The sequence below is a fragment of the Chionomys nivalis genome, chromosome 5, assembly GCF_950005125.1.
Source record: "Chionomys nivalis chromosome 5, mChiNiv1.1, whole genome shotgun sequence".
Taxonomy (NCBI): domain Eukaryota; kingdom Metazoa; phylum Chordata; class Mammalia; order Rodentia; family Cricetidae; genus Chionomys; species Chionomys nivalis.
In genome coordinates this window covers 83,155,070-83,226,298 of record NC_080090.1, presented here as the reverse complement: position 1 = coordinate 83,226,298, position 71,229 = coordinate 83,155,070, and the positions used below count along the sequence as shown (strand labels likewise).

At 49.3% G+C, this 71,229-nt stretch overlaps 1 protein-coding gene across 1 annotated transcript; it reads right to left on the bottom strand.

Moving 5' to 3' along the window:
- Positions 1-26,616: 26,616 nt before the first annotated feature.
- On the bottom strand, positions 26,617-68,837 carry Pkp1 (plakophilin 1). Its single transcript, XM_057770567.1, has 14 exons — positions 68,636-68,837; positions 58,742-58,848; positions 40,768-41,162; positions 38,276-38,420; positions 36,406-36,613; positions 35,455-35,632; positions 34,030-34,144; positions 32,253-32,408; positions 31,529-31,705; positions 30,263-30,416; positions 29,763-29,949; positions 29,212-29,296; positions 27,729-27,835; positions 26,617-26,636 (listed from the first exon to the last, which is right to left on the bottom strand). The coding sequence occupies exons 1-13, from the start codon at positions 68,835-68,837 to the stop codon at positions 27,761-27,763; spliced, it is 2,184 nt and encodes a 727-aa protein (XP_057626550.1). The 3' UTR covers positions 26,617-26,636; positions 27,729-27,760.
- Between the last annotated feature and the right edge of the window lie 2,392 nt (positions 68,838-71,229).

Genomic DNA, 71,229 nt, shown 5'->3' with positions numbered 1-71,229 from the left:
TCACCAAGAACTACGAACACAAGTAGCTCAAAACGGTAGCAAGACAGGTAGGGGCAGGGCAAAAGAGAAGGGGGAATGTTCAAATAACTTTCTTATTATTGCATATTAGTACTATGGGTCTATTTTTTTGTGGCTTGCTTTGTTAGCCTTTTGCTGTGCCTAGATTATAAATGGTTTTATACATTTTTACACAAACTTAAGTGTGTGTAGGAAACCATCACATATGCAGGCAGGGCTTGGTACTGCCTTGTTTTAGGTGTCTAGTAGGTAAGATCTTTTTCTCAGAAAACACATAACACACCGTACATTATTATTAACTGGTGGAACCCAAGAATGTACCTGCCATCCCCTGCCTTGCCATTCTGCTCTCTCTTCCTATCATCTCCATCCTTCTAGATTCTATATCCAAGTGAGATCTTAACAACATCCATCCCTGAGCCTGGCTGAAGTCCCTGGTCTTCTTAGGTCATGCAGCATTCAATAAGTGGAGCCCAAGAAGGTGGCCCTGCCCTCTCTCATTCATGGAGGAGACAAAAAGAGAATGCCGGAGTGTAGGGTCATACCTAAGGGATGAGCCAGGGCAGGGAGCCCTCCTAAGTTCTATAGACAAGGGATGTGCTGAGGCCAGGTGGTCCTTCACATTATCCCTGGTATTCCTAGGGAACAGAGGGGCCATGGACATGCGCACAGAAACACCCAGGTAGATTCCTGAGCCCAAGTCTCCATCCCACACAATGCTCTCGTGTTTGCCATGGAACTGGGTCTAACACGGAAGGTGCAAGGATGATCAAGATGGGCTGGGCCCCATGACTACCTAAGAGTTGGTGAGGGTGTCAGGGAGGTGGGGTAGGACCAATGCACACTTTGCACCATGACTCCTGCATGCCCATCTTTCTTGTACACCCCCAAGAACAACCTCTCTACCCACCTCAACTTTAATCTTGCACTACTCTGGGTTCCTGACCCTTGGCCTTAAGGAGCTCTCAGGGCCCTGTGTCCACTCACACACTCCGCATGGCCCTGGATTGAAGAAGTAGACATCCTTGCTCTATCTTGCCAACAGATTTGCTCTCGTGCCCTTATGTTTGCTCTCAACTCTGTGTCCTGGGCAACGCTCCTTTCTATGATGCCCACTTGAGAGGTGGAACAACTAAGAACAGGGGTCTCCAGGGGTCCACTTTCCTTGAGACCAACTCTTGAAGCTGAGACCCACTCTCCGAGCCTAAAACTTACCAAATTCTGGTTCTGCAAAGGCCCAACTCTGGGAACTTTGAGCAATTTCTTGCTGCTTCTGTTCCTGAGTTCCCTATCTAAAGGTGGGGTGAATATGAGGGTTGGCTGAAGTAGTGTGTGTAGCGATTAGGGTGGTATTAGCTGTAGATGAATTGCATGGTCAGTGTTAGCCACTACTGTTGCTATTCTGGCTCTCATATGTGATCGGTTTCTCTCAGGGGCTCAAGGTTTGGGGAAGACAACTTACCACTGTTTGTCCGGCCTAGGCATTTTCTTCCTGGCCAGACTGCTGCAAGCTGCAATGGGCAGGCACTGCCACTGAGACTGTCCTCCAAGTAAACGGTCTGGACTGTCCTGTGCTGGGCTTGCTTTCAGGCAGGCCTCCACCTCTGACTGTGCAGCACAGTTTCTGGAAAGGTAGAGACAAAAACTTAACTTTCTTGGGTTCATTCTGGTGGGGGACAGGGCTCAGGTTGGGGCCCAGAGTCAAGTCCTCTGAATGGCCTCCCTTGGAGTTGGGGACTCCAGAAGCTGGAGTCTAGGTATCCACAGGACAATTGTTGGCACTTGCCTATCTGAGTGTGACCTCTTTCTCTCTCTCTGAAAGTTCAGGCTGTCTAGCAATCCTACCATGAAGGAGATGGGGCATGAGAGGGAACACTGCTATTCCCTCCTTCTCTGCACTTGGGCCTTGCAGATTGGGAGGCCCTCCAATACTCCCTAAAATGTTGCAGAGTTGGAGTCTCCTGTGAACTCTGTGGGTAAACCTGGGGTCAGGGCACAAAGCTTGAATCCAGGGACTCAGCTCCCATTGTCCCTTTCCTGCTTTCCCCACCCTGGACCTGATGGGAGGTGTGGGATCCAACAGAGGGAGGCCAGCCTGCAGCAGGGGACATACCAGGAACTATAGAATGCACAGGTAACCTCCCTCCTCTCGGGTGGCTGGGATGGAGCCCACAGCCCATTCCTATCTCCTGGATGGGTGAAGGGTTTGGGGATTATGGAAGTCACAGCCTAGGCCCTGTTGCAGCTGCCATCTGATAGCAAGGAGGACAGCATGCTTTCAAAAAATTAAAAAAATATATAGTGTGTGTGCACATGTGTGCGTGTGCATGTGTGTGCACATGCGCATGTGTGTGTGGTGTGTGCATATCAGAGAACAGCTTACAGGAGTCAATTCTCTCCTTCTACCATGTGGGTTTAGGGGTTCACCTCGGGTCTTCAGACTTGGAGCAAGCACACTGAGTCAACACACAGCTCCCTCCACCCCATTTTTTATCTGTTCCACCTAGCCTCGCTGCTTCTCCCTCCCAAGTTCACGCAGCCCCATTTCTCTGGGCTGTGGCCAGTCCCTGTTTCTCTGGCCATGTCCTGAGTGCTTCTTGTTTCCCCTGGAAAGGACTCAGATGAATTGTACTGAGGATTTACCCCTCCAAGGTGATTCCCTGAAGTCAGCTCTGGGTGCCCCACTCAATCCTCCCTCCCTAGCTCCACCCACCACACCCCAGGTTCTCAGCCTCCACCCCAACAGCTACAGGAATTTAAATTGCTCTCAATTGAAGACTCAGGAGAAAAATGTTTCCACACTTGTGCAAAGCACCCAGGCCCTGGGGAGTGGGTGTGCATTGCTGTCCTCCCATCCCACCCCGCCCTGACCCTACCCCACCCTGTGGCTCTGCACTCAGCGCTGGCCAGGGCCACAGGAGCCCCACCTTAAGCTCATGCCAATCTCAGAGTCGTTTCTTCTGGAAAGTCAGGCCTGGGCAATACAGAGCCTGGGCCTGGCTGGGGTGCTCTTGAGGAAAAGCAGTGGGCAGGCATAGGGTGGGGCTGTTCCCAGGCTGAGACCTGCTGAGTTGGTGCTGGGCTAGCAGAACGGAGTGACAGGTCTGGAGGCCTGTTGAGGATGAGCTGTCTTGCTTCGTCTTCTTCCCATGCCCTACCAACTCCCAGAAGAGGCCAGCAATTGGGGTGAAGGTTTGGGGGGATGAACGAACAATGTTTTCCTTGACCTAGGGGACCAGTTACCCTGGTGTGTCTCGCTGACTTGGGTTCTCACGGGGAATGAGGGAGTGAGTGGTCTATTCATTCTGCTGAGACCCAAGGTATAGTTTCTGAGCTATGACTAATACTAATAAACAATGTCAGTACCCGTGGACTCAGTGGCTGTAGTGTGCTGGGCACTGCGCTGTGTAAACTCTAATTACAATAGCACCCAAAATTAGGTCCTGCATAAGTAAATCCATTTTTATACACAAGGAAATTGAGGCCCAGGGAAGTTAGGTGACTCATCGTAGGTCACACAGGGCAGGGATTACTTTTGTTATGATTGCATATAGGATCATTTTTATTATGATTTTAGATTATTTGCACAACACGCCTTCTATTGAATGAAGTCACCTATCTGATGGAGACAAAAGAAGTATGTTTTCAAGAAATTAGCACTCGAGCCAACAAATATTCACATCATTTCTGATTCTGCAAAGCAAAATCTGTGCATACCAGTCCTTGTCATATGAAAATTGTGTTAAATTATGTACAAATCTATGAGTTGCAAAAATTTGATCACTCTCTGGCTAGTCAGGTGTTGCCAATGCTTGTCAATCAGGCCACGGCTTGTGAATTAAGGCTCTTTTCTCTCTTAGTTGTGGCCATTGAATTCCTCTTCTTCCTTCTCATGTAAACTGGGCCTTTCTTGATGCCTAGAACCCTAGCTCATGCATTCATAGATCCCAGCATCCTACCAAACAGATTGAGTAAGTCATTCCCATAGTAGGTGACCTATATAATACTTGATTTGTGGACATCAGGTATTAACACGATTGGAATACATGGCAGACATTATTTTTGGCGGTTGCTGAGTCCTGTAATAAATCAAAGTGCTAGCTTTTTATAACAAGCACGTCCGCATTGCAGTGCAGAGACTGCATGGGTCCCAGGAAAGTGATAAATGTGACCCACTGCATTGTAGACGACAACAGCATTTCCCTGTGTCCAAAGGCATTCCTGCTCTAGAACAAGTTTTCTCTTCAAAAGTCATGTGGCCAGGCATGGTGGCACACTCCTTTAGTGTTAGCACTCAGAAGGCAGAGGCAGGCAGATCTCTGAGACTGAGGCCATCTTAGTCTACATAGTAAATTTCCAGGACAGCTAGTGCTACATAGAGAGATCCTGTCTCAAAACAAACAAACAACAAAATTGAAAGCAGCCTGGTGGTGGTGTTGGGGGTGGCAGGGCTGGAGAGGTGGCTCAGTGGTTAAGAGCACTTGCTGCTCTTTCAGAGGACTTGGGTTAGATTCCCAGCACCCACACAGCGGCCCACAATCAATCATAGCTCCAGTTCCAAGGCCTCCAATTCCTTCTTTTGACTTCCCTGGGCACTAGGCACGCACCTGATGCATATACATACATGCAGGCAAAACATACACAGAAAAGAAAAAAATAAATAAATCTTTAAAAATAGAGATGTGTACCTAATATACATATCAGTGTAAGCATCGAATCTGTTTAAGTGTAGGTGTTTCTTTAGGAGAGGTTATCGATCCATTGATTCAGCAATCTATAATTTTAACACTTATTTATTGAGCACATGCCAGCTACTATCTGGTTATGAGGTTACCATGGTGCCAGACCAAGCCTGAGCTTCACAGGCCAGGGGAGAGAGATACTAAGCAGACACTACACTAGTGAAAGCTAGAAAGATATGACATAAGTAATTCATATATACCGTTAAACCGTGTTTGCCTGTTTCAAATTATGAAGAAAAACTGAGAGAAAGGGAAAGTGCTCAGTGTGGGACATGATTTAGCTAAAGGTTTGATGTGGGACAAGATTTAGCTAGAGGTCTGATGAATGAGCTTCCTCTCGGAAGCCTTCCCTGGGTTCAGTTCTCTGGGCTGGCAGCACCTAGCCATAGGAAGGGAGTGGAGAGCGTGTTGGTAGCAGAGAGAATGGCAGGGGTTGTGATGTGATCAAGGTACTGAGAGGGGGTGGAAAGGATGGGAGTGGAGGTGGGGGAAGAGACCAGGGACAGCCAGGATCAAGTCAGTCCCTGCAGGTCATGGGAAAGGACAATATGGGAAGTTATTGAGAGTTGTTAGCAAGAGTGACACACACTGGTTTACATGTCTGTCTTCCTGCCTCGATCTCCATCTGATCTAATCTATCTATCTATCTATCTATCTATCTATCTATCTATCTATCTATCTATCTACCTACTTATCACCTATTATTTATAAGAAAAGGCCTATAGCTCAGGCTATAACTCTCTATGTACCTGAGGACAGATAGCCTTGAACTTGAGATACTCTTTTCTTCATCACCCAAGTACTGAGATTATAGTATAAATCTGTGCCACTATCTAGCTCCTACATTACAACACACACACACACACACACACACACACACACACACACACGGGGGGGGGGAGATAATGAAAGAAAGAGAGGGAGAGATAGATAGACAACATTAAGTTAGTTTCACTATGTAGTTCATGGTGGCCTCCAGCTCCCTGCAATCCTCCTGCTCCAGCCTCTGGAGTACTGGGATTTCAGATGTGTACAACTAGTTTGGCTTGATTTGTGCTTTAAAAAATCTCTTTGGTTGGAAGAGGGACAGCAGGGACACAGGAAGACTAGACAAGACGCTATTGTTGATGGGTCAAGTTGGTGATGTGGGCAGGCAGTGGAGTGAGAGGAGACTGGAGCAGGAGAGAGCGAAGGCAAAGCCACAGAATCAGGGAAGAGGAGATGTACTGCCTTTGAGGACCCCTCCCCTCCCCTCCTCGTTCCTCTCCTCCTCTCTTCTCCCTCCCTCCCCCATGCCATTCCCTACACCACTGCCCTTATACTGGGCAGCCGGGACCGTCTTTGAGCTCTGTGTTTTTATTTTTATTTCATCTTGTTTCATGAGTGTGGGGGTGTATGTGTACATGTATGCATGTCCATGAGGGGGGTATAAGAACCCAGCTCGGGAACTGTTCCCCTGGTGTTGTCTACCTTCCTTTCTGAAGCACAGTCTCTCACTGACCTAGAACTCACCAAGTAGGTAGGGTGGTTGGCCAGTGAGCCTCAAGTCTTTGCTTGAGAGAAAGAACTTGAAAACATGCAACCAAGTTTTCTTTTCCTCTCTTTCTTTCTTTCTTTCTTTCTTTCTTTCTTTCTTTCTTTCTTTCTTTCTTTCTTTCTTTCTTTCTTTCTTTCCTTGCTTCATTCCCTTCCTTCCTTCCTTCCTTCCTTCCTTCCTTCCTTCCTTCCTTCCTTCCTTCCTTCCTTCCTTCCTTTCTTCCTTCCGTTCATCCTTTCTTTCATGACAAAAATCATCTGGATAGGCAGTTGTACTTAGGGATCTAGCCATTCTGCATTTGACACCAACTTTTTGTGTATGGTGGGTAGAAACAGAGACTTCTCCTCTAATAATGATATCCTAGGCCACTATTAGGGTTCCCAGCAGCTCCAATTTCCTGCCAAATAGTTCTGGAGTGTGGCTATTGCTCAGGGTCTGGACCAGCAAATTACAATCTCAGTGCATGGCTTGAGTCTGGGACTGGGATAGGCTCTGGGTCCCTGTGGAGTTGGATTGATGTCTGTTAGTAAGGAATAGGATGGTCCGGCCTCTCATGGTCCAGCAGTCAAAACTCTCCTGACATCCTCTAGAGGCCATGGTGGGATCAGGGCCCTGGGACAACTGGCTGAGTCTCTTCTACCTCTAGAGACTCCAAGCAACTACCCTTGCCCCTGGGGCAGGAGGAGACAGTTTGGAAGGGTTGACTGTGGAAAGTTGCGAGAGGCCGGGCAGTATGACATGGTACTTTTCTTGAAGATGATGGGTCATTGGCCCAAGCCTGGGGTCTGGAGAGTTGGTGGAAGACTTTCTAGTCCCTGAAGCTGCTATATGAGACCGACACTTACTATTGGCCTCTAACAGGCCTCGTGTGCCCCCTCCACCTACCTACCCCTGACTCCCTCTGACTATAGCACAAAATCAGAGGAACCTGTAGCATCTACCCCAGGGTAGCAGTAAGGCAACCAGGAGACCAAGGACTCAGCCCTCTCTTTTCCTGGCAGCAGACAGGGCAGTGCCAGCCTCTCTTTGCTCACCCCACAGTCTAGCCTGTATTAGTCAGAGGAGGAAGAGGTACACCGAACTGGGGATCAAGCTTCTGCTGGATCAGGGAGTCTTAACAACTCAAGTGTAGGAAGCAAGAGTGACTGTTAAGGCTTGGAAGCTGTAACAGACCTCACAGCCCAGCAGGGCAAGCCCCAGGGGACCCCACAGTCCAGCAGGGCAAGCCCCAGGAGACCCCACAGTCCAGCAGGGCAAGCCCTCAGGAAACCCCATAGTCCAGCAGGACAAGCCCTCAAAGGACCCCACAGTCCATCATGGCAAGCCCCAGGAGATTCCACAGTCCAGCAGGGCAAGCCCTCAGGGGACCCCACAGTCCAGCAGGGCAAGCCTCAGGGGACCCCCTCAGTCCAACAGGGCAAGCCTCCGAGGGGTGAGCACCACTGAGAAGACAGATGAAACTTTGTGTGGCCAACTTCACCTTCTTCAGGTCTTCTCAGGCTCACAGAGGCCACTCCTGGCTGCCAAAGCTGGCTCTGCAGGTGCTCTTCTGTCTGTCTGTCTGTCCCCTTCTCTTTCATGCTCCCTTTAGAGTTTTCTTTTGGCCTGCTTCATGACGTACTTTGCCCCGGCTCATCTTGTCTTCATGGCGTCTTTCCACTTGACTGCAAGCACATCAGAGCCGGGATTGGTCTTTGTTCATTTATACACACGATGGTACCTGGTGACGCTGGAGGACTACTTGCTGGGTGTGAAGAATGATGAATGACTTTCTCCCAGAGTCCAGGCCTCCTGTTGAACAGGTTGTGCACACATGGTGTTCTAGAAAAGACAGAGTCTTGCAGCCGTGAAAGCTGGGGGCCCCCAGGTGAGAGCAGCTGGATATCTGAAGAGGTCCATCTAGGACGAAGCCAGGGCTACTTCAGCCAGAAGGGAAGTTAGCAAAGAGGCTTTCATGGAGGAGAGATTGCCTAAAGAGGTTTCATGAGGGCTGACTGTCATTCCTGAAGTCGGGGTATTCTGAGCCTGGTCACCAGCAGCCTGTTCTGGATTCTGTTCTCTTGGTCAAGGGGAGGGGGGCAGAGAGAGGAGAAGTCACATGCTGCCCAGAATCAGCTTCTTCTGGGAAGTCACTAAAGGCACAGGCTGTGGCACTGGGCTTCCTGGGTTCAATGCCACCCCCGCCCCCCGTATTTGGAGTGGCTTTGGCAGCGTTACTGTGTCTGGGTTTCTTCCTCTACACAATGGGAATGATATTAGCAATGACCTCACCAGGTTCTTGTGGGGATTAAAGGAGCTTGCGTAAATATCAGTGCTCAAAACAGCACGTGGTGGAAGCAGGTGAATATCACTGTGATCTTTGGGATGCTGTGGGACGGAGGGTGTCCCCTGGCCTCCTCTGTCCTTCTACCCTCCTACCCACTTCCTGTAGCTTCCCACAGTCTAGGTCCCCATTTCCTCCCATCCTGATGAGCCATAGGTCTGTAGCTAGGCCCCTCCTCCCACCCGCTCCCTCCTCTTGCCAAACCTGGGACTTACAGGTCATGGGAAGATGGTCTGGTGGAATGAATCAGCCTGTTCTGCCTTGCCTCCATGCTGCGGAGAGCCAACCAGCTACAGGAGGTAAAAGTTAGGTGTTGGTGACATCCAGTCTCCTATGAGGAAGGCACAGATTTCCCCTGAAGAGAGGAACGCAGAGCCTAATCATACCTGTCACCTGAAGGCTCAGTCCTGACCCTGGCTGTGGTCTCCAGTCCCTGTTCCATCACTGTCGGTCACAATGAGGGCCTGTGAAAGTCAGTTCCTGGATCCCAGACACCACTTGTGCCTCCCATTCTAGTCCTAACTGTGAAGTCCAGGCCTCCATAGCGCCTTGGCTTTCTTGATGCCGCGGTGACCTGAACCTGCCTTGTTCTCATGCTGTCCTTCTATTCACCTCACTCTATGGCCCTAACTCTGCTTCCTCCTGCCTTTCCCATCCGAGTCACTCCGGAGCCTGCCCCTCAGAGATTGTCTAGGAGCTTGCTGTCCAGAGGGTGATCCTCCGACTGACAGTTTGGTGAGCATTTCAATCCCTGAAAACGCACAGAGTCTGGGACCGCGTGATCACTGGTACAGACTGACGGGTGACTGGTGATAGAGGGGAGAGGGTGTCCAATTCCAGAAACAACAGAGTAGGCTGTGTGCCTGTCTGACACCCGAATCCTGTTCCTTTGCCAGCCCACACATGTGGCTGGCAGAGGGCTAGACATGCCAAGGGTCCTCGAACAAGGTCTCATTCCAGGCACAGGCTTAGCAGAGACAGATCTCCCCTTGTGTACTGATTTGCCGTGACTTGACTTAGGAATATGAAACCTCTCTCTACATGTGAACTTAAACAACCCGAGGCTGCAGCCCAGATGGCTCCTTGGCGGCATTCTGTTAAAAGGTGTTCTGCAGAAGCTCATGGGAAGGTTTTGTGTTGTCTCTCTTCCTACTCTCTCTGCCCCGAAACACCCCAGCACATCAAAGCCTCTGAAAATCATGAGCAAAGAAAACTACTTAACTCATGTGTTCAGAGCCTCCAGAATTTAGGCCTTTGTCACTGTGAGCCTGTGCAAATGACGTCAGGATGCTTTTAATCCCTTTGCTCCCACACCCACACACCAAAAGCTAAGTAAGGTTCTTCTCAGAGGTGCTTTGGTCCCTGATAGACCCTTGCCCTCATTTCCCAGAAGGCTCGGCGGTATTGGCAGGGGCTGGGCTGGAGGGGGAGGGGGATGTCGTCACACGGATCTCCACCTCTCGCTCTGGATGGCTCTACTTTTGTTTTGAATCTCGACTGTTTGGAGCTGGAGTCCCTGCTGCAGGAGACAAGACTGTTCCTATGGACTGATGGCCATCGGGAAGGAAGGTGTGGCCCATCCAGAGGAGGACAACTCACTGGGGAACTTCCATTTGCCTTGCCCACCTGTAGAGTACTAGTGGCAGCGATTTCTAGCCAGCCCCTGGATGGGCTTTTGCTGACTTTGTGGTTGGATGGGAGGGGAACTGGCAGGGTTGGTTCTGACAGCCTGACTCATGGCTTCTGTGCCCGCCACCTCCCGCCACTAACAGCCTGGCTGAGGAGCCTGGGCCAGAGAGGTTGTGGGAAATTGCAGGAATGCAATGGTGAGGGTGTCTCTCTCTGACCAGTGAGCGGGGGTCAAGGTCCGGGGTTTGCAGAGATTCTGGGAATCCTGGGATCTGTGGGGACAGGAGACCCAGCACTGACATTGAGATCATAAGGCAAGGACTTAATGCGGCAGCATTGAGGGACCCAGTACGCCCCCCTATTTTTGTAGAAAGGAAACTATTGAGAAGGTAGGTATCAACCTACTAGGTTGGGTATCATTTGGCTATCTCCTGATGGTGACATTGAGATAACATTTGTGTGGCATCTGGGCCTCTTTCCTGTTGTATTCAGAATAACCTGAGAATAAATGTATCCCAAAAGTAGAATCCATGAACTCTGGGGAGTCCCATTTCTAAATATAACACACTCCACACCTATTGTTTTTTTCCTTTTCAGTAGCGTCCTGAGGAGGCTGCCAGTGCAGGCTGAAGAAGCTTGATTGTGGGGAGCACATGTAGTCAGAGGTAGTCAGGGGCTGGAGACGTTGCTCAGTGGTAGTGTGTGCCCAGCATGCAGGAGTCCTGGGTTCTATCCTTAGTTCCACAGGAAGGATGAGAGGGAGGGAAGAAGAAAGGGAGGGAGGGAGGGAAGGAGGGAGGGAGAGAGGGAGGGAGGGAGGGAGAGAGACCTTCACATGAATTTCTAAGGAATGGAGTCCTGGAAACCACCCTCCATTTGGTGGTTCCTTCCCTGTATGGCAGGCAGAACACACTAGAAATGGATGCTCCAAACCCGAGAGACTCCAGCCCCACACTGTACCTGATACCCTAGGATCACATCTTCTGCTCCATCCTCTATTCAGTGCTCCAGTGTTAAGAGAAACGAGGACAACTTGAGATGTGTCCAGAGAAGGTGACCATGGCAGTAAGAGGGACAGTAAGCCACCCCTTAAGAGAGGGCTGAAGAAACTGAGTAGGCTGGATATGAGAAAACTCAAAGACACAGGAGACTGCCTTAGGGAAAGAAGTGAGAACTCCTCTCCATGTGGATAGAGACAAGGCAGGCCGGTGGATACCACAGGAGCCAGACGTGACTGGAAATCAGCACAACCCTGAAGACCTCAGAGCTGGCACCTGGCTAAGACAGACAGCAGAAACGGATCAGATCTTTATGGTCGAAATGTGGGGAGTCAGGAAGGCCTTTAAGATCAGCTCATGGGAAAGGCTGAATCTACACTCGCAACCATCTACGGCTCACAGAATGCAGAGCACACACTCTGGGATAAACTCTGGGCTCTGGGCTAAAATGAGTAGGTCATCACTCCACAGGCACAAGTCACGGCCCAATGAGGGTCTTGAAGTAGCATAAATGTGAAGAGCTCATGGAAGGAGCAGCTTGTGGGATGAACAGAGTTTTTGCGGACAGAGAACACACCAAGTGAGGCCGCATGAGTTCACAGAAGCAACACAAGGACAGTGGGCTGGAGCCATGCAACTCTTGGGGAGATGTCGTAAGGGGAAGGCCAGGGAGAGTGTGAAGACAAGCAGGGTCAAGGCAGAGGATATATGTTGGCCTGAGAGAACCAGGAACAGAAAGCTCAGAGTTGGCAGATGTTTCCCAAAAGGTAGAGGGTGTGGTCAGAGTGATTTACACATCAGTCCGGAGGAGGCACACTTCAATGGCTGGGGTGGCACTGGACTGGCATGGCCACCGAAACCAGCCAGGAGGTGGCAGCATAGAGCAAGGAAAGGTCCAGACTCGAGAAGAGAATTCAGTCATCAGGACTTACTGAATGGGAAAGGAAGTAATAAGGATGAGGGCAGAATCTCTCATGTGGGAGGATGGGTGGGTAGCGATTCCAGCTAATCTTTATTTCTTAAAAGCGAACAGACTAAAACCACCTGTAGTTCAGGCTGGTGTTGAACTTTACGGAGTTCCGAGCCAACACACGTGCGTGTCATGTGAGAGCCCTCCTCATGGCATCCCTGCTTCCTATGAACAGGGAGCAGCAACAGAAGTGGTCGCATCCATCTGATAAGATCCAGACAGTCTCCCCAGCCTCTTCACACCTCCATATCCACCCAGCCCCACCCCTGCCATTTCAACCTGCCTTTGTAGAAACCAGTCCCAAGCCGGTGGGGGCTGCCAGGGTGGTGTGGTTATAGTGTCCCTGGTACCAGCTTCCAGAGAGCCCCTCTGCCCCATCTGCCTTGCTGATGGGTAGATTAGCCACCAGCAGAGCTGGTGGTCCCCAGGGTTAGACTTGATGACTCTAAGGGTGACTATGTAAAGCCTTCTCACTCTAGTCTCAGTGCCCGGTTCTCAGGCTGTCAGTGTTGGAAGGAAGGAAGCTCACCTCAACCCCGGTGAATGTGATCTGCCTGGAAGTGGCTGTGGACTGGGCTCAGAGTGGAGGTGTGCTGCAGTTCTGGAGCATTTATTGCCATAGCTAACAAACATCTTCCGTCACACACTACACCATTACTGTCCCGTCTGCTGCAGTCACCGATGGACATCCCAGGACACTCCCCTCATTTCCCTGAAGAGTTTAGATGTGCCATCGCTTTCTCAATATTTGTCCTGTTCCAAGGACTAATGATTCTTTTATTTATATTGTATGATCCTTCTATAGTCCCAGCTTCTTCGCCCTTGATCGCCTCTCTCCAAGGGCTTGGTCGGTCCTTCCTTATCAAAGCTATTCACAGCCTTGCTGTGACTGTTGACAGCAACTTCTCTGTATTTTCAACTTAAAGCAGTGCATCATTTAACTGTTTCTTTATAGCTGCTACCTCAAATACCCTAGCCTTGTGTGGCGGTTTGAATGTAGTTGGCCCCCCAAATCTCATAGCAAGTGTCAATACTGGAGGCACGGCATTGTTGGAATGGGTATTCCTCAGTCCTTGCTCCACGCCTTCACCTGGGTGGTAGCAAAATGGCTAGAGAAAAAAATGCATACTTATGTGAGCCTAAGTTCTTGACCATGTGAGTAGCTTGTTGTTGAATATGAGTTTAAGATGTGTTGCATTCATTTATGCTGTGGAATATTTGTTTAGTGATGCAAGGATGTGTTGCATTCTTTTATACTGCATTTGTTTAACTCTGTAAAGCTGTGTTACTTTGTCTGTCTAAAACACCCGATTGGGCTAATAAAGATATGAACAGCCCATAGGTAGGCAAGAGAGAGAAATAGGCAGGGCTGGGATGGGCAGAGAGAATAAATAGGAGGAGAACTCTAGAGACAAGAGTGAGGAGCCAGGAGTGAGAAGTGAGAAAAGGAGGAACGGAGGATACCAGGGGCCAGCCACCCAGCCACCAAACCACCCAGCTACATGGCCAGCCATGGAGATGGAAGGAAAAAAAGATATATAGAATAAAGAAGGGTAAAAAACCTACAGACAAAATATATTTAAGGAGAAATGGTATAATTTAAGTGAGAAAAGCTAACAAGAAACAAGCCAAGCTAAAGCCAGGCATTCCTAAGTAAGAGTAAGTCTCCACGTATTTATCTGGGAGCTGGTGGTGGGCTCCCAAAGAGTAAAAAACAACCATAGTAGCTGCCACCTCTTTCATGCCTCCTCCCTTCTTCCAAATACCTAACGTGTCTCTGTTATCTGCACTCTGGATCCCAGACAGACTTCTTGTCTCACCAAGAGCATGGAAAGAGCCCAGAAAGAAGGCCAGCAAGCTCCCATCACATTAACTTAGCCTTGTGTCTGTGGCTGCAGAAGACTGGCTAGCCACAGCAGTTGTTTGGACAGCAGATCCTGACCTCTCTCATCCACACAAAGGCCTCTTGCTTCACCAGTTCTTTCCTCTTGGACCAACACGGCTCCTTGCCACCAGAACATCACATAGAAAGGCTGTCTCCATGCCACATCCACTTCCCCTAAGCACCCATTTCTTGTTACTTAAAACTTTGAAAAAAATATTTTATTATGTGCATATGGATGTTTTGCTTGCATGTATAGTGTATCTGTTCCCCAAGTGCATGCACGGTGCCTTTGGATGCCAGGAGAAGGTATCTGGGTCCCCTGCAACTGAAGTTGCAGCCAGCTGTGGGTGGAACCAGCCCCCTATTTTCTTTCTTTGCCTTCACCAAGAACTTTCCCGGAAACTGAGTTCCTTGCTTCCTTCTGCTTGAATGCACTCCAGTCAAATGTTTGTCCCACCACTCAACCATAAGCAGACCTACTAAACCCAGAGGTCTTCCATGCCAGCCAAATGGTGGCCAGAGAGTTCCATTTCCAGTCGTGGTAAGTAGCCCTTACGGAACACTTTTGCAGTAGATAAGAGCCACGCCCTCCAGACGTAAGTAAAAAGTAACAAGCACCCGAAGAGACCAGAGAGTGACCAAAGGCAGGCTGGGGAGAAGAAACTGCACTCAGTGAGTTTTCTATGTTCATCCAAGTACAGGCTGCAGCTGGCTCCATAGAGACTAAGAGTCAAATTGAAGCTTCTCATCTCGCTGGCTTTAAGAACCAGGAGACTGGGGCTGGAGAGATGGCTCAGAAGTTAAGAACACTGACTGCTCTTCCAGAGGTCCTGAGTTCAATTCCCAGCAACCACATGGTGGCTCACAACCATCTATAGTGAGATCTGGTGCCCTCTTCTGGCCTGTAGGCATCCATGAAGGCAGAATACTGTATACATAATAAATAGATAAATCTAAAAAAAAAAAAAAAAAGAAAAAAAAAAAGAACCAGGAGACTGTTTGAGGTAGCCAGAAAGTTTTTAAAAAGTTTTAAAAAAGCTTAAAAAATTGGACTGTAGAGATGCCTCAACGGTTAAGACTTCTGGCTGTTCTTCCAGAGGTCCCGAGTTTGATTCCCAGCAACCACCTAGTGACTCACAACCATGTGAGACCTGGCTCCCTCTTCTGGCCTGCAGGCAGAACACTGTATACATAATTAATAAATAAATCTTTTAAAAAATGGGAATATAGCAAATGCGATACCGTCTCAGAGCAAATGCTTCAAATTTCAAATATTAGCTATAACTAAGGGCTGGCAAGATGGCTCAGCAGGTAAAGGTACTTGCCACTAAGCCTAAAGATCCGAGTTCAATCCCCAGAACCCACTTAGTGGAAGGAGAGAACTGACTCCTGCAAGTTGCTTTCTTATCTCTACGTGTGTGTTGTGGCATGTGTTGTATGTGGGCAACACACAGATATGTATACTAAGCACACTAAAATAAAGATGTAATAAACATTTTCAAAAGATAAATAAACCACACCCAAATCTCTGATTGTCTCTTCGGCTATGTACTAGTGGAAGAGCACCTGGGTAGCTCAAACAGACCCCAAAGACCTGACCATTGGGTTAGCTGCTGCTCATCACAGTGGAGATGGAGGATGAAGTTTGAGTTCAGTGGTTAATTACCTGACAAAATGTCAGCATCCTTCAGATGGTGAAGAGGAGAAACCAGAAAATACACAAATAGCATTCATTGCATTCAGGGTACAAATTAGAAACAAGAGAATATAGCTGGGCATGGTGGCCTTTAATTTAGTACTTGGGAGGCAGAGGCAGGCAGATTTCTGTGATCTCAAAGCCAGCTTCGTCTACACAGCAAGTTCCAGAACAGCCAGGTCTACATAGAGAGACCCTGTATCAAAAAACAAAATAAAACAAAACAGATAGACAGACAAAAACAAAAAACCAAATAAATATAAATAAATAAATGCAAGAACATAATCCATAATTGAAATAAATGGAAACAAATGGGATCATTTAATGAGCTCTACATTTTTCTCTGCTCCTCTCCCTGCCTCTCCCCTCCCCTTCAACCCTCTCCCAAGGTCCCCATGCTCCCAATTCACTCAGGAGATCTTGTCTTTTTCTACTTCCCATGTAGATTAGATCTAATTATGTCTCTCTTAGGGCCTTATTGTTTAGACATTAAAATTCTAAATAACCCAATTAAAAATGGGGTACAGAACTAAACAGAGAATTTTCATCAGAAGAATCTCAAATGGCCAAAAGATACTTAAGGAAATGTTCAACATCCTTAGCCAGCCAGGAAATGCAGATTAAAACAACTCTGAGATACCATCTTACACCTGTCAGATGGCTAAGATCAAAATCACCAATGATAGCTTATGCTGGAGAGGATGTGGAGTAAGGGGAACACTCATCCATTGCTGATGGGAATGCAAATTTGTACAACTACTTTGGAAATCAGTATGGCAGTTTCTCAGAAAATTGGGAATTAACCTACCTTAGGATCCAGCAATACCACTCTCGGGCATATACCCAAAAGATGCTCAATCATACTACAAAGGCATTTATTTGTTCAACTACGTTCATAGCAGCATTATTTGTAATAGCCAGAACCTGGAAACAACCTAGATACTCCTCAACCAAGGAATGAATAAAGAAAATGTGGCACATTTATGCATTAGAGTACTACTCAGTGGTGAAAAAAAAAAAACCAATGACTGACATCTTGAATTTTGCATGCAGATGGATGGAATTAGAAAACACTATCCTGAGTGAGGTAACCCAGACCCAAAAAGATGAATATGATATGTACTCACTCATAAGTGGATACTAGCTATAAACAAAGGACTTTGAGCTTATAGTTCATGATCCTAGAGAAACTAAGTAATAAGGAGAACACAAAGAAAAACATATATAGATTCACCTGGAAATTGGAAAACAAACAAGATCACCTGACAAAATTGAGAGCATGGGGGTAAGGGGAAAAGGGAGGGTGGAAGGGGAAGAGGAGGGGAGAAGGGGAGGATTGAGAAGAACTTGAGGGAATGGGATAGTCGAGATGGAGGAAGGACAGAGATGAGAGCAAGGAAAGAGATATCTTGATTGAAGGAGCCATTATAGGGTTAGCAGAAACCTGGCTCTAGAGAAATTCTCAGGAATCCACGAGAATGACCCCCAGCTAAGACCCTAAGCTATAGAGGAGAGTGGACCCGATCTTGACTTGCCCTGTAGCCAGGCTGATGAATATCTTAAGTATCACCATAGAACCCTCAACCAGCAACTGATGGAGACAGAGGCAGAGGCCCACAGCAGAGCACTGGGCTGAGCTCCCAAGTCAATTTGAAGAGTGGGAGGAGTGAGAATATGAGCACAAAGGTCAAGACCATGATGGGTTCACCCACTGAAACAGTTTACCTGAGCTAATGGGAGCTGACCAACTCCAGCAGGACTGGGAAGGAACAAGCATAGGACCAAATTAGTCCCTCTGAATATGGTTGACAGTTGCATGGCCGGGGCAGACTGAGGGGCCACTGGCAGTGGCACGAGGATTTATCCCTACTGCTTGTACTGGCTTTTTGGGAAACTTCTTTTTGGATGGATACCTTCAGCCTAGATATAGTGGGGAGGGCTTTGGACCTTTCTCAAAGCAATGTGCCTTACCCTCTCTGAGGGTTGGATGGGGGTGGGGTGGGAGGGTGTGTGGAAGAAATGGGAGGAGGGGAGGGAATGGAAACTTGAATTGGTATATTTTAAAAATCTAATAAAAAAAAGAAAAAAGTTAAATAGAACCAAATAGAAACTCTAAAGCTGAAAAAATCCATAAAATGAACTGAAAAGTTCAAGCTCACATTTGAAATGATAGAAGAGTCGTGAACCTGAGCACAGACCAACATGTTTGAACTCATCTGATGAACATAATAAATACAAGTTTATTATTTTAGACACAGCACAGAAGTCCTAGAAGCTCAGCAAAGCCCAAGCAAGACCGGCACGAGTGTGCTATTGTTATAAACTAAAGCAATAATGTATGGAAAATGGGAAAAAATGATAGAACACATTTAGAGAAGAGGAACAAATGACTGCCAATTGTTTATCAGAAATAACAGCAGCGAGAAGACAGAGAAACCGCATCTTTAAAGTGATGGAAGAAGAGAGATACTGTCCATCGGGATCCTGGATCTGGAGAAACGTCCTTGAAACTACTTTCACTAGCAGGCTCAATTCCCCTATTAACTGCTCTTATCCATATCCACAATTCAACAGGACCCTAAACTTCACCCTAACATCACTAAACTCATCATCCATTAACAAAGCCTGACCTAATAATATTTTATGGTTAGCATGCACAATAGCCCTCATGATTAAAATACCATTATATGGTGTTCACCTATGACTTCCAAAAGCCCACGTAGAGCCCCCATTGCAGGGTCCATAATCCTAGCAGCAATCCTACTAAAGCTAGGAGGGTACGGAATAATACAAGTTTCCATAATCCTAGATCCAGTGACCAAATCCGTAGCCTACCCATTCATCCTTCTATCACTGTGAGGAATCCTAACAAGCTCTATCTGCCTTCGACAAACGGACCTCAAATCACACATCGCTTACTCCTCAGTAAGGATGAAAGTAAAATAAAGGCGCTTCCCTCCTATCCTTTGGCATGTGTGTGTATGTATGTGGTGTGTCTTTACGTGTGTGTCTGTATGCAGTGTGTCTGTATGTGGTGTGTGTGTCTATATGTGGTTTGTCTGTTTGTGATGTGTGTCTGTATATGGGGTGTGTGTGTATGTGGTATGTGTGTTTGTATGCAGTGTGTTTGTTTGTGGTGTGTCTGTACATGGTTTGTGTGTCTGTATGTGGTGTGTATATATGCATGTGTGTGTCTGTATGTGGTATACGTGTCTGTACGTGGTGTGTGTCTTTATGTGGTGTGTTTGAACATGGTGTGTGTTTCTGTATGCGGTATGTCTGTATGCGGTGTGTGTATATGTGCATGTGTGTGTCTGTATGTGCATGTATGTGCGCACGTGTGTGCATGCGTGTGTGAGTGCACATAAGACAGCTACATACATCTAGTCAGGTTGTCCAAGGAGGTGGGGGAAGGAGGGTGTGGGAAAGGATGGAGGAAGAGAGAGAGGAAGCATGAGGACTATGGGACAGTGCTGCTTCTGGGGGCGGGGGAAGGCATGGGGGAAAGGCATAGGCAAAGGCATTTTCTGAGGTGGTGACGTGGGACTTTGGGTTGTACAGGTGTGTGAGTCTGAAAGCTGTGTGGGATGATATGTTTAATGCTTGTGCGTTTCACTGTATCTGTATTTTACCTAAGAGGGAGGAGGGGGTAAAAAATTAAGGAACCATAGCCCAAGGGCCTGCTTCCATCGTCCTACATACTCCTCAGCTCACTTTACACTGATGGGGTAGCCCTACATCTCTGGGCGCCCTTGGCTGCCCTGTGCCTCGCTTTCCCGCCTTACCTTGGGGTCCAGTTGCAATGCTCCCTCTAAACGGCATCGGCCAGGTGTCCAGTGTGGGCCGCTCTTCTACTCCACGGGCTCCCTTGCTCCTCTCATCGGCTCTGCCTTAAAAGCCCTCGGGCTTTTGTTTAGAAATGTCTGACCCAGATATCCTAAAGCCTCTTTTAGAACATGGGGCACTTGGGACCAGTTTGTTCTTGGACACACATGTAAGGGTTACAAGAAGACTCCTGTTTGTCATATTAGTTCATACCAAGCCTGGACTTTAGTGCCTGGGTTTGAGACAAGGATGAGTACCTGTGTCCCAAGCATGTACTTCTCGTCTTTCTTCAATTCAAGCAGTGTCCGGGGAAAAGGTTCATGTCCTCCAAATACCTTTTCTAGGCAAAAATAGAAGATAATTCTCCACAGCCCCTTTTAAAATTGAGAAAACCCTTCCCAGATAGCCTGTCTCTGGTCTACCCTGAGTCTAGCTCTCACTTCTCAACACACACACACACACACACACACACACACACACACACACACACACACACACACAGAGAGAGAGAGAGAGAGAGAGAGAGAGAGAGAAAGAGAGAGAGAGAGAGAGAGAGAGAGAGAGAACTGGTCTCTGCTTGGCTCTGATTGTTCCTGGAACTGAACCAACCCCAACAAAGAAGATAGCTGGACACCCTTGGCAGGATGTGGTGGGTGGGGCTGTTATCACAGCTGCCAGCCGAGGAGGTGGCATGCTAGGCTCACCTTCGGTTTCCAGGTCTTTCCTTTGGAGCTGATCCATATCCAGGTCACAGACAGAGTTGGGAGAGTCTTTGGGGCTCGCCTGGCAGGTGACAGTCATGTGTTCCCAGGACACAAGAGGAACAGCCAGCGTGTAAAAAACCCTTTCTCTCCCCTCTCCTTCCCTCTTTCCCTCCCCATTCTCTCTCCCTCTCTCCTTCTTCTCAAACAATATTTCCAGATTCTACATACACACAAGCCACATGGATCATAGGAATTCCCATGAACTCAGGCTTTCTGCCTCTCTGAACCACAAATGAGTGACGTGGGCACAGTTGGACCAGCTTTGTAGTGTCTGTGTTGTCATTCAGAGAAAGCAGCTCGCGAGAGAAAGACACCATGCGACAGAGCTCAGGTGGAGGGGTTTTTATTGGGGGAAAGTAAATGGGAAAAGGGGTTTGGGGAGAGGGGAGACTGGTGACAATCTGGGGAAGGAGTGGGAGAAGAGAAGAGAGAGACAGAGACAGATATAAAGAGGGAGCGATGGGAGGTGGGCAGGACCCTTTTAAAGGGGAACATAGTGAATGTGCACAGGAGGTGCTCTTAGTGGTGACAGGTGAGGTCATATACCCCAAGGTCAGGCCAGCACAGCTGCTTGAATACTAACAGTCTGTCCATGTCAGTGTTCACCCTGCTTATGGTCACAAGTGAGGTGGTCAAGTCTCTATCTGTCGCCTGCAGTTTAACTGTCCTCCAAGAAAACATGGTTTTTTGTTTTTGTTTTTTTTTTTTTTTTTTGGTTTTTCGAGACAGGGTTTCTCTGTGGCTTTGGAGCCTGTCCTGGAACTAGCTCTGTATACCAGGCTGGTCTCGAACTCACAGAGATCCGCCTGCCTCTGCCTCCCAAGTGCTGGGATTAAAGGCGTGCGCCACCATCGCCCGGCGAAAACATGGTTTTTTGAGTTTCAGAGGATCCAGAGCTACATACATGGGCTTATTGTAGCTGAGGCTAGCCTCCAACTCACTCCATAGTCAAGGATAACCTTTATTTAAATAAAGATCCTCAGTCTCAATCTTCCAAGTAGTGGGAATGCTGAGATTACAGATGTGTGCTAGCTACCATGCCCAGCAGAAGCAAATCTTAAAACTTGTTTGCTAATTCATCAGCTTTTTTTCTCTTTCTTTCTTTTTTTTTTTTTCTCTTGAGACAGAGTCTTACTTTGTAGTCCTGTAGACCAGGCTGCTTTGAACTCACAATCCTCCTGCCTCAGTTTTTCCAGTGCTGGGATTGCAGGTATATATCATCACACCCAGTTTTATGCAGTGCTGAGGATTGAACCCAGAGCTTTGTGCATGCTAGGCAAAGACTCTACCGACCAAGCTTCATGCCCCAATGCCCCAGCACTGTGAAATTTCTTACTGGTTGAGTAAAGGAGACACTAGCATATTAGAAGCTTAAGGTGTAGGGTTCTCTACTGATCCCCCATAGCAGGCTTCTCAGCTTTCACGGGCTTCCTCAAGATGGCCAGCCTATCTCTCGGTGACATACACACATGCTGTCCCAGCTGATGTCTGCAGGATGACTAGCGAGGTTGGGGAATATGTGCTGGGGTCATGGAGACATTTCTTGCCTTGAAGCCCTTGGCTCATTAGCTCTGTGTTCTAACCAACCAAACCTGCCAGCTCTAGACTGGATGATGCACACAGCAGTTCCTGGCATCGGACAGACCGTCTGTGAATCAGAACTCTCATTCTCCTGCATGTCTGCACAGCAACCAGCCCTCATAGGATGTGCAATCCTACGCTGTCTCAGGGCTCTGTGAACCCTGATTCACTGGGGATCTGATAGTGCGCAGTCTGACTGCCTCCTCCGCAGTCTTCCCTATCATGTTCTGATACTCAGGACTCAGGAGGCCTGGGTCCGGGCCAGGCTTGGGATTTCTGTAAACTCCCCATGTGACTCTGAGCTGGTTACCTTCTCTTGGTTTCCCGTCCTCTATTGATTGGAATTCGATGTCCTGTACTCTGCCTGGGTTACTAAAGAGAAGTACAGATCCAACCAGAAAACAATGCCTCAGGGGTCTGAAAGTGAAAGGGTCATTGTGAAGCTCTTCAAAGAAGAAGACGGTTGCTCAACATCTGTTCTTCCTTTCTCCAGCTGCGCTGGCAGCAGAATGCACTGGTTTTTTTTTTCTTTGTGTGTATGGGGGGGTAGGTTTTTTTTTTTTTTTTTTTTTTTTTTTTTTTTTTTTTGACTGATGCTTTAGTTCCCTGATTCCTGGGGGTGCCCAGCCTGACACCAGGTAAGTAGCAAAAGGGAACAAGAGGAAGTGACTTCGAGGTCAGGCATGAGGACACGTGTGGACATGGGCTCTGAGACTCGGCCTCCAAATCTCTTCCCTCTCACCTTTCAAACATCTATGTGCTTGGTGTCCCTTTGTTTTTGTCCATCCGATCCTAGAGCCAAGGCCCTCAAAGAGAGCTGAATCAGGACTTCACAGCTGTAGTCATTTGGCACTCCTGTGCCCACATCAGGTACAATACTGAATGTTCACACTGTTACGATTTCCCAATTATCATATGTATATGATATGATATATCTTTCTGGGAAAGTGGGACAATGGATCAATAAATTGCCCAGACAGAAAGACAGTAATGCCACGTGGCATTTTGCGTTGCAGCATAGTTGCAATGGGACAGCAACAACCAGGCACACAACAGGAATGGATGAATCTTGCCCACATGTTGTTGAGCTAAAGCTAGAGAAAAAAAAAAAAAAACCAAAACAAAACAAAAAAACCAACAACAACAACAAAACCTTTCTATAAAGCTCAAAATGACAAAATTAAAATATAGTGTTAGAAGTCAGGGTAGTGCCAGGTTCTCCTCAGGGGTGGACAGAAACAGGAGGGGCATGAGGAAGGCTTATGGACTGGTCCTTTACCACTTTTTGGTCTGGGTGCTGTGCAGTTTGAAGAGGGTCAGAGTTGTGTATGTTTTAAACAGTGGGATTTTGATCACCAAGTTGTATTTTAATGAAAGCATGAAGACAACACTGATTTTGTATTTTTTTTTCTCTGTAGATTTGACCCGCTTTTTGCAGTCAGTACAAGTGTGTAGGTCCCAAAGCATTTACCAAAGCCCTAGTCTAGCACATCTCATGTAGGTCACGGAGCCACAGTTTTTCCTGAGTGCTGCTCAGTGCTTTTCCCCTGTCCATTACCAAACACCATGATATCCCAGGATGCTATAATGGAGGCCTTGTTAGCCATCATTCCTCCGGGATGGGAAGAGCTCCCTCCATGGATTTCCTTAGCATCTCCCCTTCTCAACTCAGGCATCCCTGGTTCTTACAGGTGATGATGACCCTCAGCCCATACCATGCCTGGGGTCCTCCATATCCTTTGTGTTATGACTCTCCAGCAGGTGACATGGAACCTATGCAGTGTAGACATTCTGGAAACATGGACCCCTACTTCTCCCCCTTTGAAGTTTTCTTCCCTACAGACCTCTGCCTGGATGGACGGGGTTGTGCTCAGAATGACTTTCCCACTTGTAACCGGGGTAGCATCAGTCGGATTTTTTTCCCTCCTAAGCCTCACCTATCTGTAAATTAGGACTGCAATCCCAACATCCTGGTTCTCACACAGATTACAGGGGAGCAGGTATCTATGAATGCCCTTGGGTGACATTTTCATAGCTTGATGTGTAGTCAATAAGAGGAGGCATTGGAGATAAGGCCCTTCATCCCTTAATAGTCACTCAAATAATACAAAGCTTGAAACGTGTTCAAAGAAACACTATCAATTTATTGATTTCCTATATTTCAACAAAGCAAATACATGGTCTATCATACAAGGAAACTGGGCCTGGCAAACACAAGATTCTCATATAAGATAGAGCAAGGAGAGTAAGGACTGGAGGGAGACTCCCAGACCCTGCAAGCCCAGAGTTCCAGTCAGGACTGAGTAGACACACACAGGCCATCCTTGGCCTCTTGGGTCCTTGGGAGAGGCGTAGGATCTGGGTGGCTGGTCCATCTCCCACTGGGCAGGCTGCTGGTGGCCAACAGTTGAATTTCTCACAGGAGATCCAAAAGTCAAGGAAGACCTTTCTCTTTGATCCTCAACTGTAACTTGTTTTAGGCATGGGAATAGGAGGCCAGGTTGATATAAACACTTAGATAGGTCTGGGATACATAAAGTCCAGCCAGCCCTTATTCCCTGCTTCTTCTAGGAATATATCCATAAGTCCCCTTAATTTTACCCTTCCTGAGTGACAGGCATGAGTTGGGCCCAGTTCACCTGACCAGCTTTAGATCATGGAGGAAGTTGCCATTATCAGGCCTGGCCCCTGGGTGTCTGGGCACCTGCTTCATCCCCAAAGCAAAGGGTGGGCCTCCCAAGTCTTCCTCCTAGGGAAAGGAAAAGTAAGGCCCTGGGCTGCAGGAAGTGAAGATGTTGTTCGGGGTCTGTAACAGTTCCTCCTGCTGACTTGAATGTTCTGCATGCTTCTCTCCAACTTACTTAGAAAGGGGATGGTCCCTAAAGCCCAGGACCTGGGCTTCCTTTCTTACTGGGACTGGGGCCTGGAAGGTTTCATATACCATTGCACTCCAAGTGCTTCCAGAGAACACTTCCTGGCATGGGGCAGTGTGCCGACCGCATGCTCTAAGAAATGAATTGTTTTGGATCCCAATGACTGGCAAGGGAGATTCAAGGACAGTGGTGTGGGGCAGCATCCCCACATTGGTATTGGAGGAGAGGCGAGACAAGAGGCAGATTCCAACTCAAGTCAAACTGGGAAGGGTACAGCAGACTCAGGGTGCCAGAGCACACTGGGTGAGATGGTTTAGGATGCCTCTCAGGGTCCTCGCGTATCTGACCTCCATCTTTAATGGACAGATCTTTTACTAGGCCATTCTGAGTCACGAGGGATTTTTACAGTCTTACTGCTGGGGTAAGAAAAGGGGTAGGCCAAGGTGCACTCTATGTCCTCCCTGAGAGAAGTGTGACCCTGATCATTCTTGTCTACCCAGTGTTAACCACACCAGCTGAGAGGTGCTAGCCTAGACATGAGAGGAACTGGGGCTCAGCTCTGCCCCATCCCGCCATCTGTCCTAGGGACCTTGACACAGACAGGCCCACTTATGGGGTTCTCGGGTGTTCTTTTGCTACTGCAGTGTAAAGTCTGGGGTCCTGGGGCTGCCTTCACCCCGACGGTCCTCTTTGTTTTACAGGGCCAGTGTGCAGACAGGATGACTAAGGTTTAGGGAGAAAGAAGGACCAGTGATGGCTGGGATGTGAGCTGACTGATGCAAAATAGGACATTGCCTTTTCCTGGTCCATCCGAGCAAATCCCCTCCCTTCAGCCTCTGGGACCCCCAAGCACTCTCTCACCTGACCCTCAGCAGACTGGGTCTGAGGCACATGGCAGATAATTTCCCTTTCTCCTCCCTTGCTCTGTGAGAAGCCTGAGCGGGCAGGTACCTGCTCCTCACCTGCTCCGGCCCATCCCTCGGGGAGATGGGAACAAGCAGCCATTCCAGAACTCTTTGACTTCAGGCACTTTCTTGCTTTCTTTCTCCCAAAATAGCTGCCTATAGCTTTTCTGAAATCAGGGGCTCTGCTGGCTAAAGTTTTCATGTGGGTACAGAATCCCAAAGAATGGTGAGCCTGTCTCTCTGTTCCTAGTCGCTAGCTAAGCACGTGACACCATCCTGCATCTTCTGAAGCTCCCTTCTGCCTCTTAAGAGGGAACATTAGCCTCAGCCTTGGCTACTGTCCCTTCTCCTGCTATCTGGGCAGTGGCAGAGAAAGGCTGCTGAACTCTCTGTGGCTTGACTGGCAAGTGCCCCTGTCTGGACACACTGTATTTCCAGGTAGCCAAAAACACTCATGGCTCCTGTCTATGGGGGAGACATGGAGAGTCCTTTGTGCTGTCTGTGAACTGCAAAGAATCAGCATACCTAGCCTGTTGCAGTTGTTGGTTATGTTGTTAGGCATTCACACGCATACACATACACATGCACACACACACATGCACGTACATACTTACATTATACACATTATATATATACTGTTTCTCAGAGAAGAAGAAAGTATTGACATCAGATATAAGCCCCTTTAACTCAATAAAGTCCCCCCACCCAACCTCCCAAACCCTCTTGCCTCCCAGTTCCCCTAAGGAAAAAAAAAGAATCAGAAATTATTTCCATCATCCACAGTTTTCAGGTTGCTCTTGGTTGCATCTGAACGTCTCCAAATACTGCACCGGATGAAGCAGGTAACCCATCCTTAAGGCCTGAGGTCTTCCGAGCTGGGTTGTGTCTTCCTAGAAAGAGAAACTATCAAGTTATGGTATACTGAAAGGTGGGCCTTGGTAGTGTATGCCTCCAGTACCAAGTTTTTGGTTAAGACAGCAGGATCACATGTTTAAGGTCAGTCTTGGCTACAGAGCAAGTCCAAGGCTAGCCTGGGAGAGTTAGGAAGACTCTATCTCAAGATAAAATATGTAAAATATAAAACATAAGAGTTGCAGCTAGAAGCCAGTGGTAGAGTATTTGCCTGGAATATGTGAGACCCTAGATTAAATCCCCCAAAACCACGACGTGCAGGGTTACACAATGTGCAGGGTTACATGTAGTGAGACATTGTCACACCAGATTGTCGGACCCATGTAATACACAGCTTCTCCCTCACATCTTCCAAAAGGTGTCTGCTTCAATGCTTAGCTGTGGCTCTTGATTTATCTGTATGAGAAATCCCTTCAGATACCTATCTAAAATTACATTTTCTGCACCCCACTTAGGGGCTACTTACAGGCTATCAAGTCAGAATTGACAAGATGGAAGGCCAGAACGTGAGTAGCAAGAATTCCAGTTGATTCCAGAGAATGTTCAGCTTGCAAATCCTTGACAGAGTATTGGATTTGAGTTTCCAGTCTCTAGAACCATCAACTGGAAACAAAGCTTGTTCACACCAAGCGTGTGCAGAATGAGAACGGGCTTTAAGAAGGATGGAGGGGCTTGAGGGATGGCACAGTGCTTTTTCACAAGCCTAGGGTTTGATTCCCAGCACCCCTGTGGTTCACAGCTGTTCGTAACTCTAGTTCCAGAGGATGTATGCCTTGGATACCTGGCACACATATGGTGCACAGACATACTGGTGGGCAAGATACTCATACACAGAAAAAAAATAATAGAAAAATTTATAAAAAGGATGGAAAGTAAGCTATAGCTGACCTAACCCAAAATGACACCGTGTGACTTCACTATTACATAACCCGCCTGTGAGTGGCTCCACCCGGGCTGTGCACTGGGTGACCTGCACCATTATACTCAGTAGTCCCACACAGACCTCTGGCCCTTCCAGTGTTAATAAAACATTGCACGTCCCTAATGTGGTTGGGCAGTCTGATTCTCACCTGCAAGGTGAACTTGCTTGGATAGTCTCTTCTTAGAACCGGGAGGTGAAGTTTCTGAGGCTGTTGGCCCCAGCTATGGTTCCCAACATGTTCCTATCGAAACCTTGCTGCAAGAGGAGAAACAAACACATGATCCATCGTGGGACAGAAGTCTGGGACTTGATGCCTGGTCAGGAGCCACTTTTCTGGGTTTATCTAGACTCTGAAACACGCCAGTGTGCTCTGACCACGATGTTCACAGGCCTGGGCTACAAGGGGCTTGATTGTGATGTTCGTAACGCCACGAACATCAGTGTGTTAGTGAACTGCATTTGGAATTCCTCTTGCACATTTGAGTTTTCTAATTGAGTTTACAGAAATCAAGCAAGGAAAGAGAGTTCTTAATTTGAGAAAGGGTCTGACATAGCGCTCTCTACATAGCCAAGGGTCCTGGCTAGTTGTACGCCAACTTGATACAAGCTGGAGTTACCTGAAGGGAGGGAATATTAATTGAGAAAATGCCTGCATAAGATCCAGCTGTAAGGCATTTTTTTAAATTAGTCATCAATCGGGGAGGGCCCAGTCCATTATGGGTGTGGCCATTCCTGGGCTGGTGGTTCTGGGTTTTAAAAGAAAGCAGGCTGAGCAAGTCATGGGAAACAAGCCAGTAAGCAGCATCCCTCCATGGCCTCTGCATCAGCTGTGCCTCCAGGTTCCTGCCCTGTGTGAGATTCCCCTCCAACTTGTTTTTTGGACATGGTATTTCATCACAGCAGTAGAAACCCTAAGGCACCAATGATGGCTTTGAATCCCTTATTACCTCCCAAGAGCGAGGATTACAGCTGTGTGCCACCGCAGCTGGCATTGCTAGGTCTCAGACAGTGAGGACAGGCCTAGTAGCTCTCCAGTGCCAAAGGCACAAGTGCAAACCCTTGAGCTGAAACTAAAGGGGTCCTGTTGCTGAACCCTGAACCTCTCTAGGACATGCTATGTTCCCAAATGGCTGGTGTGTCCTTTGTCCAACCTTCTTGCTGCCTTGATCTAAGCCAGCAGTTCTCAACTTTCCTCATGCTGCAACCCTTTGAGACATTTCCTCATGGTGTGGTGACCCCCAACAATAAATTTATTTTCATTGCTACTTCATAACCATAATTTTGCTGCTGCTGTGAATCATAATGTAAATATCTGCTATGCAGGATGACCTTAGGTGACCCCTGTGAAAGGGTCGTTTGACCCCCCAAAGGGGTCACAACCCACAATTTGAGAACCACTGCTCTAAGTGTTCTTACGCAGGGTTTCTCTCCCATCTCCTCCACCCCCCAGCTGCACGGCAGATCTTCTGGTCAGAGGCCCCTGCTCACACTGATGGCTACCCACATCTGCTCTGACTCACCCCCTGAATCAGCCTCACCTTTAGGGAGTGCACGAATCTTTCCCTCCCTTCCCAGTACAGAGCAGATGTGGGAGGGGCCTAGGCAGGAGGGCCCCTGGTAGATGCTCTTACCTGCCTGAGGACACCTTGCAGCTCCTTGCTGGCCCACATGTCAGACAGGAGTAGCCGGGCAGCCTCTGCAGCCTTGGGTGAGGCACTGTGCAGGTGGGAAGTGGGTTTGTGAGGTGAGAATACCTATGACATAGGAACACCCCTTTCCTTGCCCACTCCCTCTTTAGGGTCCAGAGATGTCGGGGTACCCCGAGTGCATGAAAGAAGAACCCTAATGGGGGTAGTGAGCCTGAGCTCATGCCCCGGCCCATCTGGAGGCACCCTAGTGGTTAGTTCCCTAGCCCCGAATGAAGAGAGCCCTAGGAAGTAGAAAAAAGTTCTCATAAAATCAGTCCTACTATTCTATGTCTCCTGAACCCTGGACAGCCTGGCATCCCACACGTCCCCCAGCTAAGAAGTGTGCTGCTCTATTCCCTCTATGCATTCCTAGGGCCTGGAGTCTGAGCCACATCCCCTCGGCACTCAGCTTCTAGAACTTCTTCCTCATTCCGTCCGCTGCCTCCCTGGGTGCTACAGGGTGGGGAGGGGAAGTGCGCCCCTTCTCTGCCCACCTGTTGCGACACAGGTTGAAGACATTGTTGATCATGCTGCTGGAGAAGTACTGCTTGGCCATCTGCGGCTGTGAGGTCATCAGGTTCCTCACGGTGTAGCAAGCCGAGGACAAGATGTCTTCAGAGTTGCTGGTATTGCCAGTGTGGCTGGTGAGGAGTCTGGTTACCTCTGGAAACACCTGGTTTCCTAGAGATAAGGGAGTTGAGAAATGGGGTCAGGATTGCCATGGAATAGTGGAGAGATTCTTTTGGGGGCCTCAGTAGCCATTGCCCTCTTCCAGACGGCAAGCAAGGTGGCTCCTCAAAAACCCGTAGGACCCAAGGATTTCTGGCGACTCGTCGATCAAGTGACAATTCCCTCCTCCTCCCACACCTCTCTTGGGCCAAACTCTCCTCAGAATACACATACTATGGAACAGTTTGAGAATGACCTTCTAGAAGGCTCTAGAAAACACAGGCCTGTGTGTCCTATGAGGAAGGACGAGGGGACAGCATCTTACCCATCATTCTGTGCAGCACAGGGTGGCGGGACATGTTGCTCAGCAGAGAGGCCCCGGACCGCACCACATCTGAATTGCCAGATTGCAGGAGCCGGGCGATTTGTGGCAAGCCCTTTTCCTTTAGCCCAATCAACTGGCTCATACCACTGGACATCTACGAGAGAAGACCCAGGGAGGAGCTAGCCTGTGGCCTCTGGGCACCACGGTTAGGAGAGAGGCAGATAACCCCAAACAAGAAAACCTGAGCATTTTCTCTTTCGTCTTAAAGTTGGGAGGAGACAAAATTGCTCCTATGAGTGACTATGGAACAGCCAGGCTCCACCTTCCCCTGACTGGTCCCCGTGCCTAGTCAATCTGAAGCTCCGGTGAGTAGGCAGGGAAGTGTCATTTCTCTCACTCGTGGTGACCCAGGATTGGTGTCTAGACTGGCAGTGCCCATCCTTACTCACTGTCTCACTCCTCTGTCTCAGACACCTTGTTCTTTCATGTATCTGTTTGCATGAGACCACACCACCAAGGGCATGTGACAATTATGGAAAGCCCACCTCCTTTCAAACTCCCCAACCTCTACAAAATCCAGTCCACACTAACTGAGGGCTTGCCCGACACCAAGCTGTCTCAGTAGGGGTCTGGGTCACCATGGAGATAGAACTGGGATCCCTTGCAAGTAATCCAGCTTATCTGGGTTGCAAACCAACATCCTGGTGTGAACCTAATCCAGGTCAGTTTGGTGTCATTGAGAAGCCCAGCTTCCTCCTCTAAGAACCAGAGAAGTTATCTTGACCCTCAGGATGCCTATGTCTACTGTTCCCCAAGTCTCTTTTGTCCCAAGTGCATCTGGAGAACAAAAGCTGGCCTTCCACCAATATCCAATGGCTTTACCCTACACCACCTTGACCTTAAACCCCAAAGCTGATTTTGTCACAGCTTTCTCCAGATCTGCCCATGTCTCAAACTCTGTCTGCCAGTTCATCAGACAGGGATTTCTCTTGCTAAACACACTCCTCATCCCTAACCCCCACTGTATATGGAGCCCAAGTAGTCAGCGCCACAGGACAAGAGATTATAGTGTGGCATTTCCCAGGAGTTCTCGGAGGGCAGAGGTGTGTCTGCCCCATCACTGCTCTGGTAACCAGCCCAAGGCCCAACATGCTCACATCTGCAGCTCAAAGCTTACATGGAGCCAGATGTGTCTGAGAGACTCAGGCAGGGAAAGGACAGACTGGTGGAAAGAACAGGGAATAATAGGAGAGTGAGCGTCCTCACCAGCCCCTTGCTGGCCGTCAGGTTCTGCAGGGCCCCAGCACAGGCCTCCAGGGTTGCATCCTTCTTGCTCTTGCCCATGAGGTTCAGGTAGGTGCGGATGGCATCTGAGTGGTACAGCCAGCTGCTGCCCTTGGGGTTGCTCTCCTCCTCGGGAAGGGGGCAGTCGTAGTTATTGTTCTGAAGACGGACAACAGGTTAGTGAGGGGTCTGGTGAGGTAACGTACCCCAGCAGGGAGCCTCTCCCCCAGTTTCAGGTTGTGGGTTCTGTGGGGAAGGATGGGAGAAGACTGCTCCCTGCACCCTTTCTTCTGAGCATTCCAGAACCCTCCAAAAATGAGGGGTTCTCTAGATGGTCTCTGGGCAGCATCACAGGAAGTGTGCTCCCTAGCTTCATTCCTGAGCCTCCAAGTGTGTAAGTCCACACTAGGTTTGGCAGCAAGGTGCTGAGAATTTTAGTTACTTTGGGATCTCCAGGCTGGTCTGGAGCCCAGCTTCTATGTCCTGACTGTCATCTAAACATCTTTCTTAAGAGATTTAGGAGATAGTGGGAACCCTTGCCTAAGATGGAAAGAGTTCCATTGTTTCCTAAGTGCTCAGCAGTCAGGGGAAGACAAGGATGATTTCCCCATTACATAAGAAGAGGAATGGAGGCCTGCAGAATGGGGGAGGTAGACCTGGTAGGTGCTGGGGGATGGGCCCTGGCTCTGCAGTGGTCACGGCTCACCATCATCTTGTCTCCCCTGTTGCTGAAGCAGCCGGTGGAGGACTTCTCGGTGTAGGTGTTGCGAGCGTTGTACTCCAGTTGGCGGTAGCGGGTGGGCACCTCGGCGTCCAGGCGGTAGGAGAGGTTATGCAGGATACACATGCAGTTCTCCACAGACTAGGGGCAAGCAGAGAGCGCCTGAGTCCTGTCCAGTCCTGACAGACTGCTGGGGCTGCCATCCACCCCGAGTATTCATAGTGAGCTGCTCCAATGTCAGTCCGGAAGGATCTCTCAGGCACACCCTGGGGACTAGCCACGATTCCCCCTCTGTTACTTCCTGTGTACGATAACTCATCTTTGTGGGCCTCAGTTTCCTCAGATGTAAAATGGGCTGTTCTCACCTCACTTGTCCAGTGGGGGAGATTATGCACTAGGTCCCCAGTTCTACACCCACAGTACGAGCCAAACACAAATTGAAATTATTTTGAAAAATATAAGGGATTCCTGAGTCCAGATTTCTTTTTTGGTATTTTAATAACTATTCATTTGACATTTATATTTTATTAGGGCTCATAGATAATATATGGATGATTTAAAGTGTACAAAGGAGTGTGTATAGGTTACATTTAGATACCACTCATTTTATAGGAGGGCTTGAGACTGTGGTTTTGGATGTGAATGGGGATTTGGACCAATGTCTGTGGTTACTGGGGGATGATGGCACAGGAAGAATACCAACCGTGGGACCTTGCAAATAGTACACACAGCAGGCAGGGTGACCATTTCTGTGGCTACAGACCACATGTGGGCCAGAAGGCAAAAAGCATCTCCGTCCTAAAGCAACTTCCTTCAGAAGCAGTCCCAGATCCTTCTGATTTTGAAAGCATCTAGTCACCACTGTCTTTCCTGTCCCCTCTTCCCGTGGTCACCTCTCAGTCCCCAACACCAAAGATGCTACCTGTATAGCAACAATGAGACCTGGGACTCGGGATTTCACAGAGGTCCCAGTGCACAGGTGCATTGTCTTTTGGTGAGCCTCCAGGCTAAGGGCTTAGAGTGGCAGTTTTACCCTCTAGACAGGGCTTGGTCCCTGTTGGGGTCAGGGTGAATCTGACTTCTATTGGTTAGGGTTGTCCAGGCATAGGAGAGATACACAGAACAGGAGAAAGGGGATAAAGGCATTTTGTCCTGTAGCTTAATGACAAGGTTGTTCTCAGAGGCCTTGTTACCCCTTCCAGCGAATGAAGCAAGAGATAGCACTTTCCCTTCATTGACCTTCCCGGTGACCTGGGTGTGGGGACTAGACCTCACTAGACCTCAGTGCCCTGAGTCACCGTCCGGCTATTGTGGGGGACCTTAACCCCCAGTTTATCTTTTCTCCAAGACCCGTTCTTTCAATTTGTGCATGCTGCTGCATCCAGAAGTCTAGAGAAGGCAGGAGAGGGGATTGCCAGTGGCTTTTCTGGAGTTACTGGAAGGGGTTACATCTTGGAAAGGACACAGGGTTCCTGGGAACACATTCATGGGCTCAGCACCACATTAACAGTGTGGCCCCCGAGCTCAAGCAGGGAACACCTGCAAGCCCTAGATGTCCCCTCCACTGCTCCTGCCTCTGCTCCTGTCACTGAGAGAGATTACAGAAGCATCCGGAAAGTATAACCCTGACTCGTGGGTTCTCAGAGAGAGAAATGTCAGGACCAGGAGAGTTCCTGGCAAGTGTGTGTTCCTGGGCTTTGCAGTTATGGGCAGAGACGTTGGGGCTGGAGATAGTGGTGTCACCAGGGGCCTGCACCCTCACCTTGTCATCACAGCGGCTGGCAGCCACACAGTTCTGGACATAGGCCATGAGGGAGTCAATGAGCCCAGAGTAGTTCCGCATGGTCTGGCGGCCAGCATCAGCAGAGCTCAGGTTCCTGCAGGAGAGGACCAGGGAGGAGGAGGAGGATGCAGGAGGGGTGATGAGGAGGCAGGGCAGGAGGGGCAAAGTGCCACGGGGACACATGGGGAAGAACAGCAGACACAGGGCATAATTTGGAAGTTGTGGCAGGAAGAAGACGGAAGAGAAAGGGAGAGAGAGAAATGAGGGAAAAGGAGAGAAGGAAAAGAAATGATTTAGCCATATCTGCCTGCTCCTGGCTGACGGGGGGTCTCCTCTGAACTCAGTTTTCATTGTTTCTGTCATTTAGTCCCTTGACACAAGGCTCTCCTTGGCTCCACTACATGTGACAGCCCCGCTCCTACCCTCTAGTGGTCACTTGACGGACAGGCATTGGAAACTTCAGCATTCTGTCTTTGCCGGAGCAAAGCAAAGCTGAGGGGATGCTGGACCACAACTAGCAGGAGTGCAGGTGGGAGGCTAACCTGGGATTCAGATGTAACTACCTCTTCCAAAGGTTGTGCTCATTCCCAAGCCCTGTGGGTCCTCCTGCCCTAGGCAGTGTGTATGGTGCATGCATAGGATGTGTGTGTGTGTGTATATTGTCACATCCAGGAGCCATGTAGCCCCATAAAGTCCTTAATTGCGCTGGCTTTTCATCTACCCAGACTCTTTGCCCTTTGGAAGCTGTGGCTGGAGGCTGGCTGGCTGGGAGAAGAGCAAGCTGAGACACAGAAGCATATATCAACTTCACCTCTATTCTGGCAGTTCTTTGTGAGGTTCTGAGGGTCAAGCTCCATTATAGCAAAATGAGATCCTAGAAGGGAACTCATTCCATGCCAGCACTCACCGGTAGCACATCCAGATCCCACCAGGGCTTTGCCACACCCTGCTGTGGAACTCAAACAACTTTGGGCAAGGCAGTACCATCTCCATGCCAATGAACATGGCAAATGGTTTCAGCATTTGGGCAGGAGGTGACTCATAAAGCAGCCAGTCAGCAGACTTTTGTATAAAAGAATGCTCTTCAAGATAGTACAAGAAATACCCCCCCCCGCCCCCTTGAAGGTGAAGGGGATGATTTAGTTGAATGAGTTTGGATATTCAAATGCAGGGTTTTTTTACTCTTAGATTTCCAATGATGTCCTCTAGATCCTCCCAGGAGGTTGCATGGCATAGCCAGACTCAGAGACATTGGAAATACCTGGCCCTTTGTCCTGGAGCCAGGCCACAAAAAACAGGGCCAAGATGAGCGCTATGTTCTCTACTCTGGCTGAATGTTGGCTGAAACGGAGGCTGACTGTGGAAGGGCCTGAGCAGAAAGACCTATGTGCCGTCTTCTCGTACCTCAAGCAGCCCGTGGCGTTGAAGAAGACCTCGGGGTCCACCACGTCCCGGGACATGTTGCTGTTGCCATCACACCAGCCGGAGAACGGAATGATGACTCGGTCAGTCAGAACAGGGAGGGCATCGGCCACCAGCTCCTCCTTCAGCTCGTCAGTGGAGGACAGGTTCCAGAGTAGTCCTGGACACAGACATGATAAGCACAACATGGCAGGCTCCGAAAACCTAGGGACTAAAGGTGCCGCCCCTAGCATGGGCTCTAGCCAATGGCTCCCTTCCAGGTAGGCGTGGCCCATCAGACCATTGTCTAACTCTCTCTGATCCTATTCTCAGTGTCCCTGTAAACTGCATGTTCTTTGGGGTCTGAGACAATCTCAGAGCAGGAAAGATTCCTAAAATACAGCTGGTTGATCAGTGGTTTTAACCATATGTTTTGGAACTTAGAACTGTTTTTACAGTCTTTGTTTTCCACCTGAAACAATATATGGGAAGTATCAGCCATGGAGGTTGGCCTAGAAGCTCTTATCAATTGTTAATCTGAACGCTCTTGTCTTTCCAGTCCAACTCAAGGTCTTCACGGTGACTTTGCTGTCCTGTTCCTCATCTTAAATGTTCCATGTGTGTCGTGAATTCAGGGTAAGGGCGTCCTTCCAGATCCACTAATCCTTGCCCTAGGCTATGCTCCCCTCCCATCCCACACGTTTCTGTGCCTACTACATACGGTTCCTTCCCTTGTACCCCAGTCTCGAAGATGCCCTCTGAAGAGTGTACAGCATCTCAGGCCATCATCTGGATGCCACTGTTCCAGCTGGAGCCAGTGCCATTGAGCTCCTGAACTGTAGCTCAGTGAAACCTACACAGCTGTGCCTTGGCCTAGCCTAAAAGGGACTGGTCAGAGACACACCCTGCCACCTTGCCCAGTCCCCTCCCTGGCTTCCTACTGCAACAGCCTACCAGTCAGCTGTTTCTGGATCTCCGTGCTCCCGCTTCTCCTCAGGAGGTTGACAGCCTCACGGATCCCATTCTGCCTTCTGGTCTCCAGCTTGTTGTTGGCGCTCCTGAACACCAGGTTGCGCAGGGCCCCAGCAGCAGCCTGCTGGACGTTCTGATTGGGGCTGCGGAGGAGGTCTACCAACTTGCTGATGCCCCCCAGCTGAAAGACCTGCCAAGAAAGTTGCCCACATTGCTTGTTCAAAGGAAAGGAGGCTGAGACAGTTATTCTCTACTCAAAGTAGCTGTTTCTCAGGACAAAAAAAAACAGTTCAGAAGCACACAAGTCCACCACAACACATAAGCAATAATGAGTTAATGGCAACTGACCCAGACAAGAAAGCCAAAGACCCGAATTCAGAGCTAGCTCCTCATATCCTACTCAGGGCCCTTAGCAAGGTCTCTCCTCTGTCTGGAGCCTTGTGTTTCCTCTTCTGGAGCATGCTAAAGACCAGCTGAGAAGCTGTACCACCATACTTCAGAATCCCAAGGCAAAGCAGACATGCTGAAGGTGCCACGAAGGTCTCCTATGGTCGAAATTTTGATGAAATCTACCCTGGACTTCTAGGAAGCCATTTGTGGCACATAGAGCTGTATACTGTGTCATACAGGTATTTTCCTAGCCGGCCAACAGCCAAGCGTGGGAGGCATTAATGAACCCTGTTTTCACTGAGGGAAAGAGTTGGGAGGGAGAGAGTCTTATACTTAAGTGGAATCTGAGGAAGGGGATTTCTGTGAAACTCATGGCTGTCATCGAGCCACGGGCCTCTTCCATGGCTGTTGTAGAACACAAGCCTCCTAGTGTAGCAGCCATTATTATCTTCATCACAGCAGCTGCAATGGCTTCTCAGAGACCGTCAAGATGGTGTTTGCTGAGAGCTGAGTGCATGCCGCTAATCCTGATGATCTGAGCTCAATCTCCAAGACTCACCCAGTAGGAGAGACTGAATCCTGAGTTGTCCTCTGATCACTGCATAGATACACATTCATGGGCATGCACACACACATGCACACACAAGCACACACACACACACACACAGAGTAAAAAGATTGGGCCTGTTACCAGGAGAGGATGGAGAGAATCATTAGATCTTCACCTGAGATTCAAGCCACTCTTCTCACGTTTCCCTCCCAGAAATATGTAATTCTACCCAAGCTGTATAAGGTCCTGTGGTCTCAGGTCTTGGAGGTGATTGAGTATGTAGAATATAAAAGATTAGATGAAGCCGGGCGGTGGTGGCGCACGCCTTTAATCCCAGCACTTGGGAGGCAGAGGTAGGCGGATCTCTGTGAGTTCGAGACCAGCCTGGTCTACAAGAGCTAGTTCCAGGACAGGCTCCAAAGCCACAGAGAAACCCTATCTCGAAAAACCAAAAAAAAAAAAAAAAAAAAAAAAAAAAAAAAAAAAAAAAAAAGATTAGATGAAGAGTAGGGGGCACTCCATCTAAACATCTGTGCTTGGATGAGACTTGCTTTGGGGTGACTTATGTTCTTGCAAGTGCCTCATTACCCATGCTTTCTAAATAAACCCAATAAATTCCTTGACATGCCAGGTTGTGTCTTGGTGGGATCACTACTCTGGTCTGTTGTTGGTACATTGTCTTGGGTGAATAACTGTTCATCTATATCTCCCTAGGAAAGGTTCACATAGCAATGACCAGTGGGGGAAAGGCAACTGTCTAAGGACCACTCAGGTTAGGATGCAGCTCTGATCCTGCAGGGAATACTCCTCCTCCTGGTATCTGGGTGCCTTGGAAAGGAACCAACTACAACTGCTTCCACTCATCTGCAAATCCGGGGTCAGGCTGACACACTCAGGTGTATGGCAAGTTACCTGTTGCTTGGCAGATTCGTCCTGGAAGCAGGTATGCTGGATATAATAGGCCCCGATGGCCTGGTACTTCTCATCCTGGGAGCTCAGGTATTGCACAGCCTTGGGGATGGTCAGCCCACTGCACTCAATGTCTTCGCTGCAGATTCTGGAAGAATTGGGTGTAGTGCATTACAGAGTGAGCTTGGAGCCCTGCCAAGCAGGCTCTATATTCTTTCTTATACACCCAACCGCCACAGCCTCTTCCGCCTCCAGGAAACAGAACAAGGCAGCAGGCTCTCTTGGAGAACGTCTTGTGAACAGCTTCCTATGAGGAAGGAAAAAGGCTGTGCTCTGGGTTCCCCTCTGCCAATGTGTTTGTGCCTCATCCCGGGAAAGTGAAAGTGAATGGCTTGTCTTTTCCCTCTCTCCTTCTGCCCCCTGTCCTCCCAAGTCCAGTTAGCTTCTTACACAAGCACGCGCGCACACACACACACACACACACACACACACAAATTCTTACCATCACCATACTCGTCTGGGTTAAGGTCACTTTTGTGGGGCTAGTGTCTAGAGAACAGCTCTACCCAACATATTACAGCCTTTAGCTAGGTCCTGAAATCCTGTCCACTAGATGGTTCTCCAGCTCAGAAGCTACCCACAGCTTCTCCATACAGCAGGTTCAATTTCAAACTGCTTAGACACTGAAGGGCATGCCTTAGATTGAACCACAGCAAATGGCTATTAGTTCACTGTTTCAACTGAATGTTTGGCTCCACTGCAACCTCTGGCATGTTCCCTCGCCTCTGGCAAGAGTCCGTTGGTTGTAGCAAGACATCCGCGGTTCCAGGCACGAAAGCCTAGCCTAGGCCTGCTGGAGTCTCCCTTCCAAGAAGCCTTTCCAAGGAAGGGAATCCTCGTCTGGAAACTCCTACAGCTCCCATGGTATGCAGCCACAGGCAGTCTTTCCATCCAAGTGTGTCTTGCTTCTGAACAGAGAAATAAGGTCCCAGAGGGCAGAGACAGACCCGCTGTGGTACCCAGCCCCACAGATGTCCTCAGCATCTTCAGTGGGAACCCTCTCTTCATTTGTATAGCACTGATATTTCTCACCATAGTTGGTGCTCAATAAATAGCCACAGTTATAGCTAAGGCAATCCAACTTCATTTCTGAAATCCATCATCCGAAGGGCAGAGTTCTCCAGCTCTGGGCTAGTTACACACCCGCCCTCCATTGAGAAGGCCTCACCTCCCCTTTATCAGTCAACTGTCCCTTCTACACGGCTTGTCACTCAACCCTAGACCTCCAGCTGGGGTCATATGGTGCCATGATTAGTCTCCAGAAGAGAAGCATTTCTGAGTCCTCTCACAAGTTATCCTAAATACCCCTTACATATTTCAAACAGGAGAGGTCCACTTGAAACGGATCCCAATTTCATTCAGAACAGTGTGGGACTGGGAGGAAAGAGCACAGCGCACAGAACCAGCTGTGTGACCTTGGACAAGCGCTGCCATCTGTCAGCTTTGTTTAGTCTTCCCTACGGTCTGCCTGGAAAGGGGCTGAACAGGAAGAAGGCAAAGCTCCTTGGTCACTAAGACTGTGTCACCATGGCTGTGCCTCCTGGGATCACCGCAGAGCTGGCATGGAGTAGGTGCTCCCTAAATATTTGCCAAATGAGTAGCTGTCATGAGGAGATAAGGTTCATGAAGGTTCATGGTGTTCTAAGCCTTAAAGGCAGGTTCAGTGTTACTGTAGCCCCAAAGTGCCCTCTGCTTATGTCTCTATAGGACAGCTCATCAGGTCTGCTTCAGTGTGTGTGTGTGTGTGTGTGTGTGAGAGAGAGAGAGAGAGAGAGAGAGAGAGAGAGAGACAGAGACAGAGAGAGAGAGAGACAGAGAGAGTCTATTACCTAGAAGGCTTGTTGGAACACAAATTGCAAGGATTTCCAGGTGTCTGTAGGATTGTGTAGGACTGTGTGAGGTCCAGGAATGAATATTTTTTAGATGTTATTTTATATGTAACTGGGTATTCTGCCTGCATGAATGCCTAACTGGAGGGCAGAAAAGGGTGTTGTCTCTTCTGGAACTGGAGTCACAGATGGTTGTAAGCCACATGTGGGTGCTGGGAATCAAACTTGGGTCCTCTGGAAGAGCAGCCAGTGCTCTTGACTGCTAAGCCACCTCTCCATCCCTGAGAACAAGTATTCCCGGGTGCTGCTGATGTCGCTGATAACAGAGACATGGTGTGGCTGCCATCAGCCTGTTAATCTCTCCTTTGCCCTTCCTCTGTTCACAGCTGGGGATCCTTAAGACCTGTGTATGCAATGGCTGGGTTCTGGGGCCTTTTCACTCTGAGGACTCCCTAGTCAGTGGCCCATCAGAGATTTCTCAAGGTGGCAACACTGAAGTCAGAACACAGGCGGAGCCTCTCCTTACTTCCCTGGGAGTCCCTGGCAGAGTGGGCCCGGCTAGCAGACTGCCTCCCACCGGCTCCACCACAGCCCCGCAGCACTCACTTGGAACTGGCCCTTGAGTGGCCAAAGGACAGGTCCTTGTTGCAGGAGATAGGCGGCACATACACTGGGTCCTGCTTGGAGGTGCAGGAGGGCGGTCGCACGGGACACTTCTTGACGGCCTTCTGACCGCTGCAGGTGCTGTAAAAGCTGTAGCGGTTCTGGGTGGTCTTGTGGCCCTTGCTGCCCAGCGTGCCCTTGCGCAGCGTGCCCCTCGGGTCACAGTAGAGGTCGGGCTCACTGCGGCTCGCCTTGATTTTTTGCATGAAGCAGATGTCGCTGCCAGCGCCTGTGGTGGCACAGCTTCCGCGGGGATAGTTCCGGCTCCAGTTCTCCATCTGGCTATAGGAGCTGAAGCGCCTGTTGTCAGACTCCCGCTTGAGGGTCCCATTGTAGATCTAGACAGGAAAGGCGTGAGCTGTTTAGTCAATCGCTTAACTGGGATCCTGGATCTAGCTGTCCACAAAGGCAGCCTTTCCTGCCCTGGTTACAGTGTTCAGAGGATCTGGAAATACTTGCAGAGAAGGACCGAAAGGAACCGTGAGCATTGTTTGCTTACTATATTATTTTTCCAAGGGCAGGTTGTGATCCACTGTGGAATATGAGATCATATTAGCAGCTATGTCCACCCTTATTAAAAGTATTGAATAAAGAAATGTATTGAAAAATACACACACAATACGGAGTGTAACACAGTAAAGACATAACCTGTTTTGCGCTACAGTGAGTAGATTCTGAATTGCAATGAAAAATGTACTTCTTTTTTTAAAATTAAAAGGATAGTTTATTTTGTGTACATGAGTATTCTGTCTGAATGTATGTCTACATATCACATGAATGTCTAGTGCCCGAGAAGGTACCAGAAGAGGGTGTCAGATTCCTTGGAACTCTGGTTACAGATGGTTGAGAGCCACCATGTGGTGGCTGAGGATTGAACCCAGGTCCTCTAGAAGAGACACCAGTGCTTTAACTGCTGAGCCGTCTCTCCAGTGCCCAAATTTACCTCTTATTGTGGAAAAGTGTGAAAGGAAGATGTTCTATACCACTGATCCGGCCACGTGCAGAAAGGCTAGGATGGGGTCTGCAAGCCAGGGAGGAGGGGGTCTTTCAGTTGTCACTGGGGACCTTTGGGTCATCCCCAACAGCAGTGGCTTCTGACACAGCCAGCCCTGCCTCAGCATTTGCGCACGTTTGGAAATGTCAGCTGCTAGGGAGCCGCTGTGCAACACAGAGATAGCTCAGGGCCACAGGCTGGGGCACAGGGAGACCTCTGGGCTGTGCTGTCAGGTGGGCTGGGAAAGAAGCAGGACAGAAGCGCATCCAAAGGGGAACACGCACCACGAACAAGGTGTTCCTAAGGGTCTTGTAAGCCAAGTGGGAATTTACTTCTCTGGGAGGAGCCTGCAAAGCCAGAGACTTAGTGAGAATCAGCTGTGGTACTGAACTCTCCACAGAAGACTTTCCCAGACCCAAAAGCTGGCAGGTTTGGCCTGCTGGAACTTGTTCTCAGACTACAGGATCAACACTGAGCCTGATAAAACCTCTCTATACAGGTGCTGACTTGGGACTCACCTTTGCTGGGATGAGCGAGGGCCAAGTCCAGCCCAGAGACTGCCCACCCAACCCTAAGCAAGGGATGGGGTAGAGAAAGTGAGAGAAGAGAAATGGTTGCAAACTGTGTGTCTGCAGGGGAGGCTGTTTGGCGACCAGCAATTCCCCTCTACACTGGATCTGACCACACAGACTAAGGAGGACCCGTTGTTCCAGTTCCCTGAAAGAATTGGTGTAAACCTACCAGCTGGAAGTGGTATCCAAAACCCAGAAGCCACAGGCTGTTAACCTTGGTGGTAGCAGGTACTCTCCCTTCGCCATGCCAAGCAGGCACAATTTTCTGCCCCCAACTGGGTCAAACCACCCTGCCACACACACAGTGAGCTCCATGTGACACAAACAATGGCAAGGCAGAGGTGAGAGGAGCTGGGAGTTCTCTTGCCGTTTGGAGGTGAACCAGACAATTAGACACAAAATGTAAAGAGGCCTCCACTGCCTCAGGCAGTGGCCACATTCTGCCTTCTCCTGGGGAAGGAGGGCAGCAGATGGCGCTTTGGAGGGAAAGCCGAACCAAACACTCCCCAGGGCAGGCTGGGCTTAAGAGGGAAAGGCAACAAGGAGCTCCCTTGTTCTCAGTAAGTGACACACCTGGACGTCATCTCAGACACCTGATGAGGAGTGCAGATGCCCTCCTGGCCCAAACCCAGCAAAGACGCCATCCTGCTGATTAAGCCTGAGAGACGTTCTGGTCTCAGCAACCTGTGCTGGGAAAGGGAGCAGCAGGCGGCCCTGGCAAGTCTCGGCGAGGTGGGCTGCCCCCAGGGAATGGGTGAGGACGCCCCTGTGAGATTGCAGTACCAGCTCCCCCCACATCAGCCACACCCCAGTAATGTCATCCATTCCTGGGAGCCCCACCCCAGCTTTTAAAGTCACAGTGCTGGATTGTAAGAGTATGACAGCTAGAGGTGGCTGTCCCGTCTCCGTTGCCTTTTGTGGTCACGTTTGACAAGCAGCAGATAAACTCTCCAAGGCTCAGATAACGCATTCTGTCTCTAGGCCTCCTGCACAGGTAGCCCATGCCCCTGCTGTAGCTGCAGCCTGCTAAGGCTGCATTGGCAGTGGCATCTCGGGACTCCAAAGAGTTTCCTCAAGCGGGTGCAGGTTAGGACTCAGGCCTGAGAAGAAGATGTGGCAGCCAGGAGCGCAGGCTGGAGTCAGACAGTCTTGGCTATGTCAGCTGCCTCCTTGGGTTAACCTGAGGCAAGAGACTTAAACTGTGTGTCTGAGTTTCTCCAGCTGTATGTCCGAGATCCTAATTGTTCATGACATAGAGCGTCATTAGAATCATTAGGCTAATGTTCATGAATTAGAACTGGACATGACATGAGTACTTGGACGTCTGCGTCCATCTGACTCTCACGCTGGTTGCCTTTACTCCCATGATCCTTCTGCCTCTCCCTCCCTAATGCTGAGATTACAAGCATATGCCATCAGGCCAATCTTTCTACATGGGTACTGGGGATCCAAAAGCAGGTCCTCATACTGGCATGGCAATAAATCTACCGACTGAGCTGATTCCCCAGTCCCCTCTGCTTCCCTCCCCATCTGAATGTTTTAAGACAAAGCCTCTTACTGAAGCCAGAGCTCATGGATTCAGTTAGTCTAGCGAGCCAATGAACTTCAGTGGTCCGTTCCCCCGGCACTGGGAATAGATTACAGATGTTATAGTTACAGATGTGAACTGCCATGCCTGACCTTGAAGTGGGTGCTAGGATCCAAACTCAGGTTCTCATGCTTGTGTAGCAGCCGCTTTACCATTGAGCCATCTTCGGCCCCTGACTGAGGGTTTTCAATAATTCACACCATTTCTAAAGAAGTTTCTAGATATTCCATAAGGGGGTGACACCCAGGATTCAGAGCCCCACGCCGCGCTCATTCCATAGCACAGAACAGGTCTAAGTATGTTTGGGAAAAATAGAGGTACCCATTCTGCTCAGATGGTACATGCTGAGTGAAGCAGGCTTTCTGCCAAGATGGTGCAGTCCTTCCATGGGTGCTCTTGGCATCTGTGGCAGGACACTTCTCCATTGTCTGGATGCCCAGGTATCACAGGATATGTGGTAGCCCTGCCCCCAGGCTCCAAACGAAAGCAGTCCCACTCCCACCCCCATTTCCAAACACGGGCTTCCAAGTCTTAAGCAAACAGCTGCAGCCAGAAGAGAATTCATGGGCACCTGTGCCCACAGCAGGTGGGAGAGTTTTGCTGCCAATGCCTCTCTAGTCACACCCCCACACTCAGATAGGAATCTGCTGGCAGCCTCCTCTTCTTTGAATACAAAGGGGTACACACACACACACACACACACACACACACACGATGTCAGAGGACTATCCCATACTTTCTTGAGAAACTCAAACCTCAGGTGGGACAGACTGTGAGACCATGTAGTCAACAGACCAGGTTAGGCCTGAGTTTGGCTGCATTGAAGCCCAAAGTGTGGACACAGAGACATGCTTCTCCAGTTGGAACACTAGCTGGGCTCTTGGGAGTCAACTGTTGGGACCACATTCCAAGGCTAGCCAGACAAGACTGTGTTGGCCAGAAGCCTCCCTAGCCAGCCTGTGTTCTGCCCTCTCTTCTCCTAACTTTAGTTACTCACCTGTTAAAAAAGAGTGAAGCCAAGCTGCGTGCCTGGAGGCATTTGTTTCCTACATGGTTGTTCCTGCATCTGAGGAAGAAGTGTCTTCATTACGCTAATGAAGCACCCTGTTGTTTAGTGGCCCTGCCTCTAAGGCCATCAGGCCCCTAAATGCCTTCTTCACTTCTCCCCACTTGTCCTGAAGAAGTGTGGTATTTCAACCCACACTCATGGTCCCTGGATCCCTGTTCTTCTTTAAGTTAAGTAGGAAGCTCTCAGGAGCCCACTCCTCACTGTGTAGGCAAGGAACATGAATTCTAGAGTGGGCTGGATCAAAGTAAACCAATGCTTTCCTTAGGCTCTGAAGGCCCGAGGAACCCCTATGTGTCAGCGTTATTGGGGAGGACAGTAAGCAACCATTCGGAGGAGGTGATGCCCACCTGAGCATGCTGTCTGCCTCCTTCTTTGGCATTGCCACCTCTTAGACCGTGGTCCTGTATTTCCTTGGTATATCCCTGGACACCCCCTGACTTATGAATTGTAAGGTAAGTTTCTGATCTACAGGATACCTGACATGCGACCCCCAAAGGGGTCATGACACACAGGTTGAGAATGCTGCTCTGATCCTCACATTTCACCCCATCACTTCCTCCTTCCTCAGACAAAGCTTCCCCTAGCCCCAGCCTTGCTGGAGAACTCACTGTGTCTCTGCCGTTTAGCAGGTAAGCGCATGAACTTGCCTCTGGCCCACCTACCCAGCGGCCTCTTCCTTCCCTAGCACACCCTCTCACATGGTCCCACAACAACAGATACACACTAGCCCCTGTTTCCCCTGCGTTCTGCCCAACTACTTTCGAACCTCATATTTTTCCCAAGCTTCTGCTCGAACCTGTCATCTCCATGAAGGCTTCTCTGCCCCTTCTTGGCCCTGGATGCTCACAGCTGGAATCCTTCAGCTGCACACCTAGTTTCCCCTGGCCTTGTCTGTTCTCTTGTTACTACAGTAGGGTTGTTATTCCAAGCTTTTCAAACCAAAGAGCTCTGCCTAGCAGGGGGCTGGGTTCCCAGCAAGCACTTGTGGAAAAGAGAGTTACTTCTGCTCTGGAGAATTTCTTCTGGGAGTGGACTCTGTGGTTGCTGATGAGCACTACTGGGTTCTCCATGGCCTCCTTGCCCGGGGTCTACCACAGACAAAGTGAGCTGGTGGAAGGTAGAAGGATTCTGAGCAGGGCAAGACAGCCTATCCCAGAAGCACAGCCTGAGCTCACCGCCAGGGGTCCAGGACTTCCTTTACCCTGCCCTGGGACATAGCTGATACCTGGCTGAGCCCAGAAAGTTCTGCCTCAGAGCTGGATAAGCAGACTGAAACTGCCTGCCTCCTTGGAAGCAGTGTATGCGCTAGGCAGGCCAAGATGAAAAGAGTGTCCACGTCCCCAGCTATTAGCCCATTTTGAAACCACGCTTCTGCCAACAAGGTGGGGCTGGCCAAACTGGCTCTGCCACAGGTCACACCCTTCTCTGCCTGGAGAGTCACACACCCAGTGGAGTGTCCAACAGGGCCATGTTCAGCAAGGCAATCTCCCCACACCCTTCTCATGAAAGCAAGCACACATACAATTTCACAGAGTCCTCATCCCTTTTGGACCTGGAAAGAGCTTTTGGGCCTTGGCAGCGCTCCCCCACTCCCCACAAGAACAGCCCCCGAGGTAGTTTATCTAGTAAGTACTACTGCCCACCTGCCTGTGCCCACTGAGGGCCTTCACACAATAATGACAACGGCCCTCTTGCATCTTTTTAGGGTGTGTTCACTCCTGAGTAGCAAAGTACATCTGGTTTACAGGTGACTTGCCCTTCTTTCCTAGTGCTGGTGGACTAGGGCCCTCTACCAAGAAGGCACCCAAGAGGGGCACATAGGACCCGAGGCATGGAGAGTTCTCCTAAAGGCACAGGGTGCGCTTACTTAGCCGTGTGAGTCAGTGAAGAAGCCACTGAGGCCTGAGTCACCAAAGATGCAACTTCATCAGGGAGAGTGCTGGTCCCTGACTCCTCTGGGCACACCTTCCTCTAGAGAAGCACAAGTCCCATCCTAGTCTGGGTTTCTTATTTCCTGGCACACAGTTATGAGAACACCCCACTGGTCAGAATCCCTGATGTCCGTCCAGGCAGAGAGTGGTGTCACTGGGCCTTGAAGGAGGCTGGGGTGGGAGTCCTCAAAGGCAGGGAGGAGACACACCCACAATTCCATTATCAACACCCTGAAACCCACAGTGTCTTGCCAGGGACACCCCAGAAGCATGAGAAATGCCTGTGAACTAAAGGGTAGTGTCTGGTTGACAACCAGTTCTTATTTATTGAGAAGAGGGACAAGAGCAAACTCCGATACAGTCCCATTCCAGGACTCAGATAAGTTTTATTAACTGTTTTGTGTGTGTGTGTGTATGTTTGTGTATGTATGTGTGTTTTTGTATTTGTATGTGTGTGTGTGTTTGAAATAGAGTCTTACACATAGCCGAGTCATAATTACCCTGCCTCAGCCTCCTGAGTATTAAGATTATAAGGATGAGCACGGCATGTGTGTTGTCACCTAAAAAACTTGAAAAAGTAAAAACCAAAGCTTTCATGCCTATCTCGGAAGCATATGTAGACTTTATGAGAAAGCTGGTCAGGAATAGTGCCTCTCATGACCTTTGAAGAATAAAAGCCGTGAACCCTTACCAATCAGTATGAAGAAACATTTGCAACTGGGTGGTGGTGGTGCATACACGCCTTTAATCCCAGCATTCGGGAGGCAGAGGCAGGCGGATCTCTGTGAGTTCGAGGCCAGCCTGGGCTACAAAGCAAGTTCCAGGACAGACTCCAAAGCTACACAGAGACACCCTGTCTCGACAAACCAAATAATAATAATAACTTTCAGATGACTGAAAGCAGATCTCCTAGAGTGTCAAGATGACTGAAGCCCAAGTGTGAGGGTGCTACAGAATCCCACCTAGTAGTCCAGGAGGCTTTCAGGAGGTGACCATCTTTCTGAGAACACCCAGAGCCCTAACGCCCCTGTTACCTAGCCTCTTTGGTTGCAGGCTCCAAGTCTTCCTTAAGGGTGAGAAGCCTGCAGGTGCTCCTCATATACAGTGGGAGGCGTCAAAGTGAGCTGGCACTCTATGCCAGCTGCTCTCAGAACTGCCCACCACTCCAGTAACAGTGCCAGCTGTCCCTGCACCCTGTGCCGGGCTTTATCGCTCGCCCGGCTCCTCTCCTGCCTCCTCACTGCAGACTTAGGGCTGTTTTAGTTCCTGCCCCCACCAGAATGAACAGGGGCACAAGGACATAGGTTTCATATGCATATTTCTTTCTAAAGATGAAAAGAGAATGATCATTAACTGTGTATAGGAGTGTGTGTCTGCGTGTGGGTAGGTGCAGGTTAGTGCGAGCACCTGCCGAGGACAGGTGCCCGGTCCCGTGGAACTAGAGTCACAGAGAGTTATGAGCTGTGTGACATGAGGGTTGGAAGTCAAACTTCAGTGCTCTGGAAGAGGAGCCAGTGCTCTGAACTGCAAAGCCATCTCTCCAGTCCCCATGTTTCCTTCCAGAAGGGAAATCCGAGCAGGGGCTCGACATGTGGCCCTCTCCTGTGCAGGTGGCAGTAGAGCCCTCACGCTTGACTCTCTCCTAAAAACTCAGAGAAGTTGGAGCCTCAGTTATTCTGTATAGAATGTCATGTATAGAATGCAATGTCATGGATTCTAAATTTTGAACTCAGCTGTCCCAGTGATGGGTCAATCCAGGGAGGGAGGAAGGAGGAAGGGGGGCATGGAAATGTGAACTGGTTTCCCTGAAGGATACTTTTAAGTCAAGAAGATCTCTCTAGCCAGTGTCCCCACCCTGTTCTGGAATGTCAGAGGGGAGACCGAGTAGCCCCAGAACCATTGGGAACCATGAGCGCTGAGTGTTATTTCAGTGTTAGAAGAGAGTCAAAGACTTTGTGGAAGATACGGATCCCAGGGAACCTGCTTCCCTGGTCCTAAAGAGCTCCCAAAGATCCGAATCCATTGCTGCTGATTAGATGATCAAGGACTTCATATGAAGACATGTGACCATTCCATATCCACCCCCTACCTCAACGTTTGGGTAGAAAAGTACCTCTTTGGAAGACGAACATGTATATGTGCATAATGTACATGCAAGCAACAACAAAAGCAAAGTGTTTCTATCCTAGGTGGATCTGGTGTCTACCCATGGGCTAACCTGATTCTTAGAGATCCCAGACCTAGGAGCTACTTGCCTCTTTTCTTTTTATGGGTTATGAGAGATTTATATAAATATATATCTTGAATATATTTAAGAAGATAGTAAAGCTTGGGGAAGGGCAAATTCAGTTACAGAAGGATTGCCTACCATGTTCAAGGCCTTGGGTTCGACCTTCAGCACCGTGGGGAGGAGGAAGAAAGGGAAAGAAATAAAGAAGTTAGCTGCTCATTGGTGTCACACAAGTGTGCTGTCCAAAGCCAGGGCTGAAAAGACCCTCTGGCCCAAAGGACACCAGGACAGTGGAGACCTTGTGGCTGCTGTGTTCCATGTGGGAACGCAAGTGCAATGACGGGGAGTAACTGGCTCCCTTGAGCCACATCTTCTCGAGGAGCAATGCTGGGTCAAGTTGTGTGGTGGACACAGGGGTCCATGCTAAGGTTGGTAGTGGAGGCGGACCCTGGAGTCCTTTGAAGTTAGCCAACTGTTGCTGGCCTTCTTTGGATTTGGGTGGCTTGGGCTACCAGGGTGGCTAAGAGGGAAGCATGAGTCATTGGCAGCTCCCTGAGTACCCCCACTCTGTCCCCAGCAGTGTGGGACCTCCAGAGAGGTGGTTAGGATTTTAGGCGAAGGTGGAAGAAGTTGGGGGTTGTCCCTGAACTCCAAGGTGGGGTGTTCCATTCCACAGACACTGGAGTTAGAGACTTCCTCTGTACATACTCCACTCACAAAAATGTAGTCAGCTAGGCCTGGGGCTGGTGGCCTTAAGGGGCAGGGGCTTCACAAGGTGCTTTTCTCCGTGGCCAGCAGAGATCTACATGACCTGGGTGGGAGTCAGTGTTGGAAAGCCATCCCACATGGTTATCTTATGACTCCAAATCCTTCCTTGCATAGTTTCGCCATGCGCCATTGGTGACTGTGAGGTGATCGTAGGGACCCCAAGGACAGGCAGTAACCGTCACTGAAGCACATAGACACTCTTGCATTTCCAGGCTCATGACCACAAACCTAAGCACGGGTCCTTATGCTTCTTCGTGACTCACGGCATCTCTTTCAGTGCAAAAGAACTCAAAGTTCCCAGCGGAGCAGAAGCACCTCCCAAGCGTTAAAGTGTTCTTTCCGGGCTATCAAGGTCATGGCTAGCCTTCCTCGAATAGCAAAGAATACTGTTTGTGTCATCTGGCTTAGGGATATGTGACTTCTTTGCAAAGGAAATGCACTGAAATGTAAAAGTTATCCATTCACCCATAAGTACTAGCTGGTGTGATGGTTTTGTAAAACTGTGATACTCGAGTGCTCACAACCTGAGTTTTGGGAAGGTCACAGTAGCCAAGCGAAGCTTAAGGCTGCCAGGAGCCAAGAACTCTGAGCACCAGATAGGGAGACCTGGACTCAGTCCCCTTTCCCTGCTGCCTAGGTGTACAGGTCTGTGCAATCAGTCTCCTTTCCCCAGCCTCAGTTTCTCCAATCACAGATGGCTCCAGTAGGCATTTTGGTTTTCAGCCGACCATTTTAGCTCTTGCTGAAGTCATAGATAGCCTCCTGGCCAACCTGGCTCAACCCTGCTTTCTTCCCCTTCAAGGCCACTCCCCGGTACACAGGGTGGGGGTGGAGGGGCGGGCCCCCAAGCTGCTTCTTTCCCCGCCTTTGTCTCTTCTCACCCCTCCCCGCCCTGCCCCTTCACAACCAGATTTGATTTAGTTTTTCAGCTGAGTCTGCGCTCTTGAGGCAGGTAGGCAGGCAGGCCTCGCAGAGACTTGCCAGGGCCCTGGGGGAGAAAGCTGAGCCTCACCCTAGCAAAGGGTGGGGATAGCTCTTCCACCCACCTGGGAAGTCTCTCTGGGCTCAGTGACAAAAGGAAAATTCTCACCAATAGAGGCACCAGAAGATCCCTCAACCATTTCACTCCCATGGCCCTTCTTCTTGTCTCCACTTTCTGGCTTAGAGCTGGCTGGCAGGGGAGAGACACCACCCATCCTTTCCTGCCCCTCCTGTCTCTCCTCATCCTTCACACCCCTTCATGGCCACTGGGCTCCACACTCAATTCTGCCAACCCTGCCTATAAGGAAAGAGCAAGCCCCTGCCCTTTTTTGCCACTTAGTCCCCTGGCAAATCAAATCAGAGCAAAGGTACTTGGCTGCCCACTCATCTCACAGACACCCAAGGAATGGAGTCAGGGAGTGAAAACATGAACGGTCTGCATAAATTGAAAACACAGCCCTAATCCCAGGGATCATCACATTATCTGAGTTGATGGAGGATGTGAAGGGGTAAGCTGGCCTTACACGTTCCTGCTTGTTAGAATCCAGAACCTTAGGACGACATCCCCCAAACCCTATGACTCCAGCGGAGAAGGCTTGGCAGTCACCTGCTTCCTGCCCCACAGCTTCCCTTTACAGACCAGGAAACTGAGGCCTAGGGAGGTTGAAGTCAGTATGCGCTGTGGAATTTAGCTTTTAATTATGTCCCTTCTTAGGCAGTTGTTTCATCTGGTCTTTGTTTTTAACCACAGTGTGAGGACTTTAAAGACTTGTTGGTTAAGAAGATGGCTTTTTGTTAGCCTCCCTCCCCCTCCCCAAAGGGCCCCAAACCAAACTCTCTTAATCGATTCTGGGGAAAACTAAAGATATTTAAAATTATTCTTGATTCTTCACAGCTGCCCTCCAAAGTTTTGGAGGCTGTACTTAGAAGATGTGAGGGGGGAGATGAGGATGAGCGGCTACCTATTCTGGTAGCTTCCTTCTTAAAAAAAGAAAGGGGGAGCTTTATCATGCACCCCCTAATCCCTATCAGGAAGGAAGGAATTGAGCCCTAAATGAATCAGTCTGAGCCTTGGTTCTTCCCGTTTGGCCACCAACTCTGAGCTCTGCATTAACTGAACGGAAACCACAGCTGACCCATCAAGTTGGAATTGGCTTTGCTGTCCCAGAAGACAGTAACATTCTTTTCTGGGGATTTGCTGCTGGCCACGCCCTGGGCTAACTCTACACCCGGTCTTCCCTCTCCACCTATCCCTCAGTCTCTCATGGGGACCAGAGAGAGGATGGGGAAGGGGCAGGTGGATATGCTCAATCCATTTTGAGGGGCAGTGTGAGTTCTGGCCCTCAGTGATTGGCTGCAGGAAGCCAGGTTGCTTGTAAGACCTCTCCAGAAATGGCAGCTTGCAAGCTGCTGCCTGGTGTGGTCCATTCTTTCGGGATGGCCAGAGCCGTACTCTCACTCCCCAGTCCTAGCCTTGGGGCCTGGCTGTGTTCTCTGTCTTCTCCTCTCTGTTCACCCAGTTCAACATTTAGCATCTCCTACAGGCCTCTCTGGTCCCCCATCTGAAGCTCATACTCAGGGATGTCATTCACATTTATATACCACAGTCATGTCCTCCTCCCTCTGTGGTACCATGGGGCCTGCATAGCGAGCACCCTCCACTTCTCTTCCCCTTGAGAGGTTATCATCTGGCAAGTATACAAGCTACTCAGGAAAGCTAAGTCAGCTATGGAGGGAGACACATAAAAAGGAAGCTGCCCAACCTAGAAACTTCTCAGGTATAAGCAAAACCACTCTGACGGACTATGGCTTGTCAAGGAGTGCCCGTGCAGGGACTCCTTAGACGTGGACGTTTGTCACAGGTGAAGTTCCACAGTGGAAGTGCCAGGAGCATCCCCAAAGCAGTGATTAGTTGGCAGAGACATGCCACATCTATCGGGAAGGGTATCCCCTCCTGAGCCACCCGTCAACTCTCTCATTTCCCTCCTCCTTCTCTCTGTGGCACATTCTGTCCCTTGGCAAGTAGGATCATTGTCTCTTCTTGTTGGGTGATAGCCTGGGGCCTTGGTGGGACCCTCCTATCTCCCAAGGCTGGGTGGGAGTGAGTCACGGGCTGGCAGAAGGGACACTGAGTTGGCAAACACATCAATCGCTCCTTTCTAGAGCAGGAGCCATGCCTGCTTGGGAGCCAGAGCCAGAGTCTACTCTGAAGACTCACCTGGGCTTTGCAAGAAGAGACAGAGGCCAGCAGGCACGGCCAGAGGATCCCAGCTCGCACACCTGGAGAGTGGCACTCAGGGTTGGGAAGAGGAGGTGGGGAGATGAGGGGTCAGAACTCTGAGTTAGTGTAGTTACTCATGTCTCCTAGGTGTTGCAAGAGTTAAGTAACTTCCATTTTCCTGGTGGGAAGAGAAGCTCACATGAGAGCAGGAAGGAAGTACAAAGCCTTCCCTCACCTGAAAGGTTGAAGCAGAGTCTCTGGGCTAGAGGATCTGCAAGGAGTCCAACCAGAGGGCCACCCACCCAGGTGTGGCTTCAGCCCTGCGGTTCAGACTCACCAGTGAGTTCTCAAGCTCCATAGAGCCCCATGATAGCCTTTGGCAAAGAGCTAATCAAAGATTTTCATTCTGAGTTGGAAAACGAATGCTTCTTCAGGTCCCTCACCTTGTCGCTGTCCCATTAAGAGTAGAATCCAGGCCTCCAACTGCTGTATTGGAAGTGTTGTATACGTAGCCCTTACTGCTCTGGGAAAGAGATTTCCCCCATTCAGAGACGGAGGCTCAGGCAGATTAAGAACATGTCTGAAGTCACACAAATAACCAAGTGGAGAGCCAGAATGTGGGCTGAAGTTCCGGAGCCAAGCCTGCAGCTTGTTCCCCTCCATCATGTTATCTTGGGGCACAGCCTCCGTTAACTGTGGATTAGTAAGGGAAGCCTCTTTTTACTGCTCTCGGGACAAAGGGCTCTGCCATGCTTCCCTGTCAACCTCTGCACTGTGTGGTCCACAACCCAGTCCTTTGCATAATCCACAGTGTAACTCTGACAGAAGAGGAACCACCGACCCAGAGAGCACTGTGCTTGGATTTGCTACTTCCTGCAAAAGTCTAATACAGCTACCGTCCTCCCATCTGTACCAGGGGCTCCCACCAGCTGCTTTGGCCCCAGAGTGAACAGACTTGGTTCTCTTGCAGGGGAAACTCTCACAGTCCACAAGACTCTGTGAATAAACATGAAGCGGCAAGGAGAAAGATCCAGGACAGAGACAGGGGTCTCTCTCCTTATGTTCCTGGAGATTCCACCTCAGGACTGCCAAGCTGGATTTAACTGAGCATGTCTGTGATTGAATATGGCAGCCAGCATGGTTCACCCTGTTTTCAGAACCCCTGGCTGGTGTTATCAACATGACTTCTCACCCCTACAGATCAGATCCTGGGGAGGATGAGCAAGATCAATGCAGATCCAAAGGTCATGTTACCCGATAAACTCTCAAAATAACTCAATGCTCATGATGTGTTTCTTGCTTTAAACATAGAAATGAAAAGTTTCGGCACCCTGATAAGCCTCTCCACTGACGCAGTAATCCAAATCAGACCAAATCAAAATGAATTAGGAAAACTCCAGGTTTAACAGATACAATGCTCCTGGATGGATTTCCAGCCCCTCTGAGAGGAGATGAGAAAGGAAGACCAGAAAACTAGGAGGCAGTTTAAGTACCCTGTGGGAGGGAGCATCTCTGGGGGAAGAGGTCATCATTTGGCCGGCTTTCTGAGATGCTTCAGGGTTTGGAGAGAGATTGGGGAGGGGACTTGGGATGGAGCTTTGATAGAACATTCCAGATTCTTTGAGTCTATGGATGCCAGGGACTGGCGTGAAGCTTCCATCAGAACACCCCCAACCTCTTTGGGTCTATAGATGTCAGAGGCTGAGGTGAAGCTTCCACCAGAACAAGAAAAACTCTAGCTGCACCCGGTACAGACCCATAGGATAGTGACTGTGCACAGCTTTAAAACAGAGTATCTGTGCTCTCCAAATAGCCTCGGTTCTCTATTCTTTTCACCCTGGTCCGCCTGACCCACAGGAGGATAGTCAAGTCACCCACTGTACCGACAACTGAGAGGGGCCAAAGGCTTCCTTTTCCCAATTCATAACAGCTGCAGCCTGGCATCGCTCTGCTTGGGATCAGAGTCCAGTAGAGGAGCTCTTAATGGAGACTTATTTCAATGCAGGAACAACCTAGGGTACCAGACCTGAGGACACAGGACACATAGCTGTGTTTGAATCTCAGATTTAAATTTTTTTCATTACAATTATGTCCCAAACCATTTGTTTGCTGTATTTTACCCCAAGGCTTACTATTTGCCCCCCCCCATTTAATAAGTATTGCCAAGTAACCAGAGTTTGAGTCTAGGCAGAGAAAATATGCCTTTTCCCTTCCTTCTCCTCTTGGCATTAGACTCCCTCAAGGAGAGAGGGCTTGGCTAGAAGACAGGGGAAGAGGCACTGAAGGATTCGGATTTGGGGATCTCTTGTGAGTTCCTCAAATGCAGAGGTTTGTGGAGACTGACCCAGTGATTGCCACAAAGAGTATAAGCACCTAGGGTAAGGGAAGCAAAGCTCCCAGGCTAGCAGGCCGTAGGTCAGGGATCTAGGCCGCCATCCTAGTAAACATCCGTGACACCTTCAGTGAGTAATTCATCCACTCTGGGCTTGAGTTTCCTCAACTGTAAAATGCAAAGTCCACTGCTCTGACTCAGAGACCTGGGACAGCAACAGCCCACCTGAGGTGTCAGGGGTGGGGACACTGCCCCGTGGCACAGATCCCCCCCTCTTCTGGAGGCCTGGAGGACTCTGGGGCTCTAAGGCTGTCTTCCAGAAAATTCTTGTCTCTGAAGAGGGACCCACAGTCAGAAGACGGATGCTGAGGCAAATGGTTTCCTTTGGACCAGTCTTTTAGTTTTCTTTTAGAATTGCCTGTGGAATCCCTCTCTACTTTAAGAAAATGTTTACTCACTAGTGGGAAAGTCTTGGAACTTGAGAATGGTGTGATATTTGGGACTGGAACCAACTCTGAGAAATGAAGTGCTCGAAGTGGGCATTGCTGCTTCTACTATAACACCAGCCATCTTCAGAAAGAAGCCATAGAGCTTCTAAAACACACTCAAAGTAGCGCCTTTTAAAAAACTTAAGGCTCCCGAAACATTTGAGCAGGGTGTTGGTGTGGTTCTCCAGGACAGAAACAGAAGTCCAGAGATTATCTGTATTCTATTTCTGTTGATCTTCGCTTCTCCTTGCTTGACTAGAAGTTCACTGAGGGCGAAGGGAATCTTTGCCGTTTCATCCACAGTATGCTTCACGTGATGCCGTGCCCAGCCTTTGCTACATGCCAGCTGGCTGACTGAGTGAATGAACAGAACACATCTGTAGGAAATGGTCCTTAACCAGCTCATAGAAACTCCTGGGAAAATGCTGACGAGGCTCATGCAGACGAGCCACACCCTCCTCCTGTAGTCCCTGCCTTGGGCTGCCATATTGGTTTCACCAGAGGGTGGGAAACACAACATTCCACACTAGTTGTACCAACCACGGGAAAGTCCCACAGGGATGGGGTTACCTCACACTGCAGATCGTTGCTACCGTTTCTCCCACTCTCCTTCTCTCTCAATCCGGACCCCATTTCGTTTTCCTCAGTGCTCAGCTGATTATATGTCTGACTCCAATATCAATTATTCTACTTCCTTTCCGCTCTGCCCTCCCTCCGCCAAATCCTCGTGTGTGCGCAGCTCTTCCCTGTTCCCATAGCCTCTCCTGAACTGAGAGGAGACGGGACAAGCCTCAGCAGCTACCCTGTCATGAGTCATGTCTGCAGCATTGCCAGCAAAAGGAGTGAAGAGGGATGGGCCTTAGGGCGCGGGGTAGGAAAGGGATTTTCAGTGGTTGTCAGAAAGCGGGCACAAGGAGGTGTGGGCTGTTTGTGAGCATTAAAAGGCAAGAGAGGTAACTAAGGATTAATTATCTAGAAGAAGATGCTAGAAAGGCACAAGCCTCATGAGGTATTTTAGAAACACCTCCTCACTCGTTTCCATGGTTACACTCTCCGTTTGATAACATAGTTAATGTAGCATGATATCAACATGTGAATGAAGTAGAAAAACTGGTACCATCAGTCTCATTTTAGGGAGGAGAAAACTGTTGCCCAGAATGGTTACAAGTTTTATCAAGAGTCATAGAAGAGAGTAGAAACAGCTCAGAAACCTCTAAGCTCTGGCCTGGGAACACGGAACACGTATATTGTTAGCGTGATCACGAACATGTATAATGTTAGCATCATCCACTTGGATCAGTAGATCCAGTTGTTAACCTTCTGGGGGTTTTAGCTAATCCCTCTCTTCTGAATCTATGTGGACATCATCTTTTGTGTTAAAGCCATTTCACATCTATGAGTGTTCTGTAAGCTTATGTGGTTTGATCAACTAAATTTACGCTGTACTGAGAGCAACAATGGATGCCCTGCCCCCCTAAGAAGGATGAGAATTTGTAGCAGACTGAGTCGTTCTTTCGTCTCCAGCTTACAACATTCATGGAAGGTACATCCTTCACAGTCAGCCGCAGCAAAACCGACGAAGAAGGGAAACAAGCCACAATGAAGGAACATTACATCCCCAACCCCCCCCTTCTTTGCACAGGACCCCAGGATCTTCAGCAACTTGTAGCGACATCTGTGATCATCTGTTCAAAACAAGATGCTGCTGATCCTGGAACCCCCAGAGGACGCAACCACGGCTTTGCGTGGAGGCACATTTTTTAATCCCTGAGTCGCACATAAGACTTTCTGAGAGCAATGCAGGTTAGAGGTGAAACTAGCAAAAGTAAACACAGAGGTCATGGAATTTGAGGACTCTGGGACGCCTTGGCTACCAGTGTCCCCGGTTTAGGAAAAGGTCGGGTAAGTACTGCTTCGTCTGGTTTACCCTGAGCACCTGTGTAGTGCTATATACAGAGCCCGGTCCCGCAGGTCTCTGCTCAGCAAACGGGCAGGTGGGTGGAGGGTGTTGAGGAAGACGGCCAGAACCGGATTAAAGGATCTAGAATTATCTCCACCCACATTAATTTTTTTAAACCTTACAAATCGTAATCTGCTTTTTATGTATATTAGTTCATTTATTCTTGACAATAACCCAAGAGGACTTTGTTATATCCACTTTGTTTGTGATGAACTTGGGACCCGGAAGTGGAAACCCAAAGATACATGCTCAGTGAGTGACAGGGCCTGAGTTTGAACCCAAACATCTCTGAGTAGTAAAATCAAGCAGAGCTCGATTGCAAGCCAAGGCAGCCTTGTCAAAAGTTGCTGCAATGGACATGATCTCCTGGTCTCAGGGGACCTTCTGGATCCTTCTTTGACCATCAGTACACACGAAGAGGGAAAATACTTTATGATTTCCCTAAAAGAAAACCTCTGTGTACAAAGAACCTCCAGGATTCAGACTTTTCACATTCCCTTGATCAAAATCAGAAAAATTGGTAAGCAGACTTGTAAAATGCTTTTCCTCAAATTTTCTCACTTGAGATACCCAGAAATCCCCAGTCAGCATCAAAGGAGACTGCGCAGAGTTCCCTGTGAGGCAATGGCCAACCTAATAGCCATGGTCAGACCTACAGCCCTCATTTACTGACTGAAGTTTGCGTTTCTCTTTCTGAGCAACCGGTGAAAGCTTTCTGCATCAGGAACCCCAGACTGTGCTAGCAGATATTCTAGATCTTTCCTAATGGAAGCAGTTCCTTACCGGATATCCCCATGAGCCGTTCCCCGCCTGGAACTTGGAGAAGTAGCTGCTTCTGCTTGTGGTCCCGTAGTTGTTGTAGTTGTCAGCCAGCCCGTCATACATGGAACCTGGAGGGCAGAGTAGGGAGTTAGGGCAAGGATGACCATCATCTTCACCCTCCCTGCTCCCACGCTATCACCCATGTCTAGGATCACCGTCTCCATGGACAGAAGCAGTGTGAGTTCCTGGGGAAGGGTGGAGAATGGCTAGTCATCTACTGGCCAAGACCATCTCTCTCCACATCCTCCATAACCAGGGCCCAGCAATAAGCCACCAAACTGCCACAAAGACGGCTCTTAGATCCCTTGGAAGATATTGAGACCTACAGTTCAGGAACGGGCCTGGAGAGCCTTGCAGAACGGCAGTTCCAGCACAGGGAATCATCAGTCCCAGTTCGTGTTCAACAAAGATGAGCTTCCCATTCGGGGGAGGAAGGCAGGGTCTCGACATCCCAGGTCCAGAGCCACACAGTAGTGCACACTCTTTCAGTCCGCTCCTGTCAGGACTGCGACTTCCCCCCTGAGCTCAGCCCCACAGGTGATCAGGTAACCTGCCCCTTCCTTCTCTGAGGTCCTCCCGCTGGTAAAGGGGGAGCAAAGATCAACCTCAAAGGCCCAGTGAGGATTAATTAATGTTTTCACAGTGCTTGGAGATCCACAAATGACAGGCTCTGAGGGAGGACAGAGTGTCATTAGGGTTATTAGCGGCAAAGTGGCTTTGAATTACAAAAAGCAGGCTGGATTTGAGGTTCGTGGCAGGGATGGATCTTCCTTCTTTCTTTCACAGAATGGCAGGGAGTGGGCAGGCCTACAACACAACCCAAACTTCATGCAAGTATGCCTGTTTGAGATCCTAATGTCATGAAACACTGCTCGCTGTGACATGTCATTCTCTATGCTGACTCTTGTCTTCTCTTCTGGGCTACAGTTATCATATTCAACCCATCTTTCAAAGCCAGGCTCAAGACCTCATCTCCTTCAAGAACCCCTTACTGACCAGCTCTGATCAAGATAATTTCTCTAGTCTCTGATATATATATATATATATATATGTATATGTATATGTATATGTATATATATATATATATATATATATATATATCCTGTCCTTTTACTTCAAGTCATGTGCTACCTAGTGTCTGTATTTCTTTGGCTTATATTAAAAATTCTATGAAAGCTCAGTCATGGTTCTCTGGCCTGTATATCCATAGCAAGGCTTGCTTACTCTCACCTAATGTGTCCTCTGGGTGAGCAGGCAGAACTTTCTGACACGGATGTGAAGGGTGTGCACCCCATTGTCTAAAGTGATACTTGGAATCCCCCATCAGAAATCCTGTCTAAGGGGGAGGGGTCTGGACCTTGATGTCCCTTGAATCCATTAGCCCTTAGACTTTGGCCACACCCACACAGCTCTAGGTCACTTTCTGGGAACCAATTGTCTGCCTTGGGAACAAGAACAAGATAGGTATTTCAGAATCAGGCCAGCATCCTGCTTAGGGCCATCTTCTCTGTCCAGTTTCAGACCCATAACAAAGGACATTTCCTTGATTCCCCTTCCTCATCTTGGAGAGTGAACAGGACTTAGGGATATTGACTGTGGCAATCACATTTTGCTCCAGCAGCCTAACTGCTGAAATTGGTCCTGGCCTGGCCCTCAGGTTTTCCCTGGGCCTCAGCTTCTTTTTCTGTAAGAAGCAGTTTCTCTGTGTCCTAAATGGTCCATACACTCCTGGAGCTCTGTGGTTATAGCGGCATCCCGAAAACCTTCTCTAAGATAAAAGTTCAGCTTCAAGGGAAGAAGGGCAAGAAAGTAAGACTCACTGGCCTCCTCTGCCTCCTGCCCCAGGGTCATTTCAGGGGCTTTTCCAGCCATAGAACCCCAGAATTCTACCCCATAGGGCCCAGGTCCAGGCCTTTCCCTAAAAATGAAGTCCTCAGATGCTGCCTGATCCACAGAACCTCCAACTGACTCCCAGCCCTTTGTGGCTACAGCAAGTTGGCTCCTGACCCTGTCCAAACTGCAGCTGCTCTTCTGGATAGACTGTGTTTTCATAGGGAACATGAAAGGGAGAATCCTGTGCACTCGGTTACCAGAGAAAGGGCCAGAGCCAGGCATAAATACCATCAGGACTCCAAGGAGCTGACATCCAGGTCTCACCCGCCTTGATCCAGCCCAGGTCCATCATCTCTTCTAAAGTTTGGCAGGCCAGCGTCTGCTTGGCTCTCATCTCTTGAGCAGGCATTTCTCCCCAAAGGGCAGGTATGGGTCAGCCAGCTACTTCCAGATGGAAACTCTGGGGTGGTGACAGATACTTCAACAAAGCCCCAGGGAGGCCTCCTACTTTAAGAACCATCTCCTGGGGGCTCCCACCTGGGCCTCCACCCCCGCGGGAGGGAATCTACCAGCATGACCTGACGCCCACAGGTCATATAAGCATCTCCCCTTCTCACGCCCTTCACCAGCCTGACTGCCCTCTTATATGTTCTCCAGGCGAAGTAGGAACTGTGCCACGGAGGCAGACGTGGACACATGGACACGTGGACAGAAGGAAGCAGAGAATGCAAGGCTCTATAATTCCCAGAGCTAGTCCCCATGTCTCACGGTGACTCAGGCGAAAACATCTCTGAGCTGTAATTCCCCCTCGGTTGGTTCCTTCCAGGCAACTTCTGAAGGTATTCTCCAAACCCTATCTGCAATTAGGGAGCTGCTTGGCTCCCCGGGAGAGTGGGGCAGCCATGATGCCAGCCAGCACAGCTTTTCTGGCAGAAGGTATACGCTCTGCTGCAGGGACTGCGAAGGTGGAGAGGAATCCAGAGATGTGACACATTTGGGATCACACCTAGCAGCAGTCAGAAGGAGAGGTGAGCGTTCTCTGTGACACTGCTGCTCACACACAGAAACCACTGCCTCTCTCCTGACCCCAGAGTGTCTGGATGGTAAATCACATTCAACAGCAAGAACATGGAACTCCCTGACAGTGTAACCATGATAGCTCGCTCTCCACCTGGTCTCTCTACTTCTCCCAGACTCACTCCTAGGAAGCCTTTCTGGGCTAGATGTACTTGAAGCCTTTCTGGGCTAGCTTTACTTGCATCTGTTTCATTTCTAGTCGTGCCTCTACTCTTTCTGCTACTGGGCACTCCGGGCACTATAGAAAGCTCCTCTTTCCCAGGGATTCTGTCCTAGGCACTGCTCTAGTTGTGGTTTGGCCTAGTTGACCTGAGCAGGATACTTTGGTACCACTTTTCTTTCCTGTCCAGTCCCATGGGAAAGGTACTCTGCTCTCTAGGGGCTCAACACCTCCATTTAATGCCAAATGGAATTAGAGTCTTAGAATTCTATTAGTCAGGACCTCCTCTATCCCAAAGGTTCTTGGAGGATAGTGCTAATTGGACTAAGAGAGGGGGTTGCATGAAATTACAGTTGTTCAAGCCCACCTCCTTGAGAAGGATTCTCTGCCCTGGGAGTGAAGGGAAAGGCTGAACATCGGTTCACCCCTCAGAATCATATTTTTCTTCCTGACAGGCGTCTGCCTTCCCACTGTTCTCTACAAAGGTGCATTTACCACGAGCAAAAATGATGGTGGCTTTCTCAGTGAAGCTGGCAGCCCTCTCAACATGGGCACCATGGGGACACATCTGCCTGTACGCAGAACCCCAACACCTTAGAACATCGAGGAATTTTCCTGTTCTACAAGCAGTGTGAGTTGCTTGTCTCAGTCCATGTCATGTAGAATTTTAGGTGAAGCCATATCAGTCTTCTGTACTGAGGACAGTTGTCCCGTGACCATCTTCCCTTCTGTGCCCTGTGTCATGTGGGCAATCTTTGGAAGGCAGGTTCACATAGGAGGGGCAGCTCATTCTTCTCCACTTGCAAGCTCTCAAACAGGTCACACACACCCTGCACTTGAAGTACTCTTTCTCTTCTTGAGCCAACCCCCTCTCTGCACTCAATATCCTGTGCGAAAACTTAGCTACAGATCTCACCCACCTCTTCATCCCAAACCTTCATCCCAATCCCATTAGCCCTGGGTCCAATGGCTGTGCTTGCTCTATCTATTCTGGCTGGTATGTTTCCTGGAGTGTGGAGCCTGTACAAGTGTGAGTGTGTGTGTGTGTGTGTGTGTGTGTGTGTGTGTGCGCGGGCACCCATGCACCTCTGTATACCCTTTTCCCAGAAAACTGGGAGCTCCCTAAGCAAGGGACTTTGTACTTGAACTAGATTCATGTAACCCCCAACCCCAGGTCTAGCTTCTACATCAAAAAGGACCTGGGGACACAGTTCGCCTAAACAACAGGCAGCCCTCAGGGGCAGAGGACACCTGAAACTCCTCTGCTTCCCTTCTCCTAAATCGCTCTGCTTTGATAAGCTGGACTTGTCGGAGGGAAGTTTCTCTGGAAGTCTATTATTTCTAGGCTGATGTGTCTTCTTGCTTCTTCTATACCTGAATCAAGTTCACCTGTTCCTCAATAGACAGATCTCAAAAAAGAAGCCTACAGTCTTTCACCTTTAAAAAGCCACCTCCCCCCGCCCCCCGAGCTCTCTTCATCTATGGTACCCACAGCTAGGGACACACAAAAATTTAAATGAGACAATGATGCATCTGCAAGCGCAGGACACCACCCTCTCAGAGCCAGGGAGGAATGAACTGTGAGAATGGATGGTCAAGTGTCCCAGTAGGACTTGGGCTAGCCTGCTTCCTAAGCATCTGCCTGGTCACAGGAGACACTGCCAACTGCTTCTTCTCCTTCTTTGGAGCTCCCAGCATCCCCAAAAGGACAAACAACTCAATAAAACCTCATCAAGCACTCTGCTGTGGTTCTTGGCCTTTTCCTGGGCTACGCACGCAACAGAAAGGCCAAAGTACATTACGCTCCCTTCACTAGGAACCCTCTCCTCAGCCTCATAGGGTTCCTGCAGGCTCTGCCTAGCAATGGTTAAGGCCAGCTCTGACAGAGCCTGCTCTTTCCGATGGTATCTGTGTGGCCACTAGCGAACCCACACATGGGTGGAGCATGTGAGCTTTCTGTGGAAACAGACCCGGCATAGGCAGGATGGTGGGTGAGAGTAGGCAGGGACCAGAGGGGACCCCATCTGTGGTCAGGAGTAGAGTCCGTCACTAGCAGCCACTCCATTAGGGAAGCATGTCCAGTACTACAATCCTCATGCTGGTTTGACGGAGTGAAGGGTGGGGATCGGGATCACAGTTCCAAACTTTGCTACACAGTAGAATGAGCTGAGGGTTTAGAGTACCACTTCCTGTGTCACCCTCCCTACTGACTCAATCAGAATCTCAGCAGGACCTAGGTACCTGTTTTTGTAAAAATTCCCAGGTCATTCCAGCCAGCAGCCAAGTTTGAGATTAGCGGATGAGAACTTTACCTTTGTATGCTAGCTGGGATATTTGCAAGGGAGACAGGACAAGTAGGAGGCCTTGGGAGCAGGACAGCTGCAAAGAGTTTGGGCAAAGCCTTTCCAGAGGGAGGGATTCGTAAATCGAGCTGCAAAGGGCACAAAGCACTTTCGATATGATCTTACCCAATTCCTAACAGCTGCAGAGACCCAGAGAAAGGCAGTGACTTGCCCAAGACAGCATAGTAGAGAACAGTAATAGCCAAGCTGGATTCCTGCCACAGTTCAAGCTGCAAGGTGTGGTGAGTGTACATGCCTAGACTATGTGCTATGTGTGTATCAGTGCATGTGCATGCACAGGATGTATTGTGTGTGTCTCTGTGGACAGATGTATATGGCAAATGTGTGTATTCATGTGTGGAAATATATTGGTAATGTAAAATATCTGCACATATACATACGTGCATGAACTAAATGTATGCAAGCAAGTGTATATTCATGAGTGTGGTGTTTGTATGCATATGCACATGTATATTGTATTGTGTATGAGCATGTGTCACATGTGCATATAAGCGGGTATATGTGTGTATATTCATGTATGTCAGAGCATGTGTATATATGTAATTGTGTGTGTCTTTGGGTATAGAGTAACTGTATGTCTACAATATGTATATCCATGTGAAGAATGTATGTACATGTATATAACACAAACCTACAAAGAATATCAATAAGGATATCTGACATCCTTCCATGTTATTACGGTCAAGCATCATACACCTTCTAGAAGTCATATCCCTTCACAGAAGCACTTTTCAGTTTTTAAAACCCAGATTAAATGACACATTAGTATTTACAATTGAGGAGGGCAGCCCACCAAGCAGGTTACCTGGCAGAGTGGTCACTTCTCCCTCAGTCTACCTTTCAAGATATTTTTACAAACTCTGCCGATGATGGGAGAGGACGGGATCCAGGGAAACAAGCAGTGTTTGCTACAAAACACCCTGAGATAGGCCACATTTTTGCATGTGTTGTAACAGGTCAACAGAAATACTGGCTAAAACCCCGACTTCAAGCCAAGAATGGTAAAGAAACAGAATTAGTTCATTTGAAGTTTAATTAGCATGTTTTGCCTCCGGAACAAGCTTAAACACAAATGCCCTTTACACATCTCTCAGCTCCACTTAGCGCCCAAGAAAACAACCCTGCCGTGATGTCGGCGCACGGTCCGTGGCCAGGGAAGGATAACTTTCGAGAGAGGAATGAGCAGAGTTTTCCTCGGGCAGAGGATCGTGCTGAGATACAGACAAATACAAACATGCAAGTCACCAAAGGCAGGGCTGCCCAAGGCTGCCCTTTCATAGCTCAGAGGAGCTGGCAGGAAGCTTGTAAGCAGAGCAGGCACCCCCACAAGTCCAGTCAAACTCCAATTTCTGAGCACAGGGAATAAAGACTCTGTGTTTCAGTGGGAAATACCACTTCCGAGAAGGGAGAACTTCTGGCCCAAGTTGGGAATTTAGAATCACAGACAGCTAAGTAGGCAACATCAAATGCTGGCCGTGCTGGATTCTTTGGGAGAAGCAGTAGAGGGGGGCCTCTTTTATGGAACTTTGTGTGTGCCCTGTATGTCTGGTGTTGCTCTTGAATCAAATGAGATGTGGGGTAAGCTGTACGAAGAGATTCCAGATGAGTTGTATAAGTCTGGAAGGCATAACTGATTGACAGTCCTTCACCCTCATAGCAAAGATCACTGTCAACAACCAGGGGGCTTCCCCCACCCTTAGGGATGTCAATAACCCCTAGCAAAGACCTCTTGCTGAGCAGGTTTGACATCCCGACCCTCCCCCATCCCACCACAATTTGCTTATTTCCCACACAGTCAGGAAGAAAACACCTGAAGAGAGCACAGGAAAGCAATTTCAAGGCCAGTTCCAACTGGTAGATAGCTACCTCCCTCTGCATAATCTCCAGCCCTCCTGGGGACTTCATGACCAAGCTGAAGAACCTCATCTCCCATGAATCAAGAGGGAACAAGTAGAGATATGGCTTTAAATAGTGCCAGATTCCTTCTCCAGCCCATAACAGCTCAATCCCCCATTCAAAAAAAAAACCCAAGGTGACAGCAGTGGACCTGGTGGAAAAGGGTCTGACCAGGGCTGTGGGTAAATGTCCCTGATTGTTCACCAGGGGCACAAGGAGCAAGTGGCTATTCTGCCAAGTAACCCTTTGGGCGGGGCAGCCTTCTTTAGAGCTGGTTTCTAACCAGAGTCTCCCTGGATATGAGGCCAGGAGCTCAAGACCCATTGAAACCATGGCTTTGTTCCAGAAGTAGACTATCTGAGAAGTCAAGTGTCCAGGGGAAGAGGACTTCCATGGCTGCCAACTGGTCTCTGCCAGGATGGAAAGCAGGGCTCCTGGCATGGAAATCACCAGGAGAAAGAGAGAGCAGAGTGACCCACGAAGCAAATACAGAATGCTTGGGCGTTTCGGCTGAAGAGGACGGAGAAATCTGATGAAAACAAAGCCAGACAAACCAGACACACCAGGTTCAAGTGCCCCAACCGCCTATTCCAGCTGGGAAAACTGGCCCCCTTTGGGAACCTCCCCAGAGGCTGAGGTTAGAGGAGACACACCTACAGGGCCAGTCTCAGGCGAGCTACCGGACAAGTATGCATTAGGAGGCATCAGAGTCAGCCCTAAGCCTGTGCCTGGCTGAATCCCCTTGGGGGACCTTTGGTAGAGACACCATCTGATGGTTACCCACAAAAATCAAAGCTAGAAGCAGCATTCTGAGACAACAGGGTTCATCCTGATAGGGAGAAGGGACGATGGGCCACGCACCCAGTTTGACATGTTCCTGGCCCTATGGGCCAGGAGTTGAAGCTGGTGGAGCTGGGTGGAAAGGGGCAAGGTTAAGCATGTGCCAAGGGAGAGTGGGTGGCCTTAAGCTGTGCCCTGGGCTGTGGCTGGATGAAGCCCTTTGTCACTCCAAACCTGCTTTCAAATGAAGCTGGTAAGCAATGACAAAGGCACTAAATAAAAGGGGAGAGAGGCCCGGGAGTGCACATCTGTAGGGCAGGAGCCAGGAGCCCAGACAAGGGCAAAGGGCACCCAGAACAGCAAAGCCTTTTGGTGTGGGAGGTGGCAGAGTCAGCTGACAGCCATTTTCTCTCCCTTAGCGCTACAAAGAGTTCGCCAGGGAACAGAGAGGAAAGAACACATGCCCGGGGCAGAGAGTTTGGGCCTGTGGGCACACTGGAGAACTGGCGAGTCCATCTACTTTGTCGCTCACCCCTGCCCCTCACTGTCTCCTAAGTCTCTACTAAGCATGCCCTACTTGACCTGGACTGGTTCACACTGTGCCCTCTTACTAGCATTTTACTCAGTTTAGCTAATAAAAATAAAGAAACACATAGTTTTGCTGATTATGTTTGATAACCAAAGGTTGGCGTATTTCTCACTGAGAAGTCTTTGTATGAAAATTTTACTCTAAAATGTCTACATTAACAGCTTGTCAGGTATACTCTCCATCTTCAGCCCTTCTCCTGGCCTCTCCTAATCTAAGACCTTGTCACTCACAGACCCTGGGATGAGGACAGGACTGAAAGCCCAAAATGGTGAAGTGGGCTCAGCTGAGACTGTGAATGTTCCGCTCCCGCCACCCTAGCCCGTATTCACTTCCGGTTTCACACTGCTACTTAAGCTGGGTCAGGAGAAGGGGGCTCTGTATTAGCTATTAGAGAAAGAGGGCAGGTACCTGGACCCTCTTCCTTACCATAGAAACACTGGTCCTATGATAGACTTCTAATAGATTTGCATCTTTCCAGTTTGGTTCCAGAGTCCAGGTAAAGTGGCAGGGAGCCCCAGGGACTAGTTGTGGGAGGAGGTGTCCCTGACTCTTTGCTCATCCCATAGTGCCTCTCCTAAATCCAAACTCGATCACAGTAACTCAGTCACTCTTTTTTTCCCACTGCACACACCACCTCCACCAGGAATGTTGTCCCTCTGCTCCTGGGTGGAAGCTGGAGGCTAAAGGTTCCGGTGACTGCAAAGCCTGGGAAAGGTAGCGTGAGCGCGCTAGGTCTGGGACTTCAGGACAAACATTTCAGGATAATCGGGTTTGGTACCCCCAGAGCAGGATTGGGAAAAGAGAGCCCTCTGGATTCAAGTCTCTCTTGAAAAGTACTCCCAGCAATGCTCCCCTACATGAGCTATCCATCTTGACCCGCAGCGCAGCGTGCTCTCCTGACCCACAGGGTGGACTCACTCCCAACCGTGTCCCCCAGTGAGCTACCCAGCCTGACCCACGGCACGTTCGAGCTCCAGCAGCAGGCTAGCAGGAGGCGGGCGAGTCCACCCTGTGGCAATGACCTGAGAGCTGGGCTGTGGTCATTCCTTGCAGACCCCGTCGGGGAAGGCTGCCGCTCAGTCCCCACCGGCAGACAGGAGGGCAGACAGGAGCGCAAAGGGACGGACGCACATCCCGTGGGCGCCGCGCGCCTTTACCTCGGTTGGAGTGGCTCAGGGTGGACGACTGCGAAGACTTGGACTTCTGTCGTTTGACAGTCATCATCACCTGCTCCTGCACACGCTGCCTGCCCGACGTGCCGGTCTTCATCTTTTGATCGGAGGGCAAAGCCAGCGTGGAGTTGTCCTGGTCCTGGAAGCATTCGTACGCCAGCGCGGTCTTGAGTGGCGAGTGGTTCATGGCGACGGTGGGCGCGGGCCGGGGGAGCCAAGAGGCGCGGGGTGCAGTGCAGCGGGGTGCGTGCGCGTGTTCTCTTCTCAGCGGCTCCCTATGGCCATAGAGCGCTGGTCCGCGTGAAGGCTCCCGGCTGCTGCTCCTGGCGCCTCCGCCCCGGCTCGTCCCTCCGCAGGCACTGGCGGACCCGCCCTCCGTCAGACAGGATATACCACCCCTGCCCTGCACCACCCACTCCGCCGGCTGCCGCTCAGATGCGAAGTGCAGGGCACTGCCTCTGCTGGGAGGGCGCTGGGGTGTGTTTGGGGCGTGGGGAGTGCCCGGTGTGCAAAGTTCCCAACCTGGTCCTTCCTCTCTCCCTCCTCTACGGTCCAGGGGAAACGCCCCTAGGTCCTGCTCATACCGGCTCCTGGAGAAAGTGTGTGCTCAGCTCAGGGCCAAGGGGGACCTCTGTCGAGGAAAAGGGAGCTTTTCTTGCTCAGCTCCCCGTCTGGCTGCCCCCTAAAGCAAGGTGCCCCTCAAGCACTGAGGCCATGGCAGAGACCAGCCCTGTGCCGTGGGGGCTCCCAAGTTGATAATAGAAATTTCTCTCCCAAGAGATGGCTCAGTTTTACAAGGGCAACCCATTCCACTCCACTTCAGCCTTTAACTTGAAGGGAGTGAAGTTGAGGCAGGGGCAAAGTAAGACAACCCTGCAAAGCAGCACTTCTGACACTTGTGGCTATACCCACCGCAGAAATCGTGTCAACAGTGGGTCTTCTGGAGTACTGTGTACTACCCCTACAACAATGCCGACATCCAATAGGCACGCAACGAAAGTTAAGATGAACTCTAATTCGAAACCCATTCAGATCCTGACTGAAAAACTGGAAGCTGTCTCATTTCTAAAACCCCCACACTATGTGTCTCTGTGTGTTCTCCTCTGTGTATGAGCAACCTTAGAACGTTCATAGGGATGTTTCAAGCATGCGGCATCCTCCTCTGGGGCTATGGAGGGAGCCCACGGCAGTGAGCTTGGTGTGGACCAGCAGCTGAGTCCTCCGGAAAGTTCTTTGATGACAATCTTTCTAAAAGGCTTCACACCCAGCTTTGCACTGAAGCAAGCGATACTGAAGTATTTTATGCTCTTCTTGATGACTCAGGTTTCTGGTTCTGGACATCCACCGCTGGAGTGTGTAGCAGTGTATGCCGGCCAGCTTAGGTTTAGGGTCTCAGGAATGTGAATGCCGCTGCTCTCGCTTTGAGGTGTAGCTGCAGCTCATAGCCCACACAAGTCCCTTGTAGTTCACTCCTTTAACCTGAAGAGGAAGGGACAGGCACAAAGTAAGATACTAGACGCTACTTACGCATCAAGGGATGGCCAAGGAGACTGATGTGACCACATGAAGTGTGTCCAAAGAAGCGGGTGTCACGTATAGGCCACTCAGCGGTTCCCCAGGGGGCATGCATGGGAGCCACCTGCACAGCGGATTAGTATAAGGCAGATGATAGCTTTCTCTGGAAACAGCTGTATATTGTATAGGGTTGTGTTCTTAAAAAAAAAAAAAAACTTAAGAGATGTGGCCCCAAATATGCCATCATGAAATATTAAAATTAAACACCTCAATCCTTTGCCATCACTCATTTTGTTAGATTTTGCATCCAGCCATAGACTGCCCTGAAATCACCCTGCCCTGGCCCATACATCAGTGTTAGGAAGAGAGGCAGCATGCTCCTAGTGTCCCAGTGAGTAAGTGACAAAGCTTCTCTTCTAACCAGGCCTGGCGGCTCCTGGTCCATTGCTTCTTCCTTCACACTATCCAGTCTCTCGCAGAGAACACCTATAAAGTGGGCATTAAGTGCTGCACACATTGGTTACATAAGAGCCCAAGTGTGCCACCAAGTACACAGGACAGCTTATAAAAGGGCAATTCCATCATATCATACATTCGGACTACCTGAGACCTAATGTGTTAGTCATAATGAACCTTAATTGAGACTTTAGATAATGATAATTTTGCTACCTTCTATAATACACACAATGGAATATAATAACACGAATGGAATAGTCTTATGAAAATCAAGTCCATGGAAGCCCAAACTGATTTTCTTTAAAACTTTTCCCAGGTGTAAAGTTCAATTTGTCTGGCTACCGCGGTATGATTTGGATACTGACATTATTTTTACAGCACCAATGGCAACAGGTAGCATTCAATATGCCATTACAAGCACTACCTCCAGATCAAGCTCCGGGTCCTCCTTATGTGACCCATGCCCTTCTTAGAATGATCCTATGAACTTGGTGCCAGCACGATCGCTTCTCCTTTTCAGATGAAGCAACTGAGGCACTATAAGGTTATCCGGTCAGTAATTGTCAAAAGCGAGGCCAGGCACCAAGGGCTGGATCCAGAGCAGCGCC

Coding starts and splice junctions, on each gene's coding strand:
- Pkp1 (XM_057770567.1), bottom strand. CDS start 68,837: ATGAACCACTCGCCACTCAAGACCGCGCTGGCGTACGAATGCTTCCAG. Junction 29,297..29,762: donor TTCAACCTGTGTCGCAACAG/GTGGGCAGAGAA, acceptor CCACCTGCACAG/TGCCTCACCCAAGGCTGCAG. Junction 27,836..29,211: donor TGCAAGGTGTCCTCAGGCAG/GTAAGAGCATCT, acceptor CTCCTCTTGCAG/CAAGGTTTCGATAGGAACAT.